Source organism: Populus trichocarpa, chromosome 11 (genome assembly GCF_000002775.5).
Source record: "Populus trichocarpa isolate Nisqually-1 chromosome 11, P.trichocarpa_v4.1, whole genome shotgun sequence".
In the NCBI taxonomy this organism is placed as follows: Eukaryota; Viridiplantae; Streptophyta; class Magnoliopsida; order Malpighiales; family Salicaceae; genus Populus; species Populus trichocarpa.
Genome location: NC_037295.2, coordinates 2053093 through 2124318, shown reverse-complemented (window position 1 = coordinate 2124318; position 71226 = coordinate 2053093). Strand labels below are relative to the sequence as shown.

The 71226-nt window shown below is 32.7% G+C and overlaps 7 protein-coding genes, 1 non-coding gene and 1 pseudogene across 8 annotated transcripts in view; 1 reads left to right on the top strand and 8 right to left on the bottom strand.

Moving 5' to 3' along the window:
* The window catches only part of LOC18107164 (cysteine-rich receptor-like protein kinase 10), a 6562-nt gene extending 5097 nt beyond the window's left edge, over positions 1-1465 (bottom strand). The window contains exon 1 of the mRNA XM_006373098.3: positions 155-1465. Coding sequence (XP_006373160.2) covers positions 155-986 — 832 coding nt within the window. The 5' untranslated portion in view covers positions 987-1465. The remainder of the gene's footprint in view (positions 1-154) is intronic.
* Positions 1466-3705: 2240 nt separating this feature from the next.
* LOC18107158 (cysteine-rich receptor-like protein kinase 25) lies at positions 3706-7545 on the bottom strand. The gene is made up of 6 exons (XM_052445394.1): positions 6380-7545; positions 6091-6210; positions 5869-5999; positions 4625-4835; positions 4301-4538; positions 3706-4200 (listed from the first exon to the last, which is right to left on the bottom strand). The coding sequence occupies exons 1-6, from the start codon at positions 7233-7235 to the stop codon at positions 3963-3965; spliced, it is 1794 nt and encodes a 597-aa protein (XP_052301354.1). The 5' UTR covers positions 7236-7545; the 3' UTR covers positions 3706-3962.
* A 58-nt stretch (positions 7546-7603) lies between these two features.
* On the bottom strand, positions 7604-10207 carry LOC18107157 (cysteine-rich receptor-like protein kinase 25; annotated as a pseudogene).
* Positions 10208-21916: 11709 nt separating this feature from the next.
* On the bottom strand, positions 21917-25057 carry LOC112323359 (cysteine-rich receptor-like protein kinase 25). The gene is made up of 7 exons (XM_024581278.2): positions 24118-25057; positions 23885-24013; positions 23592-23797; positions 23302-23512; positions 22928-23165; positions 22504-22654; positions 21917-22419 (listed from the first exon to the last, which is right to left on the bottom strand). Exons 1-7 carry the CDS (start codon positions 24902-24904, stop codon positions 22123-22125), a joined length of 2019 nt encoding a protein of 672 aa, XP_024437046.1. The 5' UTR covers positions 24905-25057; the 3' UTR covers positions 21917-22122.
* Positions 25058-26284: 1227 nt separating this feature from the next.
* Positions 26285-41424, bottom strand: LOC18107154 (cysteine-rich receptor-like protein kinase 10). Its single transcript, XM_052445577.1, has 7 exons — positions 40473-41424; positions 40315-40365; positions 40024-40202; positions 39690-39900; positions 38963-39200; positions 26998-27148; positions 26285-26888 (listed from the first exon to the last, which is right to left on the bottom strand). The coding sequence occupies exons 1-7, from the start codon at positions 41275-41277 to the stop codon at positions 26592-26594; spliced, it is 1932 nt and encodes a 643-aa protein (XP_052301537.1). The 5' UTR covers positions 41278-41424; the 3' UTR covers positions 26285-26591.
* Positions 41425-45801: 4377 nt separating this feature from the next.
* On the bottom strand, positions 45802-52198 carry LOC18107148 (cysteine-rich receptor-like protein kinase 10). Its single transcript, XM_052445393.1, has 6 exons — positions 51279-52198; positions 50976-51129; positions 50699-50889; positions 50359-50569; positions 49619-49856; positions 45802-45991 (listed from the first exon to the last, which is right to left on the bottom strand). Exons 1-6 carry the CDS (start codon positions 52050-52052, stop codon positions 45802-45804), a joined length of 1758 nt encoding a protein of 585 aa, XP_052301353.1. The 5' UTR covers positions 52053-52198.
* A 4886-nt stretch (positions 52199-57084) lies between these two features.
* LOC18107147 (cysteine-rich receptor-like protein kinase 25) lies at positions 57085-59557 on the bottom strand. The gene is made up of 4 exons (XM_006373079.3): positions 58763-59557; positions 57901-58128; positions 57572-57744; positions 57085-57411 (listed from the first exon to the last, which is right to left on the bottom strand). The coding sequence occupies exons 1-4, from the start codon at positions 59510-59512 to the stop codon at positions 57180-57182; spliced, it is 1383 nt and encodes a 460-aa protein (XP_006373141.3). The 5' UTR covers positions 59513-59557; the 3' UTR covers positions 57085-57179.
* A 5752-nt stretch (positions 59558-65309) lies between these two features.
* LOC18107146 (cysteine-rich receptor-like protein kinase 44) lies at positions 65310-68885 on the bottom strand. Its single transcript, XM_052445392.1, has 8 exons — positions 68851-68885; positions 68034-68647; positions 67811-67927; positions 67535-67725; positions 67195-67405; positions 66436-66673; positions 65754-65904; positions 65310-65665 (listed from the first exon to the last, which is right to left on the bottom strand). Exons 1-8 carry the CDS (start codon positions 68883-68885, stop codon positions 65369-65371), a joined length of 1854 nt encoding a protein of 617 aa, XP_052301352.1. The 3' UTR covers positions 65310-65368.
* A 654-nt stretch (positions 68886-69539) lies between these two features.
* On the top strand, positions 69540-69676 carry LOC112327052 (small nucleolar RNA Z247). The gene has a single exon (XR_002981128.1). It is a non-coding gene; the product is annotated as a small nucleolar RNA Z247 (small nucleolar RNA).
* Positions 69677-71226: the final 1550 nt, after the last annotated feature.

Here is a 71226-nt window from a genome sequence, read left to right as displayed (position 1 = left end):
TACCTTATTATCTCTCTCTCTCTCTCTCTCTCTCTCTAAGCAATTAATATGTAGTGGTTCGTATATGGGCACCATAAAAGTTTCTACTGTTACGATAACGACTTTGAAGCTCATATAACGACAAGACAATTGAAAAGGGCATTATCGACTTTACCTTTTCTTCTTGTCTCTGGACCTGAAGCTGGAGGAGGAGGTAGAGCCACAGGCGGAGGTGGCGGTGCAGCCTCAGCTGCTGCCGTTGCATTATAAAATTCATAAAGTTCATACCGAAAATTACAACTTGGAAATATGACCCTTCCTCCTTGCTTTCTATTACAGCAATTGCCTAATTTTGAAATAGCTCCCTCAAGACAACGGCTACAATCTGGAGTGGATAGATCTGGTGTACACTGCACAAGAGTGTATAATTTCTGGATCCCAGTATAGTTCACTTGTTGAACTGCAAACTTCTTAGCACCTGAAGGAGCAGAAGCAGCCCGAGCAGCTATATCATTTATGGTGGTTGCTACTAGCTGGTTAAAACGATCAGGTTGGACTGTAACATTGTTTGGGCTCATCATGAATAGGGTAAAGTCTTGGTCCACAGTAGAGAAGATGTTTCTATTTGAGTAACGCAATTCACACTCATCATACCATATCATAGCTACTTTCTCAATTGGGCACCTTTCGAGGACGTCTTTGGCAGCGAAGTTGACACAATTTCGACAAACACTGTTGCTAACATCACCACGGCAAAGAAACATGCCATAGACTGCATCAGGATCCTGTCCTGCAGAGACGTTGTAGAATCCATTGATGTTGTTGCGGGTTGCGTTTGATGAAAGTGAAGATAGGAGGAGATTTAAATTAGCCTGGTAAGTGCTGTTCCTTGTGAAGGTGGTTGTGTTTGGGCAATAAGGATATAGGAAAGTGGGATCCTGTGCTTGAGTGATAATAGCAAGGCTCAGCAAGGAGAGAAGGACTGTGGAGAATTTGAGAGAGTCCATTGTTTCGGTGATCAAGTTCTCTTGCTTGCAGATCGCATATGGGAAATATCAAAGTTTTATTTTATCAGATAAGAGGTTAAGTGGACATGGAGTGGGAAAAGCTTTAGCCAAAATGCAGACTGAAGTCAATGAAAACAGTAATGGCGCATATTGATTGTATTGTAGAAGACGTTGAAGGGTCAAATTTCTCGAAAATTGTTGGAGAAATTGGCGATAGATACTTGGATGGCAACAGAAGTGCTAAAGGCCACACGTCTTTCCTCATACCGCGTCATGGATAATACTGGTCAACAGGGAGGTCATCATCATGGTCTCCAATGCCGTGTTGTTCTGGTTTCCTTGAAATTTCTATAACCTGTTGTTTTTCTTCTACGAGAGAGAATTGACACTTGCAACCATAGTTTTCAGATCGGCCCCAAGTGTGATTCAGACAACGACCCAAGTTATTTGAGTGTTGATGTTTTTTTTTTTCAAAAAATAAATAAATTTCTAATAATATCCTGAGTCACCGGTTTTTTTTAATAGAGTTTAATATCTATACTTGCAATTATCGGTCAATGATGGTTCATTTTGTGATGTTGGATCACATTATTCAAACCGGTAATTAACTAATAAGAGTACCATTATGGATATATTAATATATATTTTAAATTAAAATAAACTAATAATAGTTTTTTCTAATTTGATTAAAACCCAATTAAACCATCTAGATGGTGGCAAGAAATTTACAATGTTGATTTTTCTAATTTTAATTTTAATTTGCTTTGGCGTGGGATATGGGTATCTATGATCATCGCGTTGTCTGTATGTTTTTCACGTTGGCAAGTTGTTTGTCTTTTTTATGATGTCTGAATAGACTTTAGTAATTATTTAATAATTCACATCTTTTAGAGGGTTATTTTTTTTTTTCGTGGTATCTTTAGATTGGTTTTTGAATTTATGGATTATCTTCTTCTCACTGGTCTTGTCAAAGATGGACATCCAGGTTGGAAATTAGAGAATCCTCAAGAATTTTATTTTTTTATGATCATAAAGCATCTAAATTGTTGTTTGGACTCTAATCCTATTTTTTTTCAAGCTAATTCATTATTTATTTTTTTAGTGTTGTTTTTTGCATTAAAATCTATATTTTAAAGTGTTTTTTAAATCTTTTTCGTCTAGAAAAAAATAAAAAAGAGAAAAAAAATTGATTTGAGGAAATAAGCCCATGTGAAGCAAAAAAACGGGCTTCATGACCATTGATTCATAGGTGTACAATTAGAGCTACAAAAATATTCGGAACTCCGACAGAAGCCCAACCCTTGAGAGAGGATTAAAAGTATCAGTTCATAGTAATGAATTTCACTGCTTTTCTGATTTTCTTTTTCCTATATCACGCGTAAGAATAACAATCCCATCGGAGCTGTAATGAAGTATCCAATTGGGAGGAGACAATGTAATTTAGGGATAAAGCAAGCATGCATAATATAAACTTAGATTTCTTCATATTATATCAAATTCTTAGAGACACATTATTTTTCCAAATACTCAAACGCTAGAATGCTATTATCTTTATCTTTATCTATATTTTTATTATTATTGTAACATATACTAACAGCCCGCTTAGAAACCATGAAATTGGTGTAGAATTTATTTCAATATTGTGCTTACTCATTTCTCATGTTTGGAAAGTTAGAGATAATTCTAAATCTTCAGCATTATGTTTTCATTAAGCTTCCTCAGTGATATTGGCCTTTTTGCAACCAAGTGATTGGCCAGTTTACTAGGCTTTCTCCACACACTCAAAATCATAGTGGCAATCTAATTAACATTCACCACGTTGAGATGCCAGAAATTGTCATTTGATTAACTGAAGGATCTGATGATGAAAACTTGTCAATGAAAATCATTTAGTCTAGGATATGTTTGTTTCTCGAAATTCACTTTTTAAAAAATCACTTTCTAAATTTTCTTGTGTTTATTTGTCATTAGAAAAGTTGGTCAACAGAAAACACTTTTCAGTCAAAGAAAAATTTGGTTTGATTTCTAGGAAAGTGTTTTTCTGAAAATTTAAACGGAAAACACTTTCCGGAAGTTGTGAAAAAATTAGAAATGTTATATTATTTGCTGATTATATCAAATTTGGTCCTCAAACTTTTAATTGCTATATATATATATATATATATTTTGAATATTTATTTTTCAATTTCATCTCTTAAAATTTAATTTTTATATTAACTTTGGTCCTCATTTTTATAATTATTTTTTTGCTTTTTTCTTATCATTTTTTTATTGAAATTTTTTATGTATCAAATTTGGTTCTTATTCTTTTGATTGTCACTTATTTTATTTGAAATAATTTATGAAATGTTAATTATTATTATTTTAATTTCTTCATCTTTTATTTTTTTTATTTTTTAGATTTGATATATATTATTTAGATTATTATTTATTTTATTTGAGATAATTTATGAAATTATAATTTTTTTTCAATTTCATTCTCATTCAACTTTTTAATTTGTAAGATTTGTTCCTTATTATTTTAATAAACTTGAAAAAAATAAAACATTAATAAGTTATTTTCCAGCTTATTTTCCATGACATAACCAAATATTGAAAAGTGTTTTCCAACTTATTTTTCATTACACTGTCAAATATTAAAAAATAATTTACTTTTCTGAAATTCACTTTCCAAAAAAATAAAAAACTTTTCAGTAAATAAATAAAACCATAAAGAAAATGCAGGTTTTTTTTGGTAGAGGAAGAGCTACTGGTTCGCTTCCCAATGCTAAAACCACAAATGACATTGTGGGCCTGTCTGCTGGATCTTCCTGCACACATAACAGCCCAATATGCATGCACGTCACAATTTCTATTGCAAGGCTCCTTCCCATCAACAGAGGATCTGCAAATTCCATTTCTCTCCCTTCATTCCACAATCTCCATGCCTGTCAAATTGTCAATTTGCATTAAAAAAAAAATCATAACTTTAACTGCTTATAGTTTTAAAGCATCAATTTTTTTATTGATAGGTTGAAAATTAATTGAAGGGAAATTTTGATTGCAGTCATGTATGATACAAACATATGTCAAGAGTGTCTGGCCATGTTGTGTAAGGTAAAAGCCACTACTTCGTTTCCCACATAGGATCTCTAGCAGCATAACACCAAAGCTGAAGACATCCGATTTCACTGAGAATAGTCCTTCCATTGCGTATTCAGGAGCCATATATCCGCTGTTTCACGAGCACAAATTCCCATAGGTTATAGGATTTTAGGACCTAAATTGTCAATAAACATGAAAGAAACAATTGACGGTAGGAATAGAGGGCTTACAATGTTCCTACTACTCGTTTGGTGTTAGCATTGTTCTGGTTTTCACCAAAAATTCTGGCCATGCCAAAATCTGAAATCCTGGCAGTCATTTCATGGTCCAGTAGCACATTGCTGGTTTTCAAATCCCTGTGAATGATTCTAAGCCGGGAATCCTCATGAAGATAAAGAAGTCCTCTAGCAATGCCACTAATTATGTTGTAGCACGTCTCCCAATCAAGCTGTTCTCGTCTTTCCTCATCTGAAAGTGGAATTAGAAGAAACTTCAGCCTATTGACAATTTAAAATTCAAGAATTTAAAGGCAAAAGAAATGAATGGAAACGGACCAAAGATAAAGACATCAAGGCTTTTGTTAGGCATGAACTCATATATGAGCAGTTTTTCCTCTCCTTCTATGCCACATCCTAATAGCTTCACAAGGTTTCGGTGTTGTAGTTTTGCAATTAGTATGATTTCATTCTTGAACTCCGCTAATCCTTGCCATGAATTTCGTGACAACCTTTTAACAGCTATTTCCTTTCCATCTGTTAACACACCCTAAGAAAACATTCAAAAAGAAACATAAATTTTGTCCGTTGAAGCAACATTTAAGCATCGTAAAACTGAATAAAGAATGGTTTGTGTATCCTTATAGTGGAGTGGGGCTAATTGTAGGGACAGAGGGCTGAATTTCAGTAGATCATGGCGACAAGGCCACTTTACAACTTACCTTATAAACAGCACCAAACCCAGCTTGTCCAAGCTTATTTGAATCGGAGAAGTTTTCTGTAGCTGCTTTTATCAAGGTTGTCAATTCCGTTCCGTTTTGTCCGGAATGGTCGAAACATTCCATACCAATTCAAAAAACGAAACAAAACGGAACAAATTTCATCTCATTTTAAATCTCGGTCCGTTCCGGATTTTTTGGCTAAATTCCGCCCGGAACGTTCCGGTTTCATTCCACATGTTCCGTTCCGCTCTTGAAAAGCCATTGAATCAAATTGAACCTTGTTCAATTTAATTAATTAAACCACCCAATTATAAAAAGCTCTTTTTTATTACTATTTTCAATAATAATGATATTGATAATAAAATTGAAAATTATTATTACTATTTTCATTAACAATGATATTAATTTTTTAAAATTAGATTTATCATTAATATATATGGTTTATATTCATGTTGTTTTTTTTTCATGTTTATACTTAGTAGGAATTTGAGCAAAACAAGGGATGCTTTAGATTCCATTAGCCTTGATAACATTGACCTAACTTTATATTTAAAATATTTGTGTTAAAACATTTTACTTTCATAATATTTTGATATTTTATTTAAGTTGAATTACTTTAAGTTAAAGATCTATTTAATCTTGACTATTTAGAAATATTTTAAATTTTGAAATTATATTTGTTTGGCATTGTGTTTGTATTGCATAATTTATAATTAATTTATCTTGAATTTGAATTATGTTTGTTATATATATATATATATGAACAGTACAACCCTGAAACGGCACGCCGAAACACTCCGAAACTGAAACATTCCATTCCAATTGAAAAAACAAAACACCTATCAAAACGGAATTGACAACCTTGGCTTTTATAGTATCCAAGGCCATGAAAGGTAGGTCCTCAGAACTTACGAACTGGCCTTCTTCTGTTATTGTGACGCCTCTTGGGTTTGCCAATTCCTGTAATAATGCTCGGTGACTTCTTTCCACGTCTGCCAAAGAATAAGAGATTTAAAACTATCGTATAATAATTCTGATGTCAATTTGGCCTATACAAAAACTGCTGATCACTACTTGCGTTACCTCTTTCTTTTCTTCTTTTATGTCTTAGGAAGACAATGCAAGATCCTATGACAATTGCAAGCACCGTTATAGGAATAAAGACAACACATGCAACCTTCCGCCCCGCCTTCCATTTTCTTCCTGTTTTCCATAGATAAAAACTGTATGTAGTTCCAATTGCCCTCAAACGACATTTAATCTTCAAAAGTACACAGTAGAAATACCATGCTCACTTACAGAAATTTATGACAGACGTAATTCTCTTTTACAGTTTACTAGCTTGCTCCAAGTAAAAATTCTGTTTACTTACCTCTAGAAGTTGGGGACGACAAGTGCTTTGAGACATTGTAGAATTGGTACAACTCAAATCTCACATTACAATTCCTACTAAGAACCATTCCACCTTTCCGTGAAGAACAGCATCCTTCCAAATCAGTTATAGCAGACTTCAAGCATTTCAAACACTCGTGTGGTCTGATATCCCTAGTGCACTGTACATGAGCAAATATGGTTTTGCTCCTGGAAAAGTTGATTTTCCCAGTTGCAAACATGTTGAAAGGATTGAAAGCGGCCTCATTTGACAGGTTAGTCATCAAGTACTTCGAAAATTTTAAAAAATGAACCTGATCTGATTCAGATTTCTCCTTAGAATCACGGTCTAGATACTTCCCTGCATAGACAGACAAGGAAGTCATATTCTGAAATGAGTAGTGAACTTGGCAAAGTTCATACCATATGATTGCTTCTCCGCGACTTATGCAATCATTAAAGATTTGCTTGCTTGCTTTCTCCACACAAGTCCGACAAGCACTTGAGTTGACATCACCTCTGCAAAGTGCTTGGCCGTAGACCTTGGCAGAGGCTTCTCCAAAAAAGGTGTAGTTAAAGCCTGTTAATGAAGTGATGGAAGGCAATCTCTTTAGGACAATCTTGAGGTTGTTCTCAAATGCACTGTTGCGAGTGTAGTTCAATGCATTATTGCAGCAAAATGTTTTAAGATGGACGTCTGGACCAGTCTGGGTAGAGAGAACTGTAAACGGCATGATAAATAAAAACATGACTAAACGTGCATCTGAGCTTGTCATCCTGAACATTTTGAGCACGTTTACGAAATCTAGCCCAAAAAAGGGGCTGGGATTAAGACGAGTCAAAAATTGCAAGTGCATTTCATTGTCGAGAGCAGCCTCTAGTCACTAGCTTTAATTTGGTTAGAGTGTTGAAAATTACAAAGAAAGTTCCGAGCAGTAGCAAAGAAATTGGCTTAAAACTATGAGCAATGGGACCGTAAAAGTTGCACTGATGGTGGGAAAAGACAATAACTGGAATAATCACTCAGAATACCTTTCGCCTTATTAATTGAAAATTTGCATGCCTGACCCTTGACCAAGAATAAATTATTACACAACCAAAAACTCTTAAATATGGTCTATCTTTAATCCTGTTTAGTATGGCTTAAAATGCTATTTTCTAAGTTCAAATACAGGGGGTAGTATTGCTTGTACTGCTACATTCTAAGTTCCATAGATGGGGCCTTTTCCCAGATCCAGTCGAGTGTGGTACTATTGCTTCTGTATCGGCCAATTACCCCTGGCCATATCGCGAGAATTCATCCGAACAGCATGAATCAGCCAACAATGAATCTATCAACAATAGCTCATTTCCTTCGTTCCATAATGGCCATGCCTGATTCATCATTTGGAGGTGTAATTAATTAGTAAAACATTGAGATTGCAGTATCATAATAAGATAAGAGATTTATGTGTATTTACGCCTGTTAGACTTACATAAGCTAGGAGGCTGGAAGCACGTTTTGACTGAATCCAGAATTCTTTTTTCCAGTTATGATCTAAGTAGAAGAACTCCAAAACTAAAAACATCAGATTTGATGGAGTAAAGTCCTTCCATAGCATACTCTGGTGCCATGTATCCACTTTTCCACAGAAGGAAAAAAAGAAATATTCAAGAATGACAAATAATATGTGAAAACAATAAACATAAATATTAACCCAGCAGCTAATTTGTGAGTCTGGACAGAGAGGTGGTCCATAGAATTTTGAGAAAAAATAATTATGGACCACCCTTTCATTACACTTTCTGACATTATTTTCAAGGGAAATTACGGTTCAGGTACAAACAATTAACTAATTTAACAAGTGAGATTTCACTTACTATGTTCCAACTATCCTAGCAGTATTGGCTTCGACTTCACTGCCTGCAAACATCCTTGCCATTCCGAAGTCAGAAATTTTGGGGTTCATATCATTGTCCAACAACACATTGCTAGCTTTCAGGTCTCGATGAATGATTCTAAGCCTAGAATCCTCATGTAGATACAGAGTTCCTTTTGCAATTCCATTTATAATACCAATTCGTGTTTGCCAATTGAGCTGTGCACGTTTCTTAGGATCTACAATTAAATCGAAATCCGTGGAAATGAAGTTCGAAACTAATATTCAGTAATTAAAAAAAAAAATAGCTACTTGTATCTGAAGATCCATGGACGGAAATTTGTGACGAAAACATTAAAGAAAACTAACCAAAAAGGAAAACATCGAGGCTGCTGTTAGGCATGAATTCATACACCAGAAGCTTTCCTCTCCGTCAACACAAAAACCATGCAGTTTAACAAGATTTTTATGCTGAAGTTTCATGATTAGCCGAACTTCATTCGTAAACTCGTTTATGCCTTGCTCAGACCAAGTTGAAAGTCTCTTTACTGCTACTTCCTTTCCATCACTCAGTATGCCCTTCAAAAATATAAATTAAGAGTCAATTAGTGAAACCCCTGTTTATTTCTTTTCTACAGTACCATGTACTGCAAACTCGAGCCTGCTGGACATCAACAAAACGCATTTTTTTTTACCTTGTAAACAGGGCCAAAACCACCTTTTCCAAGAAAATTTGAGTTAGAAAAGTTATTAGTAGCTTCGTATATGGATGCTAAATCCATAAATGAAGATTCCTGAACATTAAGACCATCCCTATGAAAACTTTGGATCTGGAAATCACAGTGGTTTGGGCGACCAATCCCAGGACCTATATCAAGTTGTCTAGTATTTTCTTTCTTCCCTGTATGACAAGATTCTTCATGTCAACTGGTGTTAAAAGGAAAACCAAAAAGGAAATGTTAGTGGTTTCTAGTAGAAGCGTTCTTACATTTTTCAATTCCATTTCTCTTCACGAGAAAGAAGCCTAAGATGACTACAACTAGAAGTGCTCCTGCAACTGTAAGGATGATAATCATCCATATTTCGGTTTCCTTCATTCAGGGAAAAGAAGTCATTGTTAGCTTGTAATGCTTCAAATCATAAACTCAAAAATACATCAGCAATTTTTGGTGAGGTAATTGATAGCATACATATACACTTGCCTTTTTCTGCAGAGTTGTTTCACCTTCATAGAAGGCGTATAACTCATACCTTAAGTAGCAACTGCGGCTAAGAACCCGCACTCCACGAGAAGCATAGCAGCAATTCCAAATATTTGCTAGGGCAACCCGAAGGCACGTGTTACAATCATCTGGGGATAAGTCTGTTGAACATTGCACCAAGGCATACAGTGTGTATGTATCGTTGAAGGGTACTTCTGTAGTAGCGTACATGTTTGCCGAAGCATTAGAAGCAGCCTGTTTAATGAGGTTATCCAAAGTTTCATTGACCACCGATCTGAACTGCACTGGATTTTTAACATCTTTTTTATTATATTGTGGAATGTTTCCTGAGACATCCAAGTGGTCTAAGAAATTTTGACTTGAGTAGCGCAATTGGCATAGTTCTTCCCATACAACTGCTTCCTTATCTCCTGGACAAAGCCGCGTGATAGTTTGTGATGCTACCTTTATGCAAGTACTGCATTCATCATGTGTTACATAGTTGAGGCACATATATTGAGCATAGATTCTGTCAAGTTCATTTCCAGTAGAGGTATTGTAAAGTTTTGAAACTGATGCATTTGAACGAAGAGAGGACATGAGGATCTGGAGATTGTTTTGGAATGGACTATTGGCTGAATAGCTAGAATTGTTTGAGCAACCTTTGTAGGGAGGATCAGCGCAAGCAAGATCAGGAAAGTTGGCAAGGGAAAAACACAGCAAAAGCAATTGAATGGATTTTGCAAAACTTGAAAACATTTTACCCATCTGTCTTTTGTGTACTTGGATACAAATTTAATGATCATGTATTTACAATTGTACTTTCTATCATACATTTAGAAAGCATTCAATGAGAGATTTCGAGATTTCTATACGAAAAAGCAAAGAAAAAAATAAAAAATAAAATATTTTTAAAATATAAAACCAAACAAGTTGCATAAGCCATCACAATAAAAGTTTCTACGGGCTAGGGGCACGGTTCCAATGGAATTGTGTGTGGAAAAAAATACAGAGAAAAGGGAATTGTTATGGTCAACAAATCTACGTTGGATGATTAATCGGTGAAAACTTCGGTTTGAGCTTAAAAGCATAAAAAAAAATATTTCTTGGCTCGAAACACAGACAAATGGAGACTTACCAGTGGGAGTAAAATAAATCCATGATCCCTTAAGTTTTGAGAATTGGTCATATTAGCCCCTTACTACCGGGGTACGGTCTCCAGGAAGGTCCTGTCTTTGTAAATATTAGCTAATAATGCTTGGCCCGAAACAACAATTGTAACCATTGTGCCACAAATTGAAGACAGGCAGATTCCTTAGTAAACAAAGCAATGACTTCTATCATTAACTTTTAAATAACAATTTTGGGTTTCGCTAGAAACTTTTGTTTTCCAAAGTCTTCCCAATCCAGGATTAGATGTCCATGCTGTATCATGCTGATAGCCGAGCCAACTGCGGCCAGTCTATGTAAGCATTTCAAAGCTGATATCCATTAAGTAGCCAGATCAGAATTGTTTTAGATTTTGTTCTGAATTTTTTATCGTTTCTTTTTGGAATTTAAGTTCCATGATATTTACAAACAATTTCTTTCACATATCTTTTGTTCGGATACAAGCTTAAAATGATGACCTCAATAACTGGGGAAGGTAGGTTACAGAAGGTTCCTTTTCTTTTTGTACAATTCTTCGTATATATGTTTGGTAATGTACGTGGAAGTGCTTTTGAAAAAGTAGGGTTGGGTTGAAAAAAACAGTGGTTTATAATGATTTTAATAACAAAATATCAAAAGTATTTAAAAAAAAAACATTGATTTTAGACTTTTTAAACCCAAAAACATTTTCAAAAGCACCCAAATGCATTACAAAGCACATTCCGAGAATTTATTTAAAAAATATTGATTTGTCTACTTTTCTCTTCCATAACACCTCTGGTTTTTTTCTTTCACTACTTCATATCATAGATGGAAATAAAGCTTCCACCTCGGCCTACGCCTAGGTAAATTGCAAGGCTCTATCCCGGTGGCCATCAAGGATCTAAGTTCTATTGGGTTTACATGATTACGTGATTCATCTTGAAAAATATATAAAAATTAATTAATAAAAATATTGGTATTCATTCTCAAAAATAAATGTCCGACCATCTTTTATGAAATTTTTAGTGAATATCAGTTACACATCCACTATAAATATTCATTGGCTAATAAAGAAGGTTCCTGATGATTGCATAGAAATGTTTCACATGTATGGTCCGTTTGAGAACAAGGTTGTATTGTGTTTTAAAAAAAATTAAATTATTTTTAAAAAAAAATTATATTTTTTAAAATTATTTTAATATATTTATGTTAAAAATAATTTTTTAAAAATAAAAAAAATTATTTTAATATATTTTTAAAAATAACATTTTAAACTATTATTGCTACCACAATCATTATTAAAAAAAACATAAAAACATGGTGCTTGTATTAACGTTTCTACTTGCAAAGGATCAGTTAGAAAATATAATAATTAATCATGAAAAATATTATATGTGTGGATGGTGGGTGTTACTGCGTTTTGACTTCGCGTAACTCCAAAAAAGTATACTAAGGTGTGTCAAAGAAAAAAGATAAAAAGTGTGGTGTAGTCTATGTGGTTGCTACCTAAACAGTCTGTAAAAGGTGGCAGTTCGTTTGGGCTTTGGCCTAAACGAGTTGTCTCTTTTATTTTTTTTTATTTCCTTTTCTCTTTTGTTTTTTTTTTATATCATCATTTGTTCTCCAAGTTTTTTAAACATATATATATTTAAAATACTTTAACCAACAAAATAGAGAAAATTTTTATTTTATAGATATTACCTTTTTTTTTTTTCTAGACTTGCATTAGAATGTTTTCATAGCTAGTCTACATGATAAACCAATGCTTTATGGTTATGATTGTGGATTTTATTAATTTTTCTTTATGAGATTTCTTCATGTAAATCTTTTTTGATATTTTTGGAGAAAAGTAGTCACGGGACCTGGAAAAAGAATCCTTAATTCTTTATAGACAGATAGTCATGGAGACCTATAGAATTTTAGTGAAGACATGTGGAGACATAGAGATTTTCATAGAAACATTGAGAAACACTATTGTCTTTTACTTGAAAATTTTAAAAGATAAAGATACAATTTTTAAAGTTAATTCGAGGATTATTTGACCTCATGTAGATCATCAAGTGTGAAGACTTCTTTCCTTTCATGCTTGAGTTTTGTTTATTTCTTCATAAACTAGTGAAAATAATCTCTAGTGATTAATTATTCTATCTTCTTTCTCAAGACATGACATTCCTCATTTTCTTCCTCATGTTTACGCCAATTTTCATAAAAAGAGGAAATTGCACAAATAATTTTCCTTTAACAGTAGCTAACACTTTAGTATGTGTGATGGTTGAATTGATGGTTAGGAGCTCGAGAAATGTCAAGCAATCATAAATATGACCTTTGGTGCTTTTTTTTACGCTCTAGTTGGAGACTGGTAATATCAAATAGACTTTACTTTGTAAAAAAAATTGGTGACTTTATATAATCATGCTAGTTTATTCTACTATAATATAATTTTCACTGTCTATTTTACACCAAATAGATTCTTGTTAAGGAGTACGTATAGGTTTTCCTACATTAAGTAGTTGTAAACTTCATTGATCAAGGTTTTAATGATAATTAGTTAGAGCAGATTTTCCACCATAAGTATTTTCTTATTAAATCTCTAAATATATACTCTTGTGTTTTTATCTTTTTGGCTAAGATGCTAAAGTTGAAGCGAGAGTTGAGCTTAACACAAAGGTTGTAAAGGTCAAGGATAAAACAAGGTTTAATATTATGATACTACACCCTAGCATAACCATGAAAAGTTGCAGGAAAGATTTTACACATGGTATCTATCACAAGGTCAATTTCTAATTAAAATCTCTAGCCCGATGCGATAGCCCAGCCTCATGCTAGACTTAGCCTTTCCTCAACTATTTATACTTGTGTTTACCTACAACTAAATGTCTCTCACACCTAAGAGGTTTTCCATACTCTCAGAAGTTGTAAGTAAGCAAAATCAAACAAGTAAAGAGGTAGCCAATTAGTACATAATATATATAGGAAAAATTCTCAACCTTTATTAATATCAAGAACAAATAAAATACACAAATCCATATGTGTGTTATGCACAAAACTTGCACGCTACATAAGGCTTTTCAACCTATTTATAGATAAGCATATAAAAGTTACAAAGCATAAAACTACCATCCCTACTTTTTAGGAAGTAGTGGGGCACTTTCTTCCCCATGTTTCCATGAACTTAGTGGGTGGTTTTGACTCAAGATCCTATGATCTAAGTTTTTTGAGGAACAATCTCAGTTATGCTCTCATGTTCAACAATCATGCCCTTATGATTTGGACACTCATTTTCTTTATAAAGCTATGACTGTAACCGCTATAATAACCAACTACACTTTTGTATAACTGTTAGTCTATGTTACCGAATCAACTATGTTTGTTGTTTGCCTTGTACTGTCCATCGTTCAAGTCTAAACTCACATCAGTCCACTCGTCGCATAGGTCAATGTTGTTGATTTCGCCACAACTGTTGAATTTGACATTGTCTCATGGACTGCCACTGCCTACTGTGTCTTTCCAGCAATGTTTTTATCAGCATATTCATGCTGAATTTTGACTCTGTTATAACATCACTCTTTTATGTCACAAGCTCTAGGATATTTCTAATATTTTATATATTCTCCATGGGATTTGTAAGGCCATCATAGTTATTCAAGCTGACATTTACAACGACATTTAATATAGAGAGATTAAAGTATATCACTTTGTGATAAAGTGAGGTGTCTCTAATTGGTGGAACTAGTGTTCATTCCTAAGAGCTGATCTCATCTTGTGTCTAGGATTTTTTAATCGAGGAGCATACAAGTGAGAGTTAGAGGAGGATTGATAGAGATAGTTATACTTGTGGTTTGGATCTATAGAGAAGTTCTCTTCATGGTGAGAAGAGCTCCTTAGAAGAGTAGGAGTATCATGCATACTTTACATGTCATGAAAAAGTGTTAAATGTAATAAAATTGTGTATTTAATTTCTTGTTGGTGGAACAAAAGAGTGTGAAATTGTTTTTATATGGATAGAATAGTATTGTGAAGTAATTGCACTTGATAAGTAAGTTGTTGGAGACCTATAACAGTTGGAGTTTCTATGATAGGAAAATTAGTTAAACTTCCTTGTCTTAGAGTTTCATTAACCATGAAAATATATTTTTTTTTAATAAAAGGTGAAAGGTGGTGGATTTTTTTTTCCAGTTCCCATACATGGCGCCACTAATAAAATTATGAAAAAGCTTTAAATATACAATGGGCTTTTCACAGGCTACAAAACTAGGGTCAAGATTTGGGTTTGTATTTGGGGTTGAGTATTCTTGAAAAATAAATCTATCGTAAAACAAGAGACTTTTCAATACTTAAGCTAGTAATTATAGAAGACAAATGAGAAAAATATAAAAATGAAAGTGAAATGTTAAGTACGAGAAAATTATTAATTACCTTGTTTATGACTCAATTTGGGCTTGAGTATTCTTGATTAATTTTATAAATGTTGAAGTTAATGACTATGTAAATCTATAATAGTTTTTAGATTTAAAAGACTCAAACTGTAATTTTTTTAAAATAAACTTAAAATGTAACCAATAAAATTACAGCTATTAAAATTATTAAAATTATTTTGGAGTAGATGGAGGCACAGCTCCACACTTAGGTAGAGATCCATAGTACATATCTTGTAATGCTATTTAGCCTTTTTGTTATTCACGATGAAGCCCAAAATACAATACAAATTACCTCTGCAATAGAAATGGGCTAAAGCCCAAAACTTAATAATAAAAAAACAAATAGAAAAAACTAACAAATAGTTTAATGAAAAAACTCATAATTTTCAAACTAAATATTAAATCTCGTTTAAATTTGGTCAAGGGGTTTAATAGATCCATTTTTATAGCTAATTGGCTCTATGTATCCTGCCGAAGGTGGATTTTGTTTGAGCTATTTTTGTCATTTTTTTATTTTTAGATTTATAATTTAGTTTTGGATTTTATGTTATTTTTTTTATTTTTTGATTTAGAATTTCAATTTTCCTATCGGTCGTGGTTTTTAAGATCATTTTCGGCAAAATTCTCTATTTTTTGTACTTGTTTTCTTTTTATCAAGTTGGACTGTATCGCTATCCTCTTGTCAATTAAGAATGCATGCCTGAGCAGTGACCAAGAATAAATCAGCACACAAACGAAAACATGCTGAGGATGGCTTAAAATGCTATTTGCTAGGTTCAAATACATGGGGTATGGCTTGTGCTGCTATATTCTAAGTTAAATACCTGGGGCCTTTCCCCCTGGATCCTGTTGAGTGTGTTGCTATTGCTTCTATATCGACCATTTGCCCAGCAAGGCTGTTATATATATATATATATATATATATATATATATATATATATATATATTCTTTTGGGAATATAATGGTTTTTTTTTTTTATCATGATATCAAAGATCACGAGTTTGAAACTAACACGAAATGGCTCATAGAGTAATTTATTCCTGGTCATAAGTTAGTTGTTGGATTAATAAATTTGATTGACAAAACACTTGCGAAGTGACTGGTCATAAAATTCCAAGAAAAGGACGCAGACTTTTTTACAAAATAAAGATTTTGACCAGTCCTACCGGTAGGTACATGACATGGTATTCTAGAATCGGGTTTTAAAAATGACTTGAATATAGAAACTATTATGTATTATTAATAGTAGAATCTAGTCAATAAAATTTGTTAGAAAGTAATTCTTTATTACATCCAAAAATATTGTTATCTAGTTTAAAAGTTCTTGTACGGTAGTATTTGAAATGTAATGCCGGTTGTTTTTAAAAATTATTTAAAAAAAAACACATGAAAATGATATATATTTTTTATTTTTAAAAAAATTATTTTTAATATTAGCACATTAAAACAATCTAAAAATAATAAATTAAATTATTTTCAAGAAAAAATAAAAAAAAAGCATGGAACCTTGATTTAAATAACAAACAACTCCAAATGTCATAAATCAGATATAGTTTAAAAAAACAATAATTGTTTTAAAAACATTTCTTCAACATTGACATGATCCTTAATTTAAATAATATTTTACTTTTAAAAAAAATTTAATTATTTTATTTTAATTTTATCTTTTAATATTAAATTTATTTTTTTATTGAGTTAGTATACTTTCATGACATAAATCATAAACTTGATGAGTTAACTCAGTAAACTCGAGTTTTTTTTTTAATTTCATCATTTAATATGAGGTTGATTGAAAATTAAAATTCATAATTTGTTTTGTTTACTTTCTATTATATTATTTTGGTCTAATGACCTAGAAATAATGTTTAACGAGTTAACCAGATTTGATTCGAGTTGTTTTTTGTTTCAATTTTTAATTGATTTTTTTTTCAATTTCATCATTTAATACTAAGTCGGTTGGGAACTGAGCTTTTATAATTTCTTTTGATTTCTTTTCTGTAAGGATATCTTGGTTTCACAATCAAGATCACAGGTTTTGGCATTTAAATAGAGGTTAAATCGAATTATTTTTCTGTTTTTTTCTAAGAGATTATCTCGTCTTATGACCCAAATCAAAGGTTCTTCAATATTGGATTTTTTTAATTAGATTATCTTCATCTCATGATAAGGTTATGTGCTTGATGAGTTAACCAAATTGACTTAGTTTTTTAATTAATTTTTTTTTCAATTTCATCATTGAATATTGTGTTGGATTAAGAATTAGATTTATGATTTGTTTTGGTTTGCTTTTTTTATCAGGTTATCTTGACCTCATAACTCGAGAATAGTACTTAACGGGTTAACTCGAGCTGACTTGGCTTTTTTTTTTTGTGTCCTTTTCTTAATTAAAATTCTTACAAATTTTATTATTCAACATTAAGTCTGATAGGGGTAATTGAAAATTGAGTTTCATAATTTCTTTTGATTTTCTCTCTACGTGGTTATCTTAGTTTTAAGATCAAAGTTTTGGATTTGACAGGTTAATGTGTTAAATCAAGTCATTTTTTTTATGAGTTTATTTCGGTATGATGACTTGGATCATGAGTTTGACGAATTGACTTTGGTTATTTTTATTTTTTTAATTGATTTTTTAATTTTATCCTTCAATATTGAGCTGATTTGGGATTAAAAATTAGGGGTGTGCAAAAAAACCAGAAAACCGAATAAACCGAGAAAACAGAAAAAATCGAACCGAGAAAAAAAACCTATTAAACCGATTAGAATAGTTAGAAAAAATCCTGGTTCGGTTCAGTTTTCAGTTTTATAATGCAGGAACTGGTTGACCCGGACCGAACCGAACCGGTTCAAAAAAAAGTTTGTGACGGTATAAATAGAAAATGATGAACTCTCGCCTCTCTCCACTTGCTAACCCTAATTCCCTAACAGAGTAACTCTCTCCCTCTTCCTCGCCGCTAACCCTAACCAGAGCACCCGCCCCCATACCAGAGCACCCACACCCTCTCGCCTCTCCCTCTCCAGTCTCTTTAGACTTAGAAAATAGAAACACGGTTATATAGATCCAAAACAGTTTATGTTTCCATCGTTTGAAACCAGTCAAGCCTCTCATAAACAGATCGAAGTTCCTCTTCATCTACGCAAGATCATATGGTACTCCACAGTCTCCACTACTCCAAAACCGAATCAGTTCTATAGCAGTGAGTTTTAATTTTGTTTTTTCTGTTTTAATTAATTAACTAATGGATGCTCATATTTTGCCTAGATTTATATGTTTATCATCTATTTAATTTATTGTATTTGTTTTTTTTCAATGCAGAGGTCAAATAATAAAGATACAGTTGCTGTATTGATTCTGTTGAAGTGAAGGCATTCTGCTTGCTGCTTCATGTATGTCAGAATTTATTCGTATGTTTTTTATATTATTCGAGTTAGTTTGGATATTGTTAGAAAAAAAATTGTTGATACTGTTAGAAATTTTTTTTGTTGAAATTACTAATTATAAAATTGCTTTACTAATTTGTTAGCAATTTCTATTTAATTATTGATAGTGTATAATCATCCGTATTTAGTACTGGTTTTTTTTTTATGTTCAATGTTTATACTTGCCTGCTTGGTGCTGTGTCTCCTCATGGCTATTATTACTATGATTCTGTTCTGTGAACGAATTTAGTTTCATCACAAGAAAATTGATGTTTAAGTCTTTAAGATAACCTGTCAAATTTTTCAAGGCTTCATAAAACATAACCTGCAAATAATGAAAACAAAAATAACTCAAGTAAGCTCTACAGAAGCTGTCAATTAGCTTTGAGATTTTCTTTTTATGTTTATCTGTGTTGGTTTTATGCCCTGGTTCTGGTTTGTAGTGTGATAATATCACTTACCTTGCCACTGCTTCTGAAATGAATGGATGATAATGATATAGGTTTTACTGTTTTTTTAAATGGTGAAGCTCCTTAGCAAGTAGTAAACATCTTGTATGATGTAGCAATAGCTCCCTGAACTGGGGTAACACTTCTTTTTACGGTTTTTCAGGCAAATCATATGCAGAATAACATGCTTCTCATTTGGATTTTGATGGGGTGGGGGTGAGGGAAACTATAGTCTGAAGTTCCCAATTACAATTTGAATTAAATATAATTCCCGGGTTAGAAGTAAGTTGTAAAGAAATTCATTGCACAAGGGTAAAATCTAAAAACAAACACTATACATGGGCAAAATCCATAGAAAAATAACTTTTGCGAAATACTACCGTAGAGTGGGTAAAAATATAGCATCTTGGTTTTGCCTTTTCTCTGTGTCTCCACATCTCTTGATTGTTTCTCTAAGTCTTATAATTTTGTTTCTGTAAGTAAATTTGATTGAAATCCATTAGCATTATAGTCTCATTTGGTTTTGACATGTAAATATCAACATGTAAATATTAACATCTTATGTCAAAATTGGTTGCATCATGGTCCAATTCCAACTGATAATACAACCTTGATGAATGATTTGGAAACCTACAAAAACCTTGAATTGAGTAATGTTTTTTAAAAACTTACATCTTTTATTTTATAATTTATTAATAATTAACACATTTTTATTCTAACATGTTTAATTTTTTATTTTATAGAATTTGGTGGAAAGTTAGATCTAGCAATGGATGATAATTAGTTCACAAATTGTGATGCATTTATTGAAAATGTATGGTAAAAATATTATTTTTTTATTTTTATATCTTTTAATTTAATTTATCATGTTATAATTCTAGATTATGAATTTCAGGTGCAATGGTCTTGAAGTGCTTTTTTATTGAGACGATGTGCAAATAAAGATTTAATTTTTCTGGCTTGGAGTGTTTTATGATAATGTTATTTGTTGTTTTTTCTTTAAGTCCTTTGAAGACAATGGTTTGTAATTTGGATTTTAACTTATTGATGTGTGATTATGAGTGTGTTATTTAAATTTTTGGGAAGCATAAAAATATTAGGAAGGTAAATAATATATTAAACACAAGATTGACATTAATAATTTCATATAAATGAATATTTAGTGGTAAAAAAACTTAATAAATATAAGATTGACAATAACAATTTAATACAAATTAATATTTAGTGGTAAAAAAATTAAATATGCTTTGGAATTTTCAAAGAAAATTAGACAATATCAATATTAATTGCAAGCCCATTAGAAATCTATTAAAAGCCCATTATGAAGCCCATTACAAAGCCAAAAAGCCCAAAAAATAACATATAGGTTTTTTCGGTTTTGTCCAGCAAAAACGGAACCGAAACCGGTCAGTTTGGGCCGGTTTAGGGTTTTTTTTTCCGGTTTGGTTGGTTTTTATGGGTGAAAACCGAACCGAACCGAAAATGATCACCTCTATTAAAAATTATAATTTGTTTCAATTTGCTTTTCATATAGTTATTTTATTTTTATGAATCAGGTTGCGAGTTTGACATGTTAACTTAGTTCATTTTTTTAGATCCCTTTTTACTTATTTTTTTTTTAATTTTATTATTCAAGATTGGGTTGATTGAGAATTATATTTTTATAGTTTATTTTGATTTTTTTCAATAGAGTTATCATAGTCTCATAATCTGAGTTGTAGATTTGACTTTATAACTCGAGTTGATCTAAGTCAATCAATTACATTGCAATTTTAATAGTAAAAAAAATATCATTTTAAATTATTTTTAGATAAACTATGTTTTTATGGCTTATATGAGTTGCTTTTATATCTACACAATTAATTGAGTTATATTAAGTTAATTATAATATGATTTAATTTTTTTTATTAAAAATACATTAATAATATCTTAATATTATTTTAATTTTGTAGAAAAATTTGACAAGCACCGTACCATAGCCCAGGTACATTATCAAGTTCAAGCTAAGCCAATGGGAGGCTTCCAATGTGCAACGCTCAGATGACATAAGTTTGTAGTGCAATAGAAGGTCAAAGGCTGTTCAATTAACGAAAATCTTAACAATCCAAAAACTAGATTTAGAGGCCCATAGGTTGGGGGTGATCTTGAAGTCGTCAGGGGTAGCCTTGTCATGATTAATACGCATAGGTTGGGGGTGATCATGAAGTCGTCAGGGGTAGCCTTGTCGTGATTAATACGCTATCACATAGTATAATATTATTTTAAGAGTGTTTAATGATTGGTTTTAGGGGCTGGATTAATTGGACTCTCGGCGGAGGATCTCTTTCGAACCCCAATTCTGCACCAATAATGTATTGTTTTTGGTTTAAATTTTATATTTAAAGAAAGCTCATTGTCGCTGGTTTCTAACTCCAAAACCGGCATATTAATTCAATATTTGTAGAGGGAGTTTTAATTAAAACATTGAAGAGTGTGCAGGCTGCCAAGCAGCAGCCTGAATGGACAATTTTGGGGTTGATTTTATTATATAGCATGAACTAGTATATGAATTATATATGGATGAAAAACTAGATGATGAGAAGCTGATTGTTATGATTCTAAAACAAAAACTGGCCTAAGATTTCAAGTTTTCTGGAGATGGTTTTGACTAGTTAGCTAGAATGTGCGCAATTCGTTGATTGTTATGATTAAATATAGAATAATACCTTATGAGCTATTATATCTTAATGAATCTATATATGTTAGATTTATGCTTGACCTGGTAGTTCGTGTAGAGCTTTATTTATTAAGCTGTGATTAGTTTAACTCCTTTTCCTTTCAATCTTATCCACAGATGAGAATAATAATCGTAGAGATTTTATGGTAAGTGATTAGTGCAAGAATTGCTTCAGCAACAGGTGCATAATCACATGATAATAACTTTGAACTTTAACTTAAAAATATTACATATCAATCCATGGCCTTTATCGGAGTCTGCCAAAGCCTAAAAGCCACTTGAGCAATAGCCAAGGCCTTCATTTAACAAAAAAATTCTAAAAGTAAATGAAAATTATACTCATTTAAGATTGCTTAAGAGTTCACTTGTTAAATATACATAAGAAACAATAAAAAAAATACTTCTTAAATATTTTAAAAGATTTATTTATAATTTTATACAATTCTCCATTCAACTTAAACCGGCTCTGCCCCTCTTTATCACCAAGAAAAAAAAAATGGAAATAACCCAGCCCCACAATGTACAATGAAGGACCACAGTGATCAACTTCATCAACGGGGCGAAATACTTGAAATTGTTAAAGCATTGACAGAACAATTGCCAGCATTAGCCTCGTAGTCTGCGAATCTTCCCACAGAAAATGCTGGCCGATCAGGTTGGGTAAGAATTGAACTCTCTCTTTTCAGCATTAAAACAACCGAGGACATGGTAGGCCTCTCACAAGGATCTTCTTGGACGCACAATAAACCGATATGCATGGATCGCGAAAATTCATCCGAACAGCATGAATCAGCCATCAGTGGATCTATCAACTCTAGTTCTTTTCCTTCGTTCCATAATTGCCATGCCTGATCCATCATTTAGAGGTGTAATAAATTAAACAGAGTGTCAGAATATGTGATTTAGGTGTCTTTTATGACTGATAGACTCACATAAGCTAGGAGGCTCGGAGCACGTTTCGATTTGTTGAATTCAGAATTCCTTTTTCCAGTTATGATCTCAAGCAGAAGAACTCCAAAACTAAAAACATCAGACTTGGTGGAGTATAATCCTTCCATTGCATACTCTGGTGCCATGTATCCACTATTCCACAAGAGAGAAAAAAATGTTCAGAAAGGATGATGAGCGATAATTGAAAACAATAAGCATAAATATCAAGCAAACCCCATATTTTCCCAGCAGCTATTCTGGACCCTGTCACTATACTTCTTGACATTATTGTCTACGAAAATTATGGCAGAGGTACAAATTAATTGAAGACCTTGTAAGGAAATATTAATAATTGAAGTGGTTGTAATAATTTTGGAATTTAAAATACATTTGAGTAAAGACTTTCGCAAGTTAGACTGCACTTACTATGTTCCAACTATCCTAGCAGTATTGGCTTCGCCTTCGCTGCCTGCAAACATCCTTGCCATTCCAAAGTCTGAGATTTTTGGGTTCATATCCTTGTCCAACAACACATTGCTAGCTTTCAGGTCTCGATGAATAATTCTATGCCTAGAATCCTCATGGAGATAAAGAGTGCCCTTTGCAATTCCATTTACGATACCAATTCGTGTTCGCCAATTGAGCCGTGCACGTTCCTTTTTATCTACAAGCAAATCAACATCCGTGTAAATGAATTTCTAACATAATATTCAGTAGTTGAAAAGAATTGGAAACTTTTATCTATAGATCCATGAGAGGAATTTCTATCAAAAAGAGTGAAAGTCATTAAAGAAACTAACCAAAGAGGAAAACATCTAGGCTTCTGTTAGGCATGAATTCATAGACCAGAAGCTTTTCATCTCCATCAACACAAAGGCCGAGAAGCTTGACAAGATTTTTGTGCTGGAGTTTCATGATTAGCATAACTTCATTGGTAAACTCATCTGTGCCTTGCTCAGAGCAAGCTGAAAGTCTCTTCACTGCAACTTCTTTTCCATCACTCAGTTTTCCCTTCAAGAATACAAATGAAGAAATTTTTAAAACCTCTGTTTATATCTTCTCTATACAAATGAAGATGAATTTCATCTACCTTATAAACTGGGCCAAAACCACCTCGTCCAAGCAAATTTGAGTCAGAGAAGTTACCAGTAGCTGCATATATAGATGCCAAATCCATAAATGCAGATTCCCCATCATTAAGGTCATCTCTCTGAAAATTTTGGAGCTGGAAATCATTGTTGTTTGGGTGACCGATCCCATGACAATTTCTATCCAGTCCTGTATTTTGTTTTTTCCCTGTATAACAACATTTATGATGTCAACTAGTGTTAAGAAGAGAACAAAGAAAAAAAATGTTAGTGATTTCTATAGAAGCCTTCTTACATTTTTTAATTCCATTTCTCATCGCGTGATAGAAGGTAAGGGAGCCTAAGATGACCACCACGAGAAGTGCTGCTGCAACTGTCAGGATGATAATAATCCATGTTTTTCTTCTGTTGCCTCCATTAATTTCTGGAAAATTATTTTTTATCTCATTAACTGTAATGTTTCAGTTAGCACAAAAGTACACAAGCAATTTTTTGGTGCTGTAATTGACAGCATACAGAAACACTTACTTTCTTCTGGAACAGGACTTTTTGAAGATTCGTTATTGGCACCTTCATAGAAAGCGTATAACTCATACCTTAAGTAGCAACTGCGGCTAAGAACCCGCCCTCCACGAGAAGCATCACAGCAACTGGGAATATTTTCCATGGCAACCCGAAGGCACGTGTTACAATCATCTGGAGATAAGTCTGTGGAGCATTGCATCAAGGCATACAGTGTTTCTGTATTGGTGAAGGCTGCTTGTCTAGTAGCGTACATATTTGCCGAAGCATTAAAAGCTACCTGCTTGGTAAGGTCACTCAAAGTTTCATTGACCACCAATCTGAACTGCTCTGGATTCTCAACATCTTTTTTATTATCTCGGCCAATGTTTCCTGAGACATCCAAGTGGCCTAAGAAACTTTGATTCGAGTAGCGCAATTGACATAGCTCTTCCCATACAACTGCTTCCTTATCTCCTGGACAAACCTGCATGATATCTTGTGATGCTGCCGTTATGCAAGTACTGCAGCTATCATTTGTTATATAGTTGATGCACATATATTGAGCATAGATTCTGTCAAGGTCATTTCCAGTAGAGGTATTGTAAAGTTTTGAAACTGATGCATTTGAACGAACGGAGGACATGAGGATCTGGAGATTGTTTTGGAATGTACTATTGGCTGAATAGTTAGAATTGTTTGAGCAAACACTGTAAGGAGGATCGGCATGAGCAAGATCAAGAAGGTTGCTAATGAAAAAACAAAGCCAAAGAAATTGAATTGTTTTTTCAAAACTGGGAAAACTAGAAGCCATTTCCTGTCTATTGAGTGCTTAGATGCTAGGGATCATGGGCCATCTCCTGTTTGAAGTTGAGATCATGTATATACGAAGCATACAAATGACGGGGTCTTCATCACCTCGGTTAACGAGCAATTTCTTGGAAAATTACGCTTAAAATACAGAAAGTAGCTTAAAAAAATATAAAATTCAAAGATTCACCTTGCATGTAAAAATGTCAAATGTGATAATTGTGAGATATTAAAATGAAAGGGGTTAGGGTTGTAGTGAATGTTTACGAATACGAGCGGTAGTTATCAAATTAATTTTGTTTAATATTTTTAATATGCTAGTATTAAAAATTAAAAAAATTAATATATTTTCATGTAAAAAGTTTATTTTCTAAAAGGGAGTGGAATCCTAATTCACCACATATTTTTCCTTTTTTTGTAAGGATTTGTATGCATATAAAACAAAAACAAAAAAATTAGAGAAAAGAAAGGACTTGAAGTGGTCACCAAAACTATATTGGATAATTAATTCTGAATTTTGATAGGGACTTATTAGTAGGGTGTAGTTCCAGGAAGGTCCTATGTGATATGTTAATGTTAGCTTAGAATATTACCCGAATTTAATGTTATTTTTACCTTAACTAACACTTGTAGGCTGTAATCACTGTGCTACCAAGACAGGTAACAATATACTAAAACTACAATAATTTTTTAAAGAGATCAAAACTTGAATTTTTTATGTTATATATATAAAAAATTCAAGTTTTGACCTCTTTAAAAACTTATTGTAGTTTTAGTATATTGTTACCAGTCTTGGTAGCACAGTGGTTACAACCTACAAGTGTATTGATTAAGTTTTAATTTTCTTACAGAGATTCAGGACCCCATTTGCCCCTAGATACAAATTTATAGATAAGTCAACTTAATGATTTTTTTTTGTTGAATATTTGTTGACAAGTGACAACCGATCCAACAGGGATTGGTCTTTGTAACCAGGACAGACTAAAATCCAATATGTTAGCATATTTTTTTTAAAAAAATTTTAAAAGCATATTTTCAAGCATTCATGTAAATTACATATTTTTAGGATATAGTAATTACACTTACAATAAACATTCTTCAATATAATCAATTAGATCCTCGTCTTTGTAGTAGCATGTAAGTTGTGTGTGTTTACGTTACAAATAACAATAAAGTAAGAATTCTACTAAAACATCTTGTCCTATTCTGCTCTCTCAAAAAACACATCTCTTCTTCTGCCTCTAACTTTTCTTTATTGAGCATGTTTTGATTTGGAATTAAGTGAGGTAGGTCGGGATTGAAATGGCTAGTCACCAAGTTACTGTATCAATTAAAAAAAAAACAATTGTAGTCAATCTTCTTTTTTTAAAGAAAAAACAATACAAAAGAAAACGAGACTTCAACTTCAATATAGATACTTACATAGCAATTACTACACTTGGCAAACCTACTTCAAAAAAGAAGAAGAAAAAAAAAACAGAAACATTTAACCTCCTCCAAAACAAAGAAAATTGCACTTTGTATGTTTAAAGGTTAAATAATTAAACATTTGGATAGAGTCTGCAAAGAAGAGGATCCTTAAGCTCCTCTCGTAATTTTTTTATGATAGAAAAAAGTGGAGGATCCACCACCAAGTGGAACTAGGGAGATTCGCTGTACCAACCAATAAACTGAGCTACTACACTTTTTCATCAGCGTGGACCAACATCAGAAAGTGTCATTTCATTGACAGAGAAATTGCTAGCAGTTGCCTCCAGGTTGTCCATGAATCTTCCCACAAAAGCCGGCCGCTCAGGTTGGGGAAGAAATGAATTTTGGCTTTTCAGCATTAAGACAACAGATGACATTGTAGGTCTGTCGCTAGCATCTTCTTGAACACATAATAAACCAATGTGCATGTAACGTGAGAATTCGTCTGCATTGCATGAATCAGACAGCATTGGATCAATCAACTCTGCTTTATTTCCTTCGTTCCATAATTGCCAAGCCTGCTTTGACATTAAGAAGGGAAAAAAACATTGTTGTCCCGTCACTCAATAACAGCGGGGCCACTTTAAGTTAGTTTCCGTTGTATTTAAGGTAATAAATTAAACTTACGTATGCAAGGAGGCTAGGAGCACATTTTAATTGGTGGTATACAGCTTTCTTTCTCCCGCTTATGATCTCAAGCAAGAGAACTCCAAAACTAAAAACATCAGATTTGGTTGAATATAATCCTTTCATTGCATATTCTGGTGCCATGTATCCACTGTTCATAGAGAGGAAAAATAAATGTTCAGGACATTAAGAACTAATCATTTGTTCAGAAAACTCTTGTCAAAAAGTCAATCCTCATTGTTCAAATATATAATGGGGAAGCCACATTCTAAGGCCGGAAATGCTGAAGATAGTAATATGAAATCGAATTTGTCCCTCTCATATTTTGAATACCATGATTTATCATACTACCACATTAAAATGATTAATGTGAAATCAAAGATTCTAGAGTTAATCACGTATCTAATTTTGTTTGTGATTGGGTCAAAATACACCAGCTATTCCAATCCCGAAGTAAATACACCAGCCCACTTGAGCCCAAATTGCGTTAAAATAAAACCAACCACGCCCAAAGAAAAGGAAAATGGGAGAAGAGAGAAGAAAAAAAGAATGAAGGCCCATCTTGATCCTAGTAAAGAATGACAAGAGCAGAATGAGAGAAGGAAGAGAAGGAAGAGAAGAACGAAGAGCCCAATCAGGCATAAACCCTTGGCACAATTAGGTCCGAGGGGAAAAAGAGTAGAGGAGAAAGAGAAGGAGAAAAAAAAAACAAAAAACAAAGGAGAAAGGAGACGAAAGGTGTAAACCCTGACCTTAAAATTGATGAATTGGTTAAATAAGGAAATCCGTAGTTGGAGAAATGATAATTAAGAAGAAAAATTGTTATAAATTGGGATAAAAACTTTTAATAATTTAACTTAAATTTCAGATGAAATTAAAGTAATAATATTGGTACACGCAATGTTAACTAGTGATAAATTACATAATTTTTTTGATCTAGTAAAATAATTTTTTTAAAAGAATAGCTTTTGCAAATTTAGGGTGAAAATATTTAGAGAAATACGAGGGAATTCCAAACAAATTAATGTATAATTTTACACATAAATAACACTAACTATCAATATAAAATCTATGTATAATCACACAGTTTTTTAACTAAAAAGGGAGGAAATATAAGGGAATTTTTTTTATTATGAATAGGGATCAAAGTCTTCAATAAATTAGTTTAAAAATCTTGACAATTTAAGTAAATAAAATTGTACATGAATTCAAATTTATGTGTAAGATTATCTATTGTCCAGTTTTACAATATTATGCATAACTTGTACAATCTCCTGAAATATTGTTATATCTTGGGTTAAAATTTTAGATTAATCAAAGTTCAGAAAGGACTTGCAAGAGTGATGATGGTCAGATAAAAATATATATAAAAAAACACATGGATTTATTAATTGCATTGTCGTAAATAAGTAAAAAATCCCTCCCTTGGTTACTGTAGCATTTGAAAACAACTAAAGGAAGAGAGGAGCTCTATTTCTCTCATTTTCTTAAAAAACAAATGGTGATTTCTTCCAAAAATGTGAGCCTAGGGAGTGATGTGAGTGATTTCTAGTAGGAAAAAACAAGTATAAGGTTAAGATTTATAAAGAAAAACAAGTTTAGTAACATGAAAATTAGAAAGATAAAAATCGTATTAAAAGTTTAAGTCGTTATAAAAGGAACCCTGAACTTCACGAGGCTCAAAGTGAAGAAAAGGAAAGGAAGGAGAAAAAAATGAAAGGCCCAACCTGACTCGAGGGAAATAAATAAAGAGAAAAAGAGAAAAAAAAGAAAGAAATGAAAAAATAAAAGAGAAGGAATGACTCAACCGCTTAGCATAAAGGGAACAAAAGGAAAACAATGAGAAGAAAAAAGAAAAAAAGAAGAAGAAAGAGATGGGACCAACCTAGGAAGAGGGAAGAAGAGAGAGAAAAAGAGAAGGAAAAAAAGATGGATAATAGAAAGAAGAAGGCAAGGGCCAGCCATACCTAAATCTTTAGCCCAACCAGGATCGAGAGGAAAAAAAAAGAAGAGAAGGAGAAGAAAGAAAGAAAGAAGAAAAGGAGAAAAGAAGAAGAAAGAAAAAAAGAAAAATAAAGGAAAAATGAAAGGCTTAAGCAGGTCTAAAGGAAGAAAATAAAGAGAAAGGAGAGAAGAAGGGCTCGATAAGGCCCAATACCTTTGGCCTAATCATGCTCGAGGGAAAGTAAAGGAAGAAGAGAAAAAAAAGGAGAGAGGGGAGAAAAGAAAGGCTTAATTAGGATCAAATTGTTTTGGCCTAAAAACAAAAAAGAAGTCCATCTAAAACAATAAAATTAATAGGTTTATGTAAAACAATAAAATTAATAGGCTTATATGTGTTTTCATGAAAGTCACGCCTCTGAAATGTCACCGTTTTTATCCTCTTATTAGTATAGGTGCACATTTGAATTCTCATCCTATAAGTTTTTATTATAGGTGCCTCCATCTAAAACAATAAAATTAATAGGCTTATATGTGTTTTCATGAAAGTCACACCTCTGAAATGTCACCGTTTTTATCCTCTTATTAGTATAGGTGCACACTTGAATTCTCATCCTATAAGTTTTTATTATGGGTGCCACTCTATATTCCGCTTTACATAATGGACGACTACCTATTTCATAGTCAATAGGATGGGTGTCTACTTTAATCATTCATATTACAAAATAATTTCATGGTGATATATGGTAAAACAAATAGTTTACCATGATTGCTTTTATAAATAATTTTGTAACTCTAATCTCATGCTGGATTTACAACTCTACTCCTATGATAGGTAATTCATGTGGTTTGAATATGTGTAAATATATAAGGATCATAGGTATGAAGGACAATATGTTATAGAAAAAACAATAAATCACACTTTTATACTAACACCTAAACACACTCTACTATTATTTTATTCTTTTATACATTTTATTTCTCTTCGTATTTTCCTAATTTAAGCATTAGAAAGATCTTTACTCTAAAAAAGGACTTGCCTTGCAAAAAAAACATGGACCTAACCTAAGCCAAAACTAAAAAAAATAAAATCCAAGCCTATTATACCACAAAGGAAAATAAAAACTTAATTGAGTATTTTTTTTCCTTGACATCATTAAAGGTGTCGTCTATAAAAAATAAACAAAAGCTGATTCTCTTATTTTTTTTTACATATTTTTAAGAGTTTTTTCATAGTTGAAAACCTAAAAACCTTAAGACATGAGAGAAATAGATCTCCCTACCATATGAGCATCAACCCTTCTAGAACATTAATAAATAACCTAATTGATAAAAGTACTCATTAAGTTCATCCCAGGTATACAAGAACATCTTAAAAGTTTTCCACTCACTTATTCCTAATAAAAGGCATAATCACCAACCCCTCTACTTATACATACTACTATTACTTACAAGTAACTCTAATTTGTTGTGAAAAAGACACAACAAGAAGTGCAAAAGAGTAGGTAAGAGTACAATCATACTCAATTCTATTTAGAGACAATTCTCATCGCCATAAAAAGCAGTCTTAAATTACACATTCAAGGTGTAATCTTTAAATTCTCATCAACACATTGCAGGTATGAAAATGGTTTGTCATTATCACCATTACTCATTATTAGAAAATCATGTTTTAACAATCCAGAATAGAAAAGCCCCAACATGAAGTGAGTTCCATTGTTATACACTAAGTCCATTGTTATACACTAAGTATGAATGCAATCCCAAGGTGGTAGGTTCTTTACTTTGTAAAAGGTTATTGGATATTAATATGCCTTGGGACTTTATGTTTGTAAAGATGAGCTTAGATAACTACGATAGATTTACAAACCTAAGGAAATATGTATAAAATGTATAAAGTATTCTAGAACTTTTAATACAGGATAATGACACTATGTGTAAGATCCTTCCGATAATGTTATATGAGTCTATTCATGCATGATATCATGACCTATAATTTGGCTTCAATCTTGAGTCCATCAATCTTTGAGTTAAACTCATTACATGATTTAACATAAGCATATTCTCTAAAAAGAGCTTTGATGAGTTGTTTGTTGTCTTTTAATGAAAAAAAATAGTACCAGCGTATATTTTAAATATTCAACAGGAAAATTCTTAAAGTCGAGGGTTTGCTTGAGTTAGTTGTCACTAAAGCTATAAGCAATAGAGTACATAATTATAATGGTAAAAATCCTTTCCAAGTCAAACTCTTATTAAAGTTAAGTAAGTGATACAAAACAATATTTTAGTAAAAAAGGCATTGTTGCTAGATAAAGTCATCCCTAGCTCCAAAGATAATAAGATGAATATCATAACTATCATAAGTCTCCTCGCAATAATAAAGCTTTTAAAAAGTAGGGACATATTCATAGTTACATAGTATTCCCTGAACTTATGACCTCTTTTTTAAACACCACTTAACATTTAGATAGAAGAGTTAGTAGCTATTAAAGAAAAAAGACTTTATACATTACTCATCTTTAATAAAGGGAAAGATTGATACATGTAACCCTAAAAAATATTATATACTCCATAAGAAAAGGGACAGGATATCTAGGATTGTTACACTCTTAAAAAAGAGATACAAAGGCTAATCACTAAGGAATGTATCCAATAATTTATCAACAAAAAGGGGAAAACAAAAACAAAAAGTAGAAATTCAACACTTCTTTTAGGCGCTGCCTAAAATTAATAGGATCCTAGGTCGAATTTTAGTAGGAGATGATTCTAATAGAAATTAAAAAAAAACTTATGGGAAGTAAGTACTATTTACCCCCCCCAAATAACTAAGATGATTTCCATCACCACACCATAGCTTTTTTCCTAGTGAAGAATGATAATTTCAAGTTTATTTTCTAAAGCATTAAGAAAAAACCAAATTGTTTTGGTAGTTATGGAATATTTTATCAAATTAATGGAAGCCAAAGCTATTCTAGAGATAAAACTAACAAAGTTATTTCATTTTTATAGAAAAAAATCATTTATAGATTTTGGCTTTTAAATGTTCTTATTACTGACAATAATAATCAATTTATTAATAAAAAGTTACGAGAACAATGTTAGAAACATCACACTAAACATTAATTTTTCTTCATCTCTCACCCTTAAACTAGAGGACAAATAGGGCTCATAAATGGACTAAAAAAGAAGAAAAAAAAGAGATTCATATGAACTCTTAGATGAAATCCGATAAGCTTTTAGGATTATATAGAAAACCACATGAAAAATACCTTTACTTCTAACTTATAGTATAGAGGCAGTCATACATGTAGAACTAAGATGCCCAAATTATCAAGAGTTGTATTTCTCTAATGAGGGAAATGAATGAGAAATCAAAGCAAACCTAGATCTAATAGAGGAAGCCCAATTAGTAATTGTAAGCCCCGGGAAAAAAATAAATAAATAAAAGTGAAGAAATTCATGCATATGGTTAAATAAAAACAGGAATTCAGAAATTTTTGAATATAAATTTTCGGGTGAAATAATTCGAGACATTATAATAAACCCGGTACTGTTGAGGGTTGGATTTAATTGAAGAGAATAATACACTTAAAGGAAAAAGGGGGCCTAAATGCAAATAAGGGAAATTATAGAGTATAAATACCCTCTCCTCACAAAAAACATCTGCAGGAACCATAAGGAAAGAAAATAGGGAGTTTTGTACCCATTATTGCAAAATCAATAGAGAAACACTAAAATTTCAAAAACCCATCCAAGATTAAGGGTATATAGATGAGATAAACACTTGTGTGCAAGGGATTAACAAGAAAATTAAACAAGAAGAAAAGAAAGGAGGGAGTTGAAAATCTTCAACTAGTTGAACTTCAAAATCTTAATTCCTACCGGGTAAGGTGTTTTAAACATGATCTTAAAAATTCATTTATTGCAAAATCAATAGAGAAACACTAAAATTTCAAAAACCCATCCAAGATTAAGGGTATATAGATGAGATAAACACTTGTGTGCAAGGGATTAACAAGAAAATTAAACAAGAAGAAAAGAAAGGAGGGAGTTGAAAATCTTCAACTAGTTGAACTTCAAAATCTTAATTCCTACCGGGTAAGGTGTTTTAAACATGATCTTAAAAATTCATTTGTAAATTCGATAATAAATTGATGCCTTGATATTGAATTATAAGTTAGGGTTCTCAGACATGAATTAGGAAAAAAATATTTATTGTTAAAATTAAGTTGATTCATGTGTGGTATGTAGTTTATGAAAGTATTGTGTGAAGTGAAGAGGGTGACGAATCTGGACAGACTTATCTCCTAACTTTCCGTGAGATTTTGAATAGGAGGATGAGGGAATTAGGATCGGGTTCCTTTATAGAAATTGTAGATTGAATGTTAGCTAACTAAGGAAACTAGTTTTACTCAATTTGGAGATATAGAACTCTAGTTATGGGTTACCAACCGAGAATGAGTCGTGACTGATTATGCAGGGCAGTAGGACTGATTAGTTGATGAGCAATTTTGACTATCTTGGGGGCAGAACTGAGTTCTCCTTCCTTCAGAGAATTTATAGCCTCGTGTCTTAACTTTCTAACGAGATTGATCTCACTTAAAATGGAGTTTTAGAACTTTAGATATAGTTAAAAATTTGATGAGTGTTCAGACAATAACAGTTCAATGTCTAGACAATAACAATTTAAATATCTAGACAGTAACAGTTCAATGTCTAGACAGTAACAGTTGGACAATAATAGTTCAATGTCTAGACAGTAATGGTTGGACAGTAACAGTTGAACAATAACAATTCAATGTCTAAACAGTAATAGTTGGATAGTAACAATTAAAAATTGGATAATAATAGTTCAAAGTTAGACATTAATAATAGACTTTCACATGAATACTATATGTAAGAATGTAAAAGAATTGAGTCATACAAACACTTGCACATTGAGATACTAACTCTGAAAATATACATGATATATGTATGTATGTTATTAAGAGGAAATGAACATGCATAGAAAGTAACATATGAGTAATGGATGAATATGGATTCTCTATAATATTGGCTTGAAAGAATCATAACCAAAAACTTCCTTGTGATTCAGGAGGATCCACCAGGATTGGATCTTCTGTTAGGGGAGGTCGTGAGACAGGCGGAGAAGGTGCATGATTTTCCTCCTATTTGTACTTATACAATTTAAAATTCTTCTGGTGAATGCAATTATAATAAATATCATGCTCAGTGTAAATAAAGTCTAGCGTAGTTACAAGATTAGCTTCGGCTAATGACATCCGTGATAGGATTGTCGGGGGATGAATTACAAGATTAGCTTCGGCTAATGACATCCGTGATAGGATTGTCGGGGGATGAATTACAAGATTAGCTTCGGCTAATGGCATCCGTGATAGGATTGTCGGGAGATGAATTTTAAGAGTAAATAAGAGTATTCAAATTAAGAATATGCAAATGAGTGCTAATTGGGTTTAAAAGATTTACAAGCAAAATATAAGTTCTCTGTTAGAATTCTTATGGATCCGATAGAAAATTAATACTTCATTCGTATACATTACATGAGCATATATATATATATATATATATATATATGTATATATATATATATATATATATATTCTTTATCAACATAATGATATGTTTATTTATGTAACAAGTCCATCAAATATCCAGGAAGATCATTAGTTTAGGACTCTACTTTGTTAAGCTTATGTAAATATTTAACTTAAACAAAAGAGAATTAACGCATTTATGCAATATACTTTTGTGTAAACCTTGATGTATTTATAAAAGTTCAGCTTAACATGTAGTATTTTAGTTATATTGTAATTAACCCTTTTGAAATGTTTAAGAACACTTATTATGTTGTAAATGCTTTCTTTACATGTTAGTATTTCTTTTCTTTTAAATTTTATGATATGATATGTGGACTATGTTCATATTGAACTTACTCGTAGGATATATATATATATATATATATATATATATATATATATATATATATATTGTGTGGATTGTATAAGGTGTTGAATTATGATGTTTGATGTAAGGTCTGGAACTATGGGACCTTGTGATGATTGGTTGATTGAGTAAATTGATAATAATCGATAACTTGAGATGTTCTAAATGCAAACGAAACTCTGCCGAATTTTTGGTAAATAAAACAAAATTTAACCTCAAATTAAGAGGTTATGTTGGGATCTTTTAACATTGATCAAGTCGTACAGTCGGACTGTTATAGTAATGCTTGTGAGAAATGAAGTGTTTAGGCATGAAATAACATGATACCATAATGCCATAGTTAGAAATAAAAAAGTTAGAAATAAATTGTTCAAAATAAAAAAACTTGGTGTTGAAGAAATTAGAGGTAATGAGAAGCCTCGAGATAAAATGCAAGCTATCCCTAAATAGGATGGTCACTATAAGGTCGTTAGCATAGTCAAAGCTAATACTTATCATCTCCAAGACATGAAAGAAAAAATTCTCCCACATATATGGCATTTAGATCATCTAAAAATGTAATACCAGTAATATACTTCTCTAATGAATGGAAAATATCCAAAATCAATCTCATTTGTATTATATTCTTAGAGATCTCCTCTATCTATTTTTTTAAAAAAAGATGTAGAGTTTATTGAAAAACAAAGCCTAAAATGGTTAATAGTTGATACAAATTTAATAACTTCATGATATAGAAACAAGTCAAATAACTATAAGTTCAAAATAAAAATCATAAGAAACATATGAACTACTCATTAAAATTATCATTGGATCTCCTTGCCATTATCAGGCTCGTCATCTAAATACCAACATTGGACAACATCTTAGGCCCTCCAAGGTAAATTTTTTTAAAGTCTAGAATTTCACTTGGGTGGAATAACATTGAAAATTCCATGATAAAATTCATAGACAAGTTATAAAAATAAAAGACACTCATTATGTTTACTATCTTGTCTTCTATGACAGTCCAAAAAGCAAGAGTCCTTTAATATACGTTCTCAAATTCAATAGGATTTTCTATAAGAGCTAACATGTATGAACACTTAGTTTATATAAGAGCCAACATATAAAACTGATGCATATTACTTTGAGCCTTAGCCAAAATCTCCATCAACTTCTTAATTCTTTGTTTATAAACAACCAATTCTTACCTAACTTAAATATTTTATGCATGAAGAGATGCAATCTTCGTAACAAAAAAAACCCCTTTCTTGACAAACAATATGATGAGTTTAATGTAGGTCATAGAGCTTCTCATCGATCTATGCTTATTTCTATTTAAAATATTAACACCAATGATAATATTTACATGTTACATCCAAAGACCTGATTGTGTGCTCCATCTCAGCTTCCTACATGTTCAAAGCTAAAGCTTGTATTTAAAAACTATAAAAAAAGTTAAAAGTATGAAAAGAAAAGATAACAACAAACCATAGGCATCAAACATACTTATATAAAAGGACAACTTCATGTTAAGCGCTAGATAAGAAGAAAGTTGGATTTACCTAACTACTTTATATTTTTAGGAAATAAGGATAATCATGTAAGAACATTTATGGTGTACATACTATGATCTCTAATGATTGGAAAATAGATTATCTTTAAACATGGTTTTCATAGCATTCCTCTCTTCCTCCATCCTTATAAACTCAATAACAAGATGAAATTTGAATAATGACTTTATAAATTAAAAACTAGGTCCAGTCACATAATTTATCCAAGAAAGCCCATGTGAAAAAGGAATGATGTTTTTTTGCCTACTATGTCATTCAATCATAATATCCTCTTTATTTGAAGGATGAGAGGTAGGCGTTAAGGATGTTTTAAGAACTTTTGATCTAGATCCATTTATTTTCTTATGAGGAGCCGACTTCTCACTAGTAATGTTTATGCTTCTTCATTTCTTCAAACTCTTCTTCATTAAGCTCTTCCTCACACTTTATAAATGACAAGTCCATGACAAGCAAACATGATCTTACATGCATGCTCTCTAAAATGAAAAGAACATATATGCTAAATGACAAGAAATCAAGGATAAACATCATGCTCACATGCTTCCTTTGAAATTACAATTCAATGACAAGGATACATGCTCACTTTTGGAATGACAATCCAATAACAATCATGCTATTCTGAAAAAGTTGCATGGTGTTCCTCCCGAACACGTGCAACCTTTTTCCTATCATTTTGAACATATACCTCCTCTTCTTCATTATCATAAAAGCTTTCTACTTTTTAAAATTTCTTTATCCTCTTCACCATTTTTTCATGCTTTACTTGAGTTTCTCTTTCTATCCTGAATATGTCTCTTGTTTTGAATGAAAAATGCCTTTTAGTACAATCTTAAAAATATATCCATGTTTTTTCAATGAATAGGGGCAACTGATTGGGTCAAAATACACAATCTCACCCAAGCCTAAAATTGGGTTAAGATAAAACTAGCCAACAAAGCTAAAAGAAAAAAAGAGATGAAGAAGAAATAAGAAAGAAGAAAAGGAGAAAGAAAGCCCAATTGGCAAATATTTGGTGTGACTAATCCCAATGGAAGAAAAGGAAGGGAAGGAGAAGAAAAAAAAGGAAAGGCCTAAGAGGGCTTTAGTCTTCAGCCTAACCTGGCACGAGGAAAAAAAAAGATAAAGAGAAAGATAAAAAGAGAGAGATAAAACAAATAAGAAGGAAGGGCCTAACTAGAACTAAACCGTCAGCTTAATCAGACCTAATGAAAGAAAAAAAAAAGAAAGAAAAAGAAAATAAGGATGGTCCTAATCAAAGCCTAAACCCTTAATCCAACCAATCACAAGGGAGAATGAAAAGAGAAAGAAAGAAAGAGAAGAAAGATAGAAAAAAAATTGAGATGGAAGGGCTAATCAAGCCTAAGGAAAGTAAGGAAATAAAAGAAAAGAATAAGAATGAAAAGAAATAAAGAAAGATGAAAGAAGGCTCAACTAGACCCAAATCGTCAACCTAACTAGACTTAAAGAAAAGAGGAAAAAAAGGGGAAAAAATAAAGGAAAAGGAAGGGCCTAACTAGGTCTAAAAGGAAAAAACAGGAAAAGAAAAGAGAGAAAAGAAGACCTAACCAACCAAACACGATGCCTTTGGCCTAAAGAAAAAGAAAAGAAAAAAATAATTAATCCAAAATTAAAAAATTAGTTTGGTTATATTTATTTTTGTGAAAGTCAAGTCATACCCCTAAAATATCACTACCTTTATCCTTTTATTAATATGGGTTCACACTTGAATTGTCGTCTTACAGGTTATCATTACATGTGACACTTGGAATTTAAAGAATTGATGGCTTCATCTTTCATAATTAATAGGATGGCACAAACTTCAACCATTCTAGGATAATTGTGTGGTGATACATAATAAAATAAATAGTTTACCATGATTGCTTCTATGAGAGGGTTTGCAACCCTACTTTCATGATAGTTTTACAATAGGGTTCATGTTGCTTGAAGATATATAAATATCCATGGATCATCAGGTATAAAGAACAATATTTTTCAAAAAACAACAGATCATTTTCACACACAATCATTTAAACACACTCTAGCTACTTCTATTTTTTCTCTATCTATATAATATATTTATTTTTGTGTTTTCTAACTTTAATATCAAAGAATCTTTACTGGGATTTTCCTTGATTGATGCAAATCTCGAATCAAACCCAAGCTAAAAAAAAAAAAAAAAAATACAAACCCATTAAAACCACCAAAAAAAGCTTAAACTCAATAGAAGATTTTTTTTTTCTTACCATCATCAATTTGCAACTAACAACTTATATCTCAATTAAAATTCTTAAATGAATCACTATAGTATTCACTATTCTCGGTTATAGTGATGATTAATTTTATAGTGAAGAAGATGGTTTAATTTTTTTAAAATTATTTTGAAACTTAATCCTTAAGGGACCAATTAAGAATATTGTTAAGACTAGTTTAAAGTTTTTACTAGTTTGAAGTTTTTCATATTTTTAGGCAATTATGAGAAAAAGATTTCAAAGTGAAAGAGCACTTACTATGTTCCTACTATTCGAGCAGTCTTGGCTTCGTCTTCATTGCTTGAAAAAATCCTTGCCATTCCGAAGTCAGAAATCTTCGGATTCATCTCATTGTCTAACAATACATTAGAAGCTTTTAGGTCTCGATGAATGATTCTAAGCCTAGAATCCTCGTGAAGATAAAGCATTCCCTTTGCAATTCCATTTATAATATCAATTCTACTGCTCCAATCAAGTTTCGCTCGTTTTGTAGGATCTACCATCAAATCAAAAGCAAAATAAAATGATATTTAGAATACATCTGACCTTATTTATAAAAATTATTTTTTATATAATTAAGTTATAATAGAAATGAGTTAAAATGACTTTAAATTGGAAATGTAATTGGTAAAAGTGACCTCAAGCAAAAACAATTTCATAAGTTGGAAATAAAAAATTTTAACTTCTGTTTAAATCAAAATTTTGACTTAATTTTCCGATAAATGTTTCATAGAAAAATTATTCCAAAAAAGTTATATATTTATGACTTTTCTATAAATAAAAATTTAAAAATAATTAAAATTAATTTGTAAGAGCTAATGTTAATACTTGAACATTAGCAATCATACAGAACCCTAATCTTCAATATTAAAAAAAAGAAAAAAAGAAAAATAGCTAAGCATATTCATACTTTTAAATATTTGCGAACACAAGATTCAAATTTAAAACATAATTATTAAAACCATAAAGGAAATATACAACTAACCAAAAAGAAAAACATCAAGGCTGCTGTTAGGCATGAATTCATAGACGAGGAGCTTTTCCTCTCCTTCAACACAAAAACCAAGCAGCCTGATAAGATTTTTGTGCTGAAGTTTCATTATTAATAGAACTTCATTTTTGAATTCCTTTTCGCCCTGCTCCGAACTTCTTGATAATCTCTTCACTGCAACTTCGCTTCCATCGCTTAGAATCCCCTTAAAAACCATAGAACACACGATGTCATTTTTTCAATGTTGTATTTAAGTACGCAATTTTTTAATTTAACAATCTAAAATCCTTTGAAGACACATAAAGAATAATGCTGAAGTATTGCTTACCTTGTAAACAGAGCCAAATCCACCCTGTCCAAGCTTGTTTGAAACAGAGAAGTTATCTGTCGCAGCTCTTATAACACTCAGGTCCATCATCCAAGGTAATTCCTCAGAACTCACCTTATTACCTTCTGCGAAAGTCGATTCGCTAGATTTTCTCAGTTCCTGTAAGAAAGCATGGTGACCTTTTTCCTCATCTGCAAATGACAAAACAGTTCTTCGTAATTAGCATGTCAGAATTTACCAATTTTTGTGGCGAGCCAATCAGTTAAATGGATTAACCTGTTTATTTTCTGCTTATTCGCCGAAAGTAGATGATACACGATGCAGTGAGAAATGCAAGAACAACTACTGGTATACAAGTTCCAAGGACAATCTTCAAAGTCGTCAATGTCTCCCCTACAGGAAAATTATACACTAAAAAAAAACATTGAACTATCTTAGATTGGAGAAGCAAATTTTGTATGATTTGTTTGTAATATATTGAAAATATACATGCTTACCCGAATCAGCTGTGCCTTCATAGAATGGGTATAACTCATACCTAAAATAGCAACTCCGGCTAAGAAGCCGTGCCCCTCGACTGATATAGCAGCAAGTTGAAATATTTTGTATGGCAACCTGAAGGCAAGTGTTACAATCGTGAGATGACAAATCTGTACTGCACTGCCCCAGAGCATAAAGGGTGTCTATATCCGATAAGGTTAATTTTCGCGTAGCATACATGTTCCGCGCAGGAACAAAAGCAGCCTTCTTGGTAAGGTTACTGAAATTTTCGTTCACTGCTGATACTAACTGTTCCGGATTTTTAATCGTCTTTCTATTTGATAAAGGAATGTTTCCTGAGAAATCAAGCAGGCCTAAGAAATTTTGATTCGAGAAGCGCAACTGGCACAGCTCCTCCCATACAGCTGCATCTCTTATGTTTGGACAGAGTTGCATGATATCTTGTGATGCTGCATCAATGCAGGCACTGCACTTTTCAAATGTTATGTAGTTGTAGCACATATAATGAGCATAGACTCTATCAGGGTCATTTCCAGCATAGGCATGATATTGATTCGACACAGAAGCATTTGAGGCAAGATAAGACATGAGGGACTTGAGATTGTTTTGAAATGGACTGTTAGCTGCATATGGAGATGTGCTTGAGCAAAAACTGTAGGGTGGATCAGCATAAGCAAGATTAAGAAGGTTGGCAATGGAAAAGTACAACAACAAAAGCATGGTCTTCGCATCACTGAGAAAATTATGACCCATATTTTGCCGTTTTGATTTCTTACTGGAAATGAATCATGTCCTAGAACTGTTCTGACTTCGTACACCTTTCTTAAAAATCATCTATAGAGAAAAACAATCAATTATGGAATCACATTAGTGTAGTTGAAGGGCATTTTCTAGTAAGAACTCGGTCAACAAAACTGTGACACTGTAATTTGATGTCGAAATTGCTGCTATGCTGCGAAAGGGTGTTGTAGTTTCCTGGAAGATCTTGTATTAAAAAATGCATGCCTGAGCATTGACCATAGTATGGATTTAAATACTATTTGCTAAGTTCAAATACATGGGGTATGGCTTATTCTGCTAAATTCTGATATAAATACATGGGGCCTTTTCGGGATACTGTTGAGTGTGGTACTATTGCTTCTATATATAATGTAGTATTCCATTTTGTCCTATTGCGTGAATGCACTATAACATTTCAGCATGCGAGATCATGTGCTACAAGAATATTTGGATGCACTGAGAATAAGGTTGAAATTTTCTATAAATTGATAGAGATTTTTTTTTTTTATCTCTTTGTATTCCAGCTATATATTTAACTGATCTATGTAAAATTTGTATCTATGTGTGCATTTTTATTGGGTTTGAATTTGATAATAACCGACCTATTATTTAAATTGTTCTTAATTATCAATTAGATGCATGATTAATAAATTTGATTAACAAAATACATAATCGGTATATATAACACGAAATGGCTCATATATTTGTTATTTTTCAGAGTAATTTATTCGGGGTCACAAGTCAATTGTTGGATTAATGTAGTGAAGTTTTTCTTTAGAGGATATGGTTATTAAAGTTTTGCCCATGACCATTCAATTTTGAAGAAATTAATCATGAAATTCCACGTTAAGGGTGCAGATTATTTTACAGCACATAGATTGGGACCTATGACCTCGTGGTAGGTAATTAACACAGAGGGTGATGGATACAAATTTAATAGCTTAAAACAACTCTAAAAAAACCTAAAACAAAATTTCAATAGGTACAAAAAAATTCATTTGGGCTAGGATGACACTTTAGCCCAACTTCTATCAAGTTTGGTGGATTTAGACATGGTAACCAAATTCATGCTAGGGTTGTAGTGAATGTTTAGGAATACGAGCGGTAGTTATCAAATTAATTTTGTTTAATATTTTTAATATGCTAGTATTAAAAATTAAAAAAATTAATATATTTTCATGTAAAAAGTTTATTTTCTAAAAGGGAGTGGAATCCTAATTCACCACATATTTTTCCTTTTTTTGCAAGGATTTGCTTGCATATAAAAACAAAAACAAAAAAAATTAGAGAAAAGAAAGGACTTGAAGTGGTCAACAAAACTATATTGGATAATTAATTCTGAATTTTGATAGGGACTTATTAGTAGGGTGTAGTTTCCAGGAAGGTCCTATGTGATATACTAATGTTACCTTAGAATATTACCCGAATTTAATGTTTTTTAACCTTAACTAACACTTGTAGGCTGTAACCACTGTGCTACCAAGACAGGTAACAATATACTAAAACTACAATAATTTTTTAAAGAGGTCAAAACTTGAATTTTTGATGTTTTATATATATATATATATATATATATATATATATATATATATATATATAATCCTAAAAAAAATAATTTTTTTACAGAGATTCAGGACCCCATTTGCCCCCGGTCCCAGCCCCTAGATACAAATTTATAGATTAGTCAACTTAATGATTTTTTTTGTTGTTGAATATTGATTGTGGGTTTGACTAAAAGGGTTTGTATTGTTCAAGTTTTCTTGTTTACGTGTGTGTTTGGTATTGCGATGGCTGTTGTAGTTGTGATTCGAAAAAAATAGTTTTATAAAAAATATTTTTAGTCAATGGTTGGTTTGGAAAAATATATATTTGGTTAAAACTGTGTTTGAAATTGAGGTTGAACAAAAAGTAATTTATTGTGTTTGGTTAAAAATTATGACTCAATTTGATGTTATGGTATAATTACCTAAAAGAACTTCATTCATAATATTAATAAACAATTACATAAAAAGTAATCTTACAACCATTAAAATTTTGCAAAGAGACCTAAACATATTAGAACAATAATTTATAATTGTGTCATTAAACTTGCAGCAATCCCATCACGTACATAATTCATTCGCGAAGGCATGTGGTGTCCTAGTATTTAAAAAATTATGGCTCAATTTGATGTTATGGTGACCTCTATATAGACCTAAAAATCCATATTCATTAGGATATCCCGAATCAACTAAGTAGTACAAATATTTTTTTGTAAATTCAAAAATAAAAAAAAAACATTAATTATCATACACACACACACATTTTGGGGTTGTTGATTGCAGGAACACGGTTTGCTCTTCTTCTTCCGTTTCTATTGATAAAAAGAAATGAATGAAACATTTGCAATTTAAACTTTCAAGAGTAAAAACAGTTGATTTATCAAAGGAAATCTACAGATCTGTTTGTCTAAAGATTGGTCACTGCAATAAACATAACTTTCTACATCTACGTTTCACTACAAAGGACAGAGTGAGGCGTCGTTAGTTGACTGCACACCAACCGTTATTTTGCTAGCTTCTCATTTCGATGAGAGACCCGCGGAAAGTCGTCACGACCTCAGAAGGTTCAGCCAAGGGATTGGAGGGGGGGGGCTAGCCAGGTTCAGTGTCAGTAGGACATATAAATTAACTAACAGAAGATCAGAGTAGTGAAGACAAACTAACCCGTTGGGAATTTCAGCTATGGAGTTTGAATGAAGCACGTCCAATGTCCATGTTTAAGGGTTGTTGATTGCAGTAAAATGGGTTGCTGTTGTTCTTGTTTTTCTGTTGTCAAGGCAAAATGAATGACAACCGAATGTGAATAAAGAGACGCAGCCATCACTTTAATTGTTGTTGGTTGTGTAGCAGTAATTGTTTCCTGAATGGTTGTTGTGCGCAGTGAAGAGAAATGAATGCAAAGAATGGACGAGAAGAGCAATAACAGAGAAGAGGATAAGTCGGTAATTTCCCATCTTTGTTATCTCTGGATTGAACTTGTAAAAAAGCAGTATTTTACTGCTTCTCTAAAATCACGGTCCTGCCTCATTTTACTGGTGGGACCCACGTTTTAAATTTTTGTAACATGTGGTAACCAAACATATATTTCAGTGTGTTTTTAAAAAACACAAACGCTACCGCTTAGACAAACGGAGCAATCCATGCTACACCATACTGACAAGTGGCAACCGATCCAACGGGGGCTGGTCTTTGTAACCAGAGCAGACTAAAATCCAATATGTTAGCCGGATAAAAAATCTTTTTTTTTTCAATTTTAAAAGCGTATTTTTGACTAGTTTTCACGCATTCATGTAAATTACATATTTTTAGGATATAGTAAAAAAATGAGTATACACAATTACACTTACAATAAACACTCTTCAATATAATCAATTAGATCCTCGTCTTTGGCACGGTGGATCTACTGAGGAATCATAATTAAAAGCTTTCCTTTATACATGATTTATCACTATACTTATCCAAGACCTTGTTTCCATACTTTTCTATTTAAAAGAGAAGACCACTGCAGTAGTATGTAAGTTGTGTGTGTTCACGTTACAAATAACAATAAATTCGGAATTCTACTAAAACATCTTGTCCTATTCTGCTCTCTTAAAAAAACATCTCTTCTTCTGCCTCTAATTTTTCTTTATCGAGCATGTTTTGATTTGGAATTAAGTGAGGTAGGTCGGGATTGAAATGGCTAGTCACCGAGTTACTGTATCAATTAAAAAAACAATTGTAATCAATCTTTATTTAAAAAAAAAAAAACACAAAACAAAACGAGACTTCAACTTCAATATAGATACTAACATAGCAATTACTACACTTGGCAACCTACAAAAAAGAAGAAGAAGCAAAAAAAAAAAAAAAAACAGAAACATTTAACCTCCTCCAAAACAAAGAAAATTGCACTTTGTTATGTTTAAAGGTTAAATAGTTAAACATTTGGATGGAGTCTGCAAAGAAGAGGATCCTTAAGCTCCTCTCGTTATTTTTTTATCATAAACAAAAGTGGAGGATCCACTACCAAGTGGAACTAGGGAGATTCACTGTACCAACCAATAAAACTCTTTCAATCAAAGTACTGAGCTACTACACTATTTCATCAGCGTGGACCAACATCAGAAAGTGTCATTTCATTGACAGAGAAATTGCTAGCAGCTGCCTCTAGGTTGTCCATGAATCTTCCCACAAAAGCCGGCCGCTCAGGTTGGGGAAGAAATGAATTTTGGCTTTGCAGCATTAAGACAACAGATGACATGGTAGGTCTGTCACTAGCATCTTCTTGAACACATAATAAACCAATGTGCATGTAACGTGAGAATTCGTCTGCATTGCATGAATCAGACAGCATTGGATCAATCAACTCTGTTTTATTTCCTTCGTTCCATAATTGCCAAGCCTGCTTTGACATTAAGAAAGTAAAAAAAAACATTGTTGTCCCGTCAATCAATAACAGCAGGGCCACTTTAAGCTAGTTTTTGTTGTATTTAAGGTAATAAATTAAACTTACGTATGCCAGGAGGCTAGGAGCACATTTTGATTGGTGGTATCCAGCTTTCTTTCTCCCACTTATGATCTCAAGCAAGAGAACTCCAAAACTAAAAACATCAGATTTGGTTGAATATAATCCCTCCATCGCATATTCTGGTGCCATGTATCCACTGTTCATAGAGGGGAAAAATAAATGTTCAGGACATTAAAAAAATGAATCATTTGTTAAATTGTTCAGAAGGAAACTCTTATCAAAAAGTCAATCCTTGGTGTTCAGATGTATAACGGGGAAGCGACATTCTAAGGCTGGAAATGATGAAGTTGGATAATATGAAATCGAATTTGTCCCTCTCATAATTTGAATACCATGATTTATCATACTACCACATTGAAATGATTAATGTGAAATCAAAGATTTGTGGGTTAATCACTTATCTAATTTTGTTTGTGATTGGGTCAAAATACACCAGCTATTCCAATCCCGAAGTAAATACACCAGCCCACTTGAGCCCAAAATTGCGTTAAGATAAAACCAACCATGCCCAAAGAAAAGGAAAATGGGAGAAGAAAGAAGAATAGAAGAAGGAAGGCCCATTTTGGTCCTAGCGAATAATGATAAGAGCAGAATGAGAGAAGGAAAAGAAGAATGAAGAGCCCAACTAGGCATAAACCCTTGGCACAACTAGGTCCGAGGAGAAAAAGAGGAGAGGAGAAAGGGAAAAAAAAAAGTGAAACAAGCCGAAAGGTGTAAACCTTGACCTTAAAATTGATGAATCAAGGTTAAAAAAGGAAATATGTAGTTGGAGAAATGATAATTAAGAAGAAAAATTGGGATAAAAACTCTTATTAATTTAATTTAAATTTGAGATGAAATTAAAGTAATAATTTTGCTATGTAAAATGTTAACTAGTGATAAATTATGCAAATTTCCTGATTGGGTAAAATAATTATTTTTAAAAAATAGTTTTTGCAAATTTAGTGTGAAAATATTTAAAGAAATATGAGGGAATTCCAAACAAATTAATGTATAATTTTATACACAAATAACGCTAACTACTAGTATAAAATCTATGTACAATCACATAATTTTTTAACCGAAAAGAGAGGAAATCTAAGTGATTTTTTTTATTATGAATAGGGATTAAAGTCTCCAATAAATTAGTTTGAAAATCTTGACAATTTAAGTAAATAAAATTGTACATGAATTCAGATTTATGTGTAAAATTGTACAAGCAATATCCTAAAATATTGTTATATCTTTGGGTTAAAATTTTTGATTAATTGAAGTTTAGAAAGGTCTTGCGAGAGTGATGATGGTCGGACAAAAATATAGAAAAATAACACATGGACTTATTAATTGCATTGTCATAAATAAGTAAACAAATCCCTCCGTTGGTTACTGTAGCAATCAAAAACAGTTAAAGGAAGAGATGAGCTCTATTTCTCTTATTTTCTTGAAAAAAGTGGTGATTTCTTCCAAAAGTGTGAGCCTAGAGAGTGATGTGAGTGATTTATATAAAAAAAAACAACTTTAGTAAGATGACATTTAAAAAGATAAAAATTGTATTAAAAATTTAGGTCGTTATAAAAGGAACCCTCAGCTTCACGAGGCTCAAGGTGAAGAAAGGGAAAGGAAGGAGAAGAAAATGAAGAAAAATAGAAGGCCCAACTTGTTTCAAGGGAAATAAGGGAAGAGATAGAGAGAAAGAAGAAAGAAATGAAAAAAAAATAAAAGAGAAGGAATGGCCCAACCACTTAGCCTAAGGGGAACAAAAGGAAAAAAATAGTAGAAAAAAAGAAAAAAAAAGAAAAGGAGATGAGACCAACCTAGCAAGAGGGAAGAAAAGAAAGGGAAAGAGAGAAGGAAAAAAATGATGGATATAGAAAGGAGAAGAAAAGGCCCAACCAGAACTAAATCTTTAGCCCAACCAGGCTTGAGAGGAAAAAAGGAAAAATAAGAAGAGAAGGAGAAGAAAGAAAGAAAGAAGGAAGGAAAGAAAGAAAAAATAAGAGATAAAGAAGAAAGGCTCAACCAGGTCCATAGGAAGAAAATAAAGAGAAAAGAGAGAAAAAATGCCTGATAAGGCCCAATACCTCTGTCCTAATTAGGCTCGAGGGAAAGTAAATGAAGAAGAGAAAGAGAGGAAAGGAGAGGAGAGGAGAGAGAAGAAAGGCTCGACTAGATTCAATTGTTTTAGCCTAAATAAACAAAAAGAAGTCCATCTAAAATAATAAAATTAATAGGCTTATGTGTGCTTTCATGAAGGTCACACCTCTGAAATGTCACCGCCCTTATCCTCTTGTTAGTATGGGTGCACACTTGAATTCTCATCCTATAGGTTTTCATTACGGGTGCCACCCTAAATTCTGCTTTACAGAATGGGTGACTACCTATTTCATAGTCAATATGATGGGTGCCTACTTCAATCATTCATATTACAAAATAATTTCATGGTGATATATGATAAATCAAATAGTTTACCATGATTGCTCTTATAAATAATTTTATAACTCTAATTTCATGATAGATTTACACCTTTACTCCTATGATAGGTAACTCATGTGGTTTGAATATATGTAAATATACAAGGATCATAGGTATAAAGGACAACATATTTTAGAAAAAAACAATAAATCACACTCCTACATAAACACCTAAACACACTCTATTATTATTTTATCCCTTTATACATTTTATTTCTCTTCTTATTTTTCTAATTTAAGTATTAGAGGGATCTTTACTCTCAAAAAGGACTTGCCTTGCAAAAAACCATGGATCTAGACCAAGCAAAAAAGAAAAGGAAAAAACAAATCCAAGCCCATTATACCACAAAGGAAAACCAAAACTTAATGGAGTATTTTTTTTCTTGACACCATTAATGGTGTCATCTAAAAAATGAATAAAAGCTAATTCTCTTCTTTTTTATATATATTTAAAAGTTTTTTCATAGTTGAAAACCTAGAAACTTTAAGACACGAGAGAGATAGATCTCCCTACCATATAAGCATCAACCCTTCTAGAACATTAATAAATAACCTAATTGATAAAAACACTCACTAAGGTCATTCTAGCTATACAAAAACATCCTAAAACTTTTCCACTTGCTTATTCCTAATGAAAGGCATAACCATTAACCCCTTTACTTATACATACTACTATTAAATATAAGTAACTCTAATTTATTGAGGAAAAGACACAACATGAAGTGGAAAAGAGTGGGTAAGAGTACAATCATACTCAACTCTATTTAGAGACAATTCTCATCATCATATGGAGCATTCTTAAACTACACATTCAAGATGTAATCTTTAAAAGTCTAAAAGCAAACCAACAAGTTGCAGGTACGAAAAATGGTTTGTCATTATCATAGTTTTGAAACCCGGCCCGGCGGGTCGACCCGGGGCTGGAATTGGGTTGGGTTTAAAAAAAAATAGGAAAATTCAAAACCTGGTGTGACCCGGCTGACCCGATGGGTTGACCCGGCAAGACTTGGTCAAAAACTCAGTTGCAACTCGTTGTCTTTTGCCAACATCAGTTTGCAACTAACAACTTATATCTCAATTAAAATTCTCAAATGAATCACCATAGTATTCACTATTCTTAGTTATAGTGATGATTAATTTTATAGTGAAGGAGATAGTTTAAATTTTTTGAAACTTAATCCTTAAGGGACCAATTAAGAATATTTTTAAGACTAGTTTAAAGTTTTTCATTGTATAGTTATGAGACTAGGTAGAGGTTTTTCATATTTTTAGGCAATTATAAGAAAAAGATTCCAAAGTGAAAGAGCACTTACTATGTTCCTACTATTCGAGCAGTATTGGCTTCGTCTTCATTACTTGAAAAAATCCTTGCCATTCCAAAGTCAGAAATCTTCGGATTCATCTCATTGTCTAACAATACATTAGAAGCTTTTAGGTCTCGATGAATGATTCTAAGCCTAGAATCCTCGTGAAGATAAAGCATTCCCTTTGCAATTCCATTTATAATATCAATTCTACTGCTCCAATCAAGTTCTGCTCGTTTCGTAGGATCTACCATCAAATCAAAAGCAAAATAAAATGATATTTAGAATACATTTGACCTTATTTATAAAAATTAACTTGTCATTTCAAATCATGAATCAAAAATTATTTTTTATATAATTAAGTTATAATAGAAATGAGTTAAAATGACTTTAAATTGGAAATGTAATTGGTAAAAGTGACTTCATGCAAAAAAAATTTAATAAGTTAGAAATAAAAAATTTCAACTTCTGTTTAAATCAAAATTTTGACTTAATTTTCTAATAAATTTTTCATAGAAAAATTATTCCAAAAAAGTTATATATTTATGACTTTTCTATAAATAAAAATTTAAAAAATAATTTAAATTAATTTGTAAAAGCTACTTGAACATTAGCAATCAAACAGAACCGTAATCTTCAATATTAAAAAAAATAAAAATAGCTAAGCGTATTATTACTTCTAAATATTTGCCAACAAAAGATTCAAATTTAAAACATTACTAAAACCATAAAGGAAATATACAACTAACCAAAAAGAAAAACATCAAGGCTGCTGTTAGGCATGAATTCATAGACGAGGAGCTTTTCCTCTCCTTCAACACAAAAACCAAGCAGCCTGACAAGATTTTTGTGCTGAAGTTTCATTATTAATAGAACTTCAGTTTTGAATTCTTTTACGCCCTGCTCCGAACTTCTTGATAGTCTCTTCACTGCAACTTCGCTTCCATCGCTTAGTATCCCCTTAAAAACCATAGAACACACGAGGTCATTTTTTCAATGTTGTATGTAAGCAATTAATTTTTTAATTTAACAAAATTTCTCTAAAATCCTTTGAAGACACATAAAGAATAATGTTGAAGTATTGTTTACCTTGTAAACAGAGCCAAATCCACCCTGTCCAAGCTTGTTTGAAACAGAGAAGTTATCTGTCGCAGCTCTTATAACACTCAGGTCCATCATCCAAGGTAATTCCTCAGAACTCACCTTATTACCTTCTGCGAATGTCGATCCGCTAGATTTTCTCAGTTCCTGTAAGAAAGCAAGGTGACTTTTTTCCTCATCTGCAAATGACAAAACAGTTCTTTGTAATCAGCATGTCAGAATTTGCCAATTTTTTGTGGCGAGCCAATCAGTTAAATGGATTAACCTGTTTCTTTTCTTCTTATTCGCCGAAAGTAGATGATACACGATGCAGTGAGAAATGCAAGAACAACTGTTGGTATACAAGTTCCAAGGACAATCTTCAAAATCGTCAATGTCTCCCCTATAGGAAAATTATACACTAAAAAAAAAACATTGAACTATCTTAGATTGGCAATCCAAGGACAATCTTCAAAATCGTCAATGTCTCCCCTATTGGAAAATTATACACTAAAAAAAAAACTTTGAACTATCTTAGATTGGCGAAGCAAATTTTGTATGACTTGTTTGTAATATATTGAAAATATACATGCTTACCCGAATCAGCTGTGCCTTCATAGAATGGGTATAACTCAAACCTAAAATAGCAACTCTGACTAAGAAGCCGTTGCCCTCGACCGATATAGCAGCAACTTGAAATATTTTGTATGGCAACCTGAAGGCATGTATTACAATCGTGAGATGACAAATCTGTAGTGCACTGCCCCAGAGTATAAAGGGTGTCTATATCCGATAAGGCTAATTTTCCTGTAGCATACATATTCTGCGTGGGGTCAAAAGCAGCCTTCTTGGTAAGATTACTAAATTTTTCGTTCACTACTGATATGTACTGTCCTGAATTTTCAATCGTCTCTTTATTAGCTAAGAGAATGTTTCCTGAGATATCAAGCTGGCCTATGAAATTTTTATTCGAGAAGCGCAACTGGCACAGCTCTTCCCATACAGTTGCATTTCTATTGTTTGGACAGAGTTGCATGATATCTTGTGATGCTGCATATATGCAGGCACTGCAGTTTTCGATGTAGTTGTAGCACATATATTGAGCATAGACTATATCAGGGTCATTTCCAGCATAGGCATGATATTGATTGGACACAGAAGCATTTGAGGCAAGATAAGACATGAGGGTCTGGAGATTGTTTTGAAATGGACTATTAGCTTCGTAAAGAGATGTGTTTGAGCAAAACTTGTAGGGTGGATGAGTGAGAAAATTGCTGCTATGCTGCGAAAGGGTGGCAATGGAAAAGTACAACAACAAAAGCAATTGAATGGTGTTCGCATCACTGAGAAAATTATGACCCATACTTTGCCTTTTGATTTCTTACTGGAAATGCATCATGTCCTGGAAATGTTCTGACTTCGTACACCTTTCTTAAAAATCATCTATAGAGAAAAACAATCAATTATGGAATCACATTAGTGTAGTTGAAGGGCATTTTCTAGTAAGAACTCGGTCAACAAAACTGTGACACTGTAATTTGATGTAGAAATTGCTGCTATGCTGCGAAAGGGTGTTGTCGTTTCCTGGAAGATCTTGTATTAAAAATTGCATGCCTGAGCATTGACCATGAATAAGTTAGTACACAAACGAAAACTATTAAATATGTTTTTGCTTTAATCCTGTTGAGTATGGATTTAAATACTATTTGCTTAGTTCAAATACATGCGGTATGGCTTATACTGCTAAATTCTGATATAAATACATGGGGCCTTTTCCGGATACTGTTGAGTGTGGTACTATTGCTTCTATATATAATGTACTATTCCATTTTGTCCTATTGCGTGTATGCACTATAATATTTGGATGCTCTGAGAATAAGGTTGAAATTTTCTATAAATTGATAGAGATTTTTTTTTTATCTCTTTGTATTCCAGCTATATATTTAACTGATCTATGTAAAATTTGTATCTATGTGTGCATTTTTATTGGGTTTGATAATAACCGATCTATTATTTAAATTGTTCTTAATTATCAATTAGATGCATGATCAATAAATTTGATTAACAAAATACAAAATCGGTATATATAACACGAAATGGCTCATATATTTGTTATTTTTCAGAGTAATTTATTCGGGGTCACAAGTCAGTAGTTGGATTAATGTAGTGAAGTTCAGGATAGGATATGGTATTAAAGTTTTGCCCATGACCATTCAATTTTGAAGAAATTAATCATGAAATTCCACGTTAAGGGTGCAGATTATTTTACAGCACATGGATTGGGACCTGTGTCCTCGTGGTAGGTAATTAACATAGAGGGTGATGGATACAAATTTAATGGCTAAAAAACCTTTAAAAAAAATACCTAAAAAAAAATCTCAATAAGTCCAAAAAATTCATTTGGGCTATGGCTTGAGCCCAACTTTTATCAAGATACATGGGTTTAGATATGGTAACCAAGCTCATGCTAGGCATGCGCCTAGGCTCAAGCATGAAAGCTTGAGCCCGCCATCTAGGCGCAACATGCCTATGAGGCTAAACGTGTCTCCAATATAGGTGCGACATGCTTACGAGGCTAGCCATGACACACCCATCCTTATTGGGCATGCTGCCTAGCATTTTTTATGGTGAGTGTGCACCCTAACACCCTTGTGGGCTCGAGCTACCATGCCCGAGCCCAATGTGCTTAGGTGCACACAGCGCGTCTAGATCTATTTTTTTTATCCAATAATGGGCGCAACATGCCTATGAGGCTAAGCGTGTCTCCAATATGGGTGCGACATGCTTACGAGGCTAGCTATGACACACCCATCCTTATTGGGCATGCTGCCTAGTATTTTTGGTGGTGAGTGTGCACCCTAACACCCTTGTGGGCTCGAGCTACCATGCCCGAGCCCAATGTGCTTAGGTCCACACAGCGCGTCTAGATCTATTTTTTTTATATCAATAATGGGTTTGAACTCCTTCCCCTAACCCAACACTTCCTTGGAAATTTCTCCAGAACTTCATGTGAGTCCCTCAATATTTTATATTGATCATTATTTTGTGTAGAATACAACTCAAAATATCACAAGGATGAAATTACACTCTAGCCATTTTCTTCTACAAAAAGACAAGACTCATGAACTATAAATACACCATGAATTCTTCAAACTCAAGGTTCATGATCTTTTCATTCTTAATATTTTTAGCATAAATATTTTAAGATTTTATCTCTTTTAAATATCATTGCACTTTTTCTCTTTACAAAGTTATTGATTTAAACATCTAAGAGTCTACACATCCATCAAAGGAAACCTTTTACAGGTTCATGTGCTCATATTATTTTCTCATTTTCACTTTCTTTTTCCTTCTTTTCTCTCTAGTTGGAACTTTATTGAGCTCGGTTGTGACGGATTGAAAATTGAATTAAGGAATTTTTTATTAATTAGAGACTAAAATGTAAAAATGAAAAAAAAAACTATTTGGTGAATATAATACATGGGCGAACAACAAGTGAAGGAGGTTGTGGCAGAGCGTGAAGAGGTATGCAACCTTTAATGGTGGTCTTATTTGATGTTGTTGGATTTATCTCGATAAGACCCACTTTGTCATAATCTATTTTTGAGTTATTTCCCTTCAAATTTATCCTTTTTCTTTTACAATAAAAAATAAATAATAATAGCAAGAAGATTGACAATTTAGTAAAAGCAGGTTGAGGAGGATTTCAAACATATATAAAAATCAAGTTGGAGTTTTGAATGAAATTAGAAACTTAATTATACCCTATTGTATCCAAGACTAGAGAGACAATGCAAATTCAAGGTTAAATTAAATTATTATTGGACAAATATGCATAAAAATTAAGTCTATGAACATAATTAGATTTTTAATAGACCAATTTAATTTAATCATGGACCAAATAAAGAGTTTAATTATATTTAAGAATTAATTTGGACAAATTAAAGGATTTAATTAAGTGGAAGAACTTAATTATACTTTAAATGAGTCAAAATAATTTTATTAGGGACTTAATTAGTGAAAAATTAAATTTAAAGGCTAATTTAGGTTTAATTGAAAAACTTGGAGTTTTAAATGATCAAATTAAATCCATAGAATTCAATGTCTTTTTTCAAAATGTTTTTGGCTGTGATATTCTTTAATTTAAAGGTCAAAATAAAAAAGACATTGAAATTCGAGATTGATATTGAAGTTTGATAAAAACAAAAATACAATAAATTAAAAGTTTGAGATCAATTATGAATATAATTAAAAATAATAAAAAAATCAAGAGTTTGCTTATATTATCACCTTCAAGATTATATCTCAAAGATATTTGGAAATCACCGGCAACTATATAGAAACCAACTAGGTAGTTTATATATATATATATATTGTGTGTGTTTTACAAAATTTTTAGTACCAAGACTTTCGGTACATATCACGTGGATATCTGTTCTCAGACATGTCGTCCTCATGATATATGTGCAAGCACTGAAAAATAGTACTACAATAACTGCTAATAGGCCTGCACCGCCTTTAATCCACATCGATTTGCTTCTATCCCTATAAAGATTCAAGATAGTTAAGAATAAAATTCAGTTATTTTATAATTGATTAATTTCTCAATTTAAGTTAGGAATAAGGATAATATATTTTATAATTGGTTAATTTCTTTGTTCAAATAATTTTTTTTTTTTTTTCTGCTAGCTTGATATAAAAATAACAAGGGTGATAACTAGTTGCAGGTGATGTCTAATATGATAGGTGACCGGTAGTAGTATTAGTAACAAATGATGCCTAGTAAGTCAAGTGATCGATAGCCGTGTTAGTAGCAACTGATGCCTAGTAAGCTAGGTGATCAGTAGATATTGTAGTGACAGACAACACCTAGTAAGTCAGGTGACTGTAGATAGTACCTACAGAAAAGAAAAAATTGTGGCTTCAAAGATTTATGGTATATTTATTGTCCATGAATCTTGTTTTTTTTTTTTTTTGTAGAGAGAAAAAGCTGAAGTGTAACTTTATTTTTATGATATTTTAAGTTATATTCTACTCAAAATAATATATATTTGATTAATATAAAATATTAAGAGATTCGTGTGAGATCTCAAAAAGTTTTTGTAAGTATTGGGCTCGGAACAAGTATTTAAACCCATAAAGGTGTTGTGAGATTGTTTAGGTCTATTTTATTTGTATCATCACATCTTCTTCTTCATGGAAACAAAGTTTTTGTGGTATATCCTTATTCAAGATAATACAATCCATATTATCATTCCATGATTTATGAAATGATAAAGAAGAAAATAGAATCTTCTCCTACTGCTCTTGGGCCTGGAGATGGAGGGGGGAGAACAACTGGCGTGGATAGTGGTCGTGCTACCATTGCATCGAAAGCAACTTCGTTGAAAATTAAATGAGTAATTCTCAAATCGAAAATATTTACAGCTTGGAAATAAGAGTACTCTTACTCCTCGCTTATTATTACAACAAATTGATAAGCTAAGGTTAGCTGGTAGAAGACACTATTTACAATCAGATGTTGATAGATCCGGTGTGCACTGCACATGAACGTATAGAGATTCAAGAAACGTATAAATCACTTGTTTGGCTGCAAGCTTTTTAACACCTGATGGTGCCCTTGCAGCTTCATAAGATGCTCCAGATATAGTAGTATTCACCAGTAGCTTGTTAAATTCGACATCTACAGTTTTAATTTGTGGATCTATATATCATGTAAAGAGCAGGCATTTGGCTCATGCTGGAGAAGATGTTAGTACTGTTTGAGGAGTGCAGGAAGCACTCATCATACCATATGATAGCCTCCTTCGCGATTGGATATATCATTTGTGGCCAAGTTCACACAGTTTTGGCAAACTTCAACACTAACATCGCTGCGGCAGAGGAAGAGGCCATAGACCTCATAAAGATCATGTCCTGTAGAGGCGTTATAGAATCCGTTAATGTCATTGCGGGTTGCGTTGGAGGCAAGTGAAGAGAGAAGGATGTTTAAATTGGCTTGATACGTGCTGTTTCTTACGAAAGTGGTTGAGTTTGAGCATATATGACCAAGGTAGTTCATCTCATGTGCTTCCGTGATGTTAATGGTCATCGATCAGAGCTGCATCATATAAATCGGTCAAGAATATTGCACCATTGTGAACCTCTGCCACCTCGCTGGAAAAATTTTATTTGATATAAAATTATTTTTTAAATTTTATTTAATAGTTAAAATTTTTTAGTTTAATTAAATACTTTTTAAAATGATATTAAAACCATAATGATAGAAAGTTCACGAGTTCTAATCTCACATTTATGTAGAATTTATGTAGAGTATAGTTATGGATTTGTATGAGTAAATTTATTTTTTAAAAAAATTATTTAATAGTTTGTTTTTAAATTAAAATTGCTTTTTCACATGAATAAAGAAAAGAATAAGAAAATCCATTTGTTCCAAACAAATATACAATTGAAAACAATAACACTGGGAAGGGAGATGTAGCATTACGTACTAAGTTCCGACAATTCTATTCGTGTTAGCCTCGCTTGGATTTCCACCGAAAATCCTAGCCATTCCAAAGTCTGATATCTTTGGATTCATCTCATAATCAAGCAAGATGTTGCTTGTTTTGAGGTCCCTGTGAATAATTCTAAGACGAGAATCTTCATGAAGATACAAGAGCCCACGTGCAATTCCATTGATAATGCTCAAGCGTCTTTGCCAGTCAAGCAGGACTCCATTTCTGGAATCTCAGTAGCATCAACATAAAAATCAAATCAGTTACAGTTTCTGGTCTTTGTTATAAAGTGCAAAGATTCAGGTGTTTCAGGTTTAGGGGTCAAACCAAAAAGAATGACATCAAGGCTTTTGTTGGGCATATACTCATATTGTTGGGCATATACTCATAGATAAGTAACTTTTCATTTTTTTCCAGACAGCATCCCAGGAGTCTGACAAGATTTCTGTGTTGTAATCTGGCGATTAAAACGACTTCGTTCAGGAATTCTCTTTGTCCTTGACCAGAAGTTCTTGAGAGCCTCTTAACTGCAACTTCTTTGCCATCCTCTAACGTACCCTGAGCACAAACTATTCTAATAAGCATTAATATTTGTGGGCCAAAGTGTGATGCATTTTCGAATTTGTGTATTGAGAGATTGACAAATAACAGAATTCGATTTTTTGTTTTTGTTTTTTTATTGAATAAAGTAATTGACTTGATAGCCTTGATTACCCTGTATACTGGGCCAAACCCTCCTTGACCAAGTTTGTTTTCATCAGAAAATTGCTTTGTAGCTTCATTTATAACATCTAGCCGGATCAAAGGGAGGTCCTGGGATGTCACCTCTCCTTGAATATCTTTGTCTGAATAGTCGTCCCCAACAGTTGCTCGTCCTGCCCAGTCGAGTAATTGATCCTCTCGGATATTTCCTATTTCCTCTGCAGGAGATATTGTGAAGTGCTAATAATTGATTATATAGGTTTCGAACATCATGTAAATGTACTTCTTGTTTCGACATTTCAAAATATTTTTTCTGTTTTTAACCTTCTACCTACTAGCATTTTTTCAGATGATGACCTGACTAGAGAAAAATTTACGGAATTAAAGCCAATTACTCAATCTCTGCCTAATTTGGTCTTCTTTTCAAGCTTAACCACAACATATTTGCAAATTCAAAGGTGTTCAGAATTTTAATTTCTTGTCAAGATTATATCTCTAAAATATTTGGAAATCACCTGCACGTATATAGAAACTAACTAGGTAGTTCATATATATAATATAAAATTTTTAGTACCGAGACTTTCGGTACATATCACATGCATACCTGTTCTCAGATTCGTCCTTCTCCTCATGGTGTAAGTGCAAGCACTGAAAAATAGCACAGCAATAACTGCGGATAGGCCTGCGCCGACTTTAATCCACATCGATTTGCTTCCATCTCCTTCATAGTGACAATGTTTTTGTTGCACATCATTATTCAAGATAACAGAATCTCATATTAAAGAAATGATAAAGAAGGATTTTGGAATGACAAAGAAGAAAATAGAACCTTTTCCATCTGCTATTGAGCCTGGAGATGGAGGGGGGGGGGAACAACTGGCGTGGACAGTGGTGGTGGTGACATTGCCACGACGGCAGTTTCGTTGTAAAAAGAATAATATTCAAATCGAAGATTACAGCTTGGATTTAGGACTCTTCCTCCTCGCGTATTATTACAGCAAATTTGTACTTGAGGGATAGCTTGTTCAAGACAACGATTACAATCAGATGTAGATAGAACCGGTGTGCACTGCACAAGAACGTATAGAAACTCATGCGACGTATAAAGCACTTTTTTGGCTGCAAAATATTTTACACCTAAAGGCGCACTTGCAGCTTCTTTAGCAGCATCAGATATAGTTTTCACCAGAAGCTGGTTCAATTCTACATCAACAATTATATTTTCTACATTCGGCATGGAAACCAAAGGCCTTTGGTTCAAGCTGGAGAAGTTGTTACTGTTTGAGTAGAGCAGGAAGCACTCATCATACCATACGATAGCCAGCTCCTTCTCGATTGGACAGAATTCGACTACATAGTTCGTGGCCAATTTCACACATTTTAGGCAAACTTCGACACTAACATCGCCGCGGCAGAGGAAAAGGCCATAGACCTCATCGATATCTTGCCCTGCAGAGGCGTTGTAGAATCCGTTAATGTCATTGCGGGTTGCATTGAAGGCAAGTGAAGAGAGAAGGATTTTTAAATTGGCCTGATACGTACTGTTTCTTACGAAAGTGGTTGTGTTTTGGCAGAAATGATAACGGTAGTTAATCTCCTGTGCTTCCGTGATGTTAATGGTCATCAGGGCTGCAAAGGAAAGCAGGAATATGGAGAATTTCAGAGCCAACATTTTTTTGATAAGGTTTTCTTGCTCTTAATTATTTTGGGCTACAGAGTTATCCTTCCTTTTACATGGAGGAGCTCCTTGCCGCAAGTCAATGCAAAAGTCAAGTGAGAACTTTCATAGTCTGTTTCGTTAAAAAAAGAGTTGCTTCTAAAGTGATAATCACATGTCACGTTAATAAAACTTAACTAAACTAAGTCCCAACAGGGAAAGTTTGTTTTTTTATTTTAAGAGTATTTAAAAAAAAAAATTAAAAAGTTTTATTTTTTTTATTTTAAATTAATATTTTTAAATTTTTTCAAAAATATATTAATATTAAAATTAATTTTTAAAACATAAAAAATATTATTTTAATACATTTTAAAATAAACACTTTAAAAATTAAAACAACCATTCACCACCCCCAAAGTGCTGATATTAATAAAATCTAATCAAATGAACGTCACTCATTAATCTCAAAAAAAAAAAAAAAAACAGAGGAACCATCATCTTCTCTGCTAAAAATCTCCAATTCACTACTCAACATCGACTAAAACCAGTTATTGTCACCCTTACCCAGTCGAACCAGCAACACATATCACCCAACCATTCACCACCACGACACCACTGTAGCCCATTGACCCGAAGCAGTTCCCCACCATACCCAGTGTCCTCTCCATATTCACCAAACACCCATTACCACCACCACCATCACCAACCCAACATCTGTATTTAATTCAGGAGTTTTATAGCATATAAAAAACAAACTTTCAAATAATTTATTTTTTTAATTTAATTAAAAATTAAATTTAAAAATAAATAACTATTATTATTTTAATAATTTTTTTAAATTGAACATTATGAGAGAATGACATAAATATATTGTAGTTGTTAATTTTTTCACAAGTTATCAAATCAATTTTTTTATCGAAATCAATCCCTAATCATTTAATTTTAAATTTTAATCTCTTTAAAATTAAATTAAAAAAAAAAGTCAAACTTAAATTATAATAATCAATACAAGTTCAAAGCCTAATTTTTATCATTCATATTAGTCTAACATTTGTTCTTAACAATTTCAATGTAATTTCTCTTTTTAAAGATAAGCATCATATTTTTTTTTGACACATCTCCTTTTAAAGAGGCCGATGTCCAAATATTAAAATCAAATACAGGTTATACCCACTCTAAGTTATTTTAACAGAAATTCCTTTTCAGGACTTAACATCAACATCTTCAACGAGTTCTATTTTTAGAGACCAGTGTCAATTTTTTTTGCAAAATGATTAGAAAAATAGAAAAAAGAACAAAAATTAATTAGGATACAATAAAAAAAGACATATTTAAGAGAAATCACATAGTAAAGTTAATCTTTTGTAAAAAGCATATTGTAAAGGTGACGTCGTTCTTCTCTTAAACATAATTAACCATTTACAATATCAATCTGTGAAATCAGTGCATATCTTTAGGATCTTTAGGTTTTTCTAATTACTAGGTGGCGACTCTAATTTTTCATGATCTAGACTTTTGATCCCCGCCTACAACGTCCACTAAGACACGACAAAGTAATAAAAGTCAAATCATATCCTGTAATTTTTATTTGCATTATTGTTAGCTTTCTTTTTCTTTGTTTCTTGTTAGATCCCACCTATAGAGTAAACTTGGCAAAAAGGTAGTTGAAACAAAAGGAAAGAAAAGAAGTCATTTGATAAAAGTTGACAAAATATTTTGCATATGGTATTTTTGTTGAATGATACAAAAACAAAATGCTTTTGATTTTTTTTCTCATGTTTCAAATTTGACCATCTACTAATGAGTGTCTACCTCATTTGATGAGTTTTAAAATTTAAGATGCTGAGAAATAAGACTGATGTGTTAGATAATTGATTGATCTCTTAGTTCAACCAATTTAATTCCTTATCCATAGTCAAGGTATCTAGTGACTTAATATGGAAAGCCCAGGGAGTTGGTAACTGGTAGTAAATGATGCTTGGTAAACAAGGTGATCGGTAACTGTTGTAGTAGCAGGTGGTGTCTGATAAGCCTACTGACCAATAGCTATAGTAGTAGCAAGTTGTGTCTGGTAAGTTAAGGTGATTGATAGTTGTGGTAGTAATAAGTGGTGTCTCGTATATCAGGTGATCGCTAGCTGATATTTGTAAAAAGTTCTCTTTGATGAAAGTAGGGACTCTCCGTAGTAAAATCAATAACTTTGTTAAGAATGAACAGAAAGTGCAATGATATTTTAAAGAGATAGATTCTGAAAATATGTATGCTGAAAATGTTAAGAATGAAGATATTGTGAACCCTTGGCTTGAAGGATTCATAGTGTATTTATATCTCATGAATCTTGTTCTTTTGTAGAGAAAAAAAAGGCTAAAATGTAATTTTAAATTTGTAATATTTTGAATTATATTCTACTCATAATAATATGTAATAGATTAATATAAATATTAAGGGACCTGCATGGATCCTGAAAAAATTCTCTTATGAGTATGGGCTTGGGGCACATGCCCAAGCCCATAGGGTTTTGTAGGGCTTTGTTTTTTTTTTTTTTTTTTTTTGAGGGGGGGGGGATCCTTATTCAAGATAATAGAATCCATATTATCATTCCAATATTTATGAAATGATAGTCCTCGACGTTTCACCTTATCAGTTTGTCGTCATTCACTACTTGCCTTTATTATCCAACTATTTTTTTGGATGCTATTATCTTAGTCTCCTAATCAAATCATGGATCTAGCGGGTTAACATAAGTTAAATCAAGTTATTTTTTTATTTTTTTATAAGGTTATTTCGGTATGATGACCTGGATCATGGGTTTGATGGATTGACTCGAGTTAATTTTTTATTTTTTTAATTGATTTTTTTTAATATTATCTTTCAATGTTAAGTTGTAATTTGTTTCAATTTGTTTTTCATGTGATTATCTTATTCTTATGAACCAGATCGCGAGTTTAACATGTTAACTCGAGTCGCTTTTTAGATCCTTTTTTACTTGATTTTTTTTAATTTTATCACTCAATATTAGGTTGCAAACTTGACATGTTAACTCGGGTTAACTCAAGTCAATCAAATATGTTGCTATTTTAATAATAAAAAAGATGTCATCTTGAAATATTTTTCAATCAAACTATGTTTTTATGGGTTGTATAAATTGTTTTTGTACCTACAAAGTCAACCAGGTTATATCAGGTCAACTCTGACATAATTTAATTTTTTTTTGTAAAAAAAATATTAATAGTATTTAAATATTATTTTTATTTAAAAAAAAATTAACCTAAACCCTATAGCACGGTTCAATTATCAATTTCAAGCTGTAAAAAAAAATATTAATAGTATTTAAATATAATTTTTATTTTAAAAAAAATAACCTAAACCCTATAGCACGGTTCAATTATCAATTTCAAGCTAAGCCAGTGGGAGACAGGCTTCGAATGCGCAAGGCTCAAATGACATAAGTTTGCATTGCAATAGAAGGTCAAAGGCTGTTCAATTAACGAAAATATTAACAATCCAAAAACTAGATTTAGAGGCCCATAGGTTGGGGGTGATCATGAAGTCGTCTGGGGTAGCCTTTTCATGGTTAATACTCTATCACATAGTATAATATTATTTTAAGAGTGTTTAATGATTGGTTTTAGGGGCTGGATTAATTGGACTCTCGGCGGAGGATCTCTTTTGGACCCCAATTCTGCACCAATAATGTATTGTTTTTTGTTTAAATTTTATATTTAAAGAAAGCTCATTGTCGCTGGTTTCTAACTCCAAAACCGGCATATTAATTCAATATTTTTAGAGGGAGATATAATTAAAACATTGAAGAGTGTGCAGGCTGCCTTGCAGCAGCGTGACGGGACAATTTTGGGGTTGATTTTATTATATAGCATGAAGTAGTATATGGACGAAAAACTAGATGATGAGAAGCTAGATTCTAAAACAAAAACTGGCATAAGATTTTAAGTTTTCTAGAGATGGTTTTGACTAGTTAGCTAGAATGTGCGCAATTCGGTGATTGTTATGATTAAATATAGAATAATACCTTATGAGCTATTATATCTTATTGAATCTATATATGTTAGATTTATGCTTTACCTGGTAGTTCGTGTAGAGCTTTATTTATTAAGCTGTGATTAGTTTAATCACATGATAATAACATTGAACTTTAACTTAAAAATATCAAATATCAATCCATGGCCCCTATCGGAGTCGGCCAAAGCCTAAAAGCTACTTAAGTAATAGCCAATGCCTTCATTTAACCAAAGATTCTAAAAATAAATAAGATATATTTATCAATTATATTTTATAAAACGAAAATTGTTCTTATTTAACAGAAAATTTTAAATATAAGAAGATTACTCAAGAGCTCACTCATTAAATATACATAAGAAATAATAAAAAGATACTTTTTAAATATTTTAAAAGATATTATTTATAATTTTATACAATTCTCCATTCAACTTAAACCGGCTCTGCCCCTCTTTATCACCAAGAAAAAAACATGGAAATAACCCAGCCCCACAATGTACAATGAAGGACTAGCTTCGGTGAATATCAGAAATGGTCCCAGCCCCTAGATACAAATTTATAGATAAGTTAACTTAATGATTTTATTTTTTTTGTTGAATATTGATTGTGGTTTGACTAAAAGGGTTTGTGTTGCTACACCATACTGACAAGTGACAACCGATCCAACAGGGGCTGGTCTTTGTAACCAGAGCAGACTAAAATCTAATATGTTAGCCGGATAAAAAATATTTTTTTTTTCAATTTTAAAAGCGTATTTTTGACTAGTTTTCACGCATTCATGTAAATTACATATTTTTAGGATATAGTAATAAATTGCGTATACCCAATTACACTTCCAATAAACACTCTTCAATATAATCAATTAGATTCTTGTCTTTGGCACGGTGGATCTACTGAATAATCATAATTAAGAGCTTTCCTTTATACATTATTTATTACTATACTTATCCAAGACCTTGTTTCCATACTTTACACACACAGTAGCATGCAAGCTGTGTGTGTTCACGTTACAAATAAGAATAAAGTCAGAATTCTACTAAAACATCTTGTCCTATTCTGCTCTCTTAAAAAAACACATCTCTTCTTCTGTCTCTAACTTTTCTTTATTGAGCATGTTTTGATTTGGAATTAAGTGAGGTACGTCTGGATTGAAATGGCTAGTCACCGAGTTACTGTTTCAATAAAAAAAACAATTTAATCAATTTTTTTTAAAAGTATATGATTTCATTGAACGCCATAACTTTATGGTATATGAAATTACAGAGCCTGCAACATATAAATTTTATAGGAACTACCAAACGAAGCAAGGTCCATACAAAAAGAACAAAACAACAAATATAGCTTAAGAAAACAACATTGAAATCTATACAATATAACCATCACAACAAAATCCGGGAAAACTTTCAAGTGTCTCCAATTCATCTTTCTAGAAAATCTGAACCTCTGATCAATTTTAATTTTTTTTAAAAGAAAACAACACAAAACAAAACGGGACTTCAACTTCAATATTGATACTAACATAGCAATTACTACACTAGGCAAATCTACTTCAAAAAAAAAAAAAAGAAACAAAACAGAAACATTTAACCTCCTCCAAAACAAAGAAAATTGCACTTTGTATGTTTAAAGGTTAAATAGTTATACATTTGGATGGAGTCTGCAAAGTGGAGGATCCTTAAGCTCCTCTCGTAATTTTTTAATCATAGAAAAAAGTGGAGGATCCACTACCAAGTAGAACTAGGGAGATTCGCTGTACCAACCAATAAAACTCTTTCAATCAAAGTACGGAGCTACTACACTTTTTCATCAGCGTGGACCAACATCAGAAAGTGTCATTTCATTGACAGAGAAATTGCTAGCAGTTGCCTCTAGGTTGTCCATGAATCTTCCCACAAAAGCCGGCCGCTCAGGTTGGGGAAGAAATGAATTTTGGCTTTTCAGCATTAAGACAACAGATGACATGGTAGGTCTGCCGCTAGCATCTTCTTGAACACATAATAAACCAATGTGCATGTAACGTGAGAATTCGTCTGCATTGCATGCATCAGACAGCATTGAATCAATCAACTCTGCTTTATTTCCTTCGTTCCATAATTGCCAAGCCTGCTTTGACATTAAGAAAGTAAAAAAACATTGTTGTCCCGTCAATCAATAATAGCAGGGCCACTTTAAGGTAATAGATTAAACATACATATGCAAGGAGGCTAGGAGCACATTTTGATTGGTGGTATCCAGCTTTCTTTCTCCCGCTTATGATCTCAAGCAAGAGAACTCCAAAACTAAAAACATCAGATTTGGTTGAATATAATCCCTCCATTGCATATTCTGGTGCCATGTATCCACTGTTCATAGAGGGGAAAAATAAATGTTCAGGACATTAAGAACTAATCATTTGGTAAAATGTTTAGAAGAAAACTCTTGTCAAAAAGTCAATTCTTGGTGTTCAAATATATATGGGGACGCAACATTCTAAGGCTGGAAATGCTGAAGCTAGTAATATGAAATCGGATTTGTCCCTCTCATATTTTGAATACCATGATCATACTCCCACATTGAAATGATTAATGTGAAATCAAAGATTTGTGGGTTAATCACTTATCTAATTTTGTTTGTGATTGGGTCAAAATACACCAGCTACTCCAATCCCAAAGTAAATGCACCATCTCACTTGAGCCCAAAATTATGTTAAGATAAAACCAACCACGCCCAAAGAAAAGGAAAATAGGAGAAGGAAGGCCCATTTTGGTCTTAGCAAAGAATGATAAGAGCAGAATGGAAGAAGGAAGAGAAGAACGAGGAGCCCAACCAGTTTGAAGTTTTTCATATTTTTAGGCAATTATGAGAAAAAGATTCCAAAGTGAAAGAGCACTTACTATGTTCCTACTATTCGAGCAGTGTTGGCTTCGTCTTCATTGCTTGAAAAAATCCTTGCCATTCCAAAGTCAGAAATCTTCGGATTCATCTCATTGTCTAACAATACATTAGAAGCTTTTAGGTCTCGATGAATGATTCTAAGCCTAGAATCCTCGTGAAGATAGAGCATTCCCTTTGCAATTCCATTTATAATATCAATTCTACTGCTCCAATCAAGTTCTGCTCGTTTCGTAGGATCTACCATCAAATCAAAAGAAAAATAAAATGATATTTAGAATACATTTGACCTTATTTATAAAAATTAACTTATCATTTCAAATCATGAATCAAAAATTATTTTTTATATAATTAAGTTATAATACAAATGACTTTAAATGACTTTAAATTGGAAATGTAATTGGTAAAAGTGACTTCAAGCAAAAAAATTTTAATAAGTTAGAAATAAAAAATTTCAACTTCTGTTTAAATCAAAATTTTGACTTAATTTTCTAATAAATTTTTCAGAGAAAAATTATTCCAAAAAAATATATATATTTATGACTTTTCTATAAATAAAAATTTAAAAAATAATTTAAATTAATTTGTAAAAGCTAATATTAATACTTGAACATTAGCAATCAAACCGAACCCTAATCTTCAATATTAAAAAAAGAAAAAAGAAAAATAGCTAAGCATATTATTACTTTTAAATATTTGCCAACAAAAGATTCAAATTTAAAACATAATTACTAAAACCATAAAGGAAATATACAACTAACCAAAAAGAAAAACATCAAGGCTGCTGTTAGGCATGAATTCATAGATGAGGAGCTTTTCCTCTCCTTCAACACAAAAACCAAGCAGCCTGACAAGATTTTTGTGCTGAAGTTTCATTATTAATAGAACTTCAGTTTTGAATTCTTTTACGCCCTGCTCCGAACTTCTTGATAGTCTCTTCACTGCAACTTCGCTTCCATCGCTTAGTATCCCCTTAAAAATCATAGAGCACACGAGGTCATTTTTTCAATGTTGTATGTAAGCAATTAATTTTTTAATTTAACAAAATTTCTCGAAAATCCTTTGAAGACACATAAAGAATAATGTTGAAGTATTGTTTACCTTGTAAACAGAGCCAAATCCACCCTGTCCAAGCTTGTTTGAAACAGAGAAGTTATCTGTCGCAGCTCTTATAACACTCAGGTCCATCATCCAAGGTAATTCCTCAGAACTCACCTTATTACCTTCTGCGAAAGTCGATGCGCTAGATTTTCTCAGTTCCTGTAAGAAAGCAAGGTGACCTTTTTCCTCATCTGCAAATGACAAAACAGTTCTTCGTAATCAGCATGTCAGAATTTGCCAATTTTTTTGGCGAGCCAATCAGTTAAATGGATTAACCTGTTTCTTTTCTGCTTATTCGCCGAAAGTAGATGATACACGATGCAATGAGAAATGCAAGAACAACTGCTGGTATACAAGTTCCAAGGACAATCTTCAAAATCGTCAATGTCTCCCCTATAGGAAAATTATACACAAAAAAAAAAAACATTGAACTATCTTAGATTGGCGAAGCAAATTTTGTATGATTTGTTTGTAATTTATTGAAAATATACATGCTTACCCGAATCAGCTGTGCCTTCATAGAATGGGTATAACTCATACCTAAAATAGCAACTCCGGCTAAGAAGCCGTTGCCCTCGACCGATATAGCAGCAACTTGAAATATTTTGTATGGCAACCTGAAGGCATGTGCTACAATCGTGAGATGACAAATCTGTAGTGCACTGCCCCAGAGTATAAAGGGTGTCTATATCCGATAAGGCTAATTTTCCTGTAGCATACATATTCTGCGTAGGGTCAAAAGCAGCCTTCTTGGTAAGATTACTAAAATTTTCGTTCACTACTGATATGTACTGTCCTGGATTTTCAATCGTCTCTGTATTAGCTACGATAATGTTTCCTGAGATATCAAGCTGGCCTATGAAATTTTTATTCGAGAAGCGCAACTGGCACAGCTCTTCCCATACAGTTGCATTTCTATTGTTTGGACAGAGTTGCATGATATCTTGTGATGCTGCATATATGCAGGCACTGCAGTTTTCGATGTAGTTGTAGCACATATATTGAGCATAGACTATATCAGGGTCATTTCCAGCATAGGCATGATATTGATTGGACACAGAAGCATTTGAGGCAAGATAAGACATGAGGGTCTGGAGATTGTTTTGAAATGGACTATTAGCTTCGTAAAGAGATGTGTTTGAGTGTAGAAGATCAAGCAATGGTTACTGAATTCAAGGGTGAAGATACTGATCCACCCGTGAATGCAGTAACAAGAATTGCAGAAGATCAGGACTCTGATCCACCAGTGATTGAAGCAGCAACAACTTATCCTCCGTGAATGCAGCAGCAGATAAATGGCTGGAAGATATGATCACATGAATTCAAAATCTACAGCTGTTGCCAGCCACATCAATGTATACGTTAGAAGTTATCACTGTAATACTATATATATATCAGGATATGTACAGAATAAAAACAAGAGAGAAAGAGTGTAATTCTCATATATATAATCAGTTTTTATTTCTTCTTTATGGTATCAGAGCTCTAAAAGACTAACGTCTAAATGTCTTCCTCAAATTCTCCTGCAACTCCACCCCACTCCTCTGTCATTTCCATGCCTTCTGTTGCTACTGTCAAACTCAACCATGACAACTTCCTTCTCTGGAAAGCACAACTTATACCATATTTCAGAGGTCAAGATCTCTTTGGTTATATAGATGGTAGCATTCCCAAACCACCTAAAATCATCTCTGTTACTCACCCTGAGACTTCTGTTGTCTCTGAACGTCTAAACCCAGCCTACTCTCAATGGGTTCGTCAGGACAATCTTATTCTAAGTACTCTTATGACTTCTCTGTCAGAGCCAATACTTGCTCAGGTTGTCACTTATACATCGTCCAAGGCTGTATGGAATGCATTGGATGACACATTCTCCTCTCGTTCTCGTGCACGCATTCTTCAAATCCGCACACAACTTGCAACTGCAACGAAAGGAAGCAAAACAGCCACTGATTACTTCCATTACATCAAAAGACTCACAGATGAAATGGCCGTTGCTGGACAGCCACTGAATCATGATGATATTATAACATATATTCTTGCAGGACTCAGCCATGAATATGACAGCTTTGTGGCCTCCATATCAGCACGTACTGATGCCATTACCCTTGAGGAAATTTATTCTCTATTACTGACTTCTGAAGCGCGCCTGTCAAGACATCAACTCACCCCTGTCATCCAGCAACCTTCTGCCAATATTGCCTATCGACAATACAATCTTCCAAGGCGTGGTGGTTTTCGTGACAGGGGGCGTGCTAGTCGTGGTGGTTATAATTCCAGCAATAAGAATCATGATCAACCAACTGTTGTTTGCCAGATATGTGGTAAGATCGGACACTCTGCTAAGAAATGCTACTTTCGTTTTGATTTATCTTACCAGGAAGCATCTCCTCTACCAACAAAGCACGGTCTTGTCGCTATGCGTAGCAATTCAAACAACACGTGGGACTCTGCCTGGCATGCAGATACAGGAGCCACACATCATTTTACCAATGATGCTAACACTTTGACTCTTCAGAAATCCGACTATGCTGGTGCAGACAGTGTGCAAATTGGAAATGGCCAAGGTTTGCAAATCTCAAAAACTGGGACCTCCGAAATTTCCACTCCCTCTTCTACCTTTGTTCTTAAGAACGTTCTTCTTGTTCCTGAAATACATAAAAATTTACTGTCAGTGCATCAGTTCTGTGTTGACAATAACGTGTATTTTGAGTTTCACTCATATTATTTTCTTGTGAAGGATTACTCGGGGAATGTCCTTCATCGAGGTTATCTTCATGATGGACTCTATCAATTCACCAATAATTCCAGTCTTCCTCAAGCCTTTTCTTGTGTTCGTTCCTATGAGTGGCATCGCAGACTTGGCCATGCATCTACTCCAGTGGTCAATCAAGTGTTATCCCTCCTTTCTTTTCCCGTAGAGAAAAATAAAACACACAATGTGTGCCCTGAATGTCAAATGGCAAAAAGCCATGATTTGCCTTTTAAAACTTCTACTTCTATTTCGTTGCATCCTTTGGATTTAATTTTCACCGATGTGTGGGGACCTGCATCAGTGCCTTCCACAACCGGTGCTAAATATTACGTTAGCTTTCTTGATGATTATTCCAAGTTTCTTTGGTTATTTCCTATTCAACTTAAATCTGATGTTGAACATGTCTTTTTAAATTTTCAAACATATGTTGAAAAACAATTTGACAGGAAAATAAAAGCCATTCAATCAGACTGGGGTGGGGAGTATCGACGACTAAACACTTACTTTCACCAAAATGGTATTAATCATCGCCTAGCTTGCCCGCACACTCATCAACAAAATGGCTCTATTGAACGCAAACATCGACACATTGTCGAAGTTGGTTTAAGCTTGTTAGCTCATTCTCATTTACCTATGATATATTGGGAAGATGCTTTTCAAACCGCTACCTATATCATAAACAGACTTCCAACACCTGTTTTACACCGCAAATCCCCCTTTGAAATTCTTCATAATAAGATCCCTGATTATCGTTTTCTGCGTGTGTTTGGTTGTGCCTGCTGGCCCAACTTAAGACCTTATAACAGGAATAAACTCAATTTCAGATCAAAAACCTGCATTTTCATTGGTTATAGTCTTTGTCATCACGGGTACAAGTGTCTAGATCTCTCTACGGGTAAAATCTATGTTTCTCGCAATGTTATATTTGATGAAACTC

Excerpts from the sequence above, each read along its gene's own strand:
- LOC18107147 (XM_006373079.3), bottom strand. The coding sequence starts at position 59,512 with ATGACCATTAACATCACGGAAGCACAGGAGATTAACTACCGTTATCAT. Across the intron at positions 57,745-57,900 it reads GGTTTGGCCCAGTATACAGG|GGTACGTTAGAGGATGGCAA; the intron begins GTAATCAAGGCT and ends GTTTGTGCTCAG. Across the intron at positions 57,412-57,571 it reads GAAAAGTTACTTATCTATGA|AAATGGAGTCCTGCTTGACT; the intron begins GTATATGCCCAA and ends CTGAGATTCCAG.
- LOC18107146 (XM_052445392.1), bottom strand. The coding sequence starts at position 68,885 with ATGTGGCTGGCAACAGCTGTAGATTTTGAATTCAT. Across the intron at positions 67,406-67,534 it reads GATTTGGCTCTGTTTACAAG|GGGATACTAAGCGATGGAAG; the intron begins GTAAACAATACT and ends ATGATTTTTAAG. Across the intron at positions 65,666-65,753 it reads CTCCTAGCCTCCTTGCATAT|GCTTGGCAATTATGGAACGA; the intron begins GTATGTTTAATC and ends ATGTCAAAGCAG.
- LOC112323359 (XM_024581278.2), bottom strand. The coding sequence starts at position 24,904 with ATGGCTTCTAGTTTTCCCAGTTTTGAAAAAACAATTCAATTTCTTTGG. Across the intron at positions 24,014-24,117 it reads AAGTCCTGTTCCAGAAGAAA|AAATTAATGGAGGCAACAGA; the intron begins GTAAGTGTTTCT and ends ATAATTTTCCAG. Across the intron at positions 23,798-23,884 it reads GAGAAATGGAATTAAAAAAT|GGAAAAAACAAAATACAGGA; the intron begins GTAAGAAGGCTT and ends GTTGTTATACAG.
- LOC18107158 (XM_052445394.1), bottom strand. The coding sequence starts at position 7,235 with ATGCACTTGCAATTTTTGACTCGTCTTAATCCCAGCCCCTTTTTTGGG. Across the intron at positions 6,211-6,379 it reads GTCGTCCCCAACTTCTAGAG|GAAGAAAATGGAAGGCGGGG; the intron begins GTAAGTAAACAG and ends TATGGAAAACAG. Across the intron at positions 4,201-4,300 it reads AAACGAGTAGTAGGAACATT|CGGATATATGGCTCCTGAAT; the intron begins GTAAGCCCTCTA and ends CTCGTGAAACAG.
- LOC18107154 (XM_052445577.1), bottom strand. The coding sequence starts at position 41,277 with ATGGGTCATAATTTTCTCAGTGATGCGAAGACCATGCTTTTGTTGTTG. Across the intron at positions 39,201-39,689 it reads CCTTGATGTTTTTCTTTTTG|ATCCTACAAAACGAGCGAAA; the intron begins GTTAGTTGTATA and ends ATTTGATGGTAG. Across the intron at positions 26,889-26,997 it reads CTCCTAGCCTCCTTGCATAC|GCTTGGCAATTATGGAACGA; the intron begins GTAAGTTTAATT and ends ATGTCAAAGCAG.
- LOC18107148 (XM_052445393.1), bottom strand. The coding sequence starts at position 52,052 with ATGGGTCATAATTTTCTCAGTGATGCGAACACCATTCAATTGCTTTTG. Across the intron at positions 50,890-50,975 it reads AATAAGAAGAAAAGAAACAG|ATGAGGAAAAAAGTCACCTT; the intron begins GTTAATCCATTT and ends TGTCATTTGCAG. Across the intron at positions 50,570-50,698 it reads GATTTGGCTCTGTTTACAAG|GGGATACTAAGCGATGGAAG; the intron begins GTAAACAATACT and ends ATGGTTTTTAAG.